The sequence below is a fragment of the Saimiri boliviensis genome, chromosome 1 (genome assembly GCF_048565385.1).
Source record: "Saimiri boliviensis isolate mSaiBol1 chromosome 1, mSaiBol1.pri, whole genome shotgun sequence".
Classification (NCBI taxonomy): Eukaryota; Metazoa; Chordata; class Mammalia; order Primates; family Cebidae; genus Saimiri; species Saimiri boliviensis.
The window spans coordinates 52538131-52608316 of NC_133449.1; the positions used below are offsets into that span (position 1 = coordinate 52538131).

General features: G+C 53.1%; 2 protein-coding genes across 3 annotated transcripts; both read right to left on the reverse strand.

Moving 5' to 3' along the window:
* Positions 1-6148: 6148 nt before the first annotated feature.
* Positions 6149-44500, reverse strand: ATOH8 (atonal bHLH transcription factor 8). 2 transcript variants are annotated; one of them, XM_074397396.1, is made up of 4 exons: positions 43271-44500; positions 32873-33064; positions 25359-25523; positions 6149-10523 (listed from the first exon to the last, which is right to left on the reverse strand). In XM_074397396.1, the coding sequence occupies exons 1-4, from the start codon at positions 44036-44038 to the stop codon at positions 10518-10520; spliced, it is 1131 nt and encodes a 376-aa protein (XP_074253497.1). In that variant the 5' UTR covers positions 44039-44500; the 3' UTR covers positions 6149-10517. The 2 variants fall into 2 exon arrangements, with proteins under 2 accessions (XP_074253497.1, XP_039317032.1); XM_039461098.2 differs by lacking the exon at positions 25359-25523 and having other exon boundaries at positions 43271-44498.
* Positions 10530-24958, reverse strand: LOC141581675 (uncharacterized). The gene is given in 2 exon segments (XM_074387902.1): positions 10530-24787; positions 24881-24958. Coding segments are annotated over 2 exon segments (1005 nt in total). The 3' UTR covers positions 10530-23860.
* Positions 44501-70186: the final 25686 nt, after the last annotated feature.

Below are 70186 nucleotides of genomic sequence, written 5' to 3' on the forward strand. Positions count from 1 at the left end.
CCCTGAGTGAGTACGGAGTACCGAGGACTGAGCCCCAAAGTGTGACAACAGGCAAAGGGGGCCTGGAAGCAGCCGTCAGAGAAGCAGGAGCCAAACCAGGGAGATGGAGCCTCAGAACCAGTGAAGACAGCATCTCAGCAAAGGAAAGGGCTCCCTCTAATACCTGATAGGTGCAGTCCAATGAGGTCAAAAGCTCAACCCCTGTAGTCCCAGCTACTCCAGAAGCTGAGGCAGGAGAAGCGCTTGAACACAGGAGGTAGAGGTTGCAGTGAGCCGAGATCGCACCACTGCCCTCCAGCCTGGGCAACAGAGCAAAACTCTATCTCAAAAAAAAAAAAAAAAAATAGCCAGGCATGGTGGTGCGCACTTTAATCCCAGCTACTTGGAGGCTGAGGCAGGAGAGTCATTTGAACTGGGGAGATGGAGGTTGCAGTGAACCGAGAGTCAGCACCATGGACACCCTGAAGAGACCAGCTCGGGGGAAGGACGAGGATCGCTGCTGGTGGGCACTTGAATAAGCCCCTCAGGGAGGAGAGTGGGAAGGCCCTCGGAGAACAGGGGCAGCAGCTGACAGGCCCGGGGCAGCAGCTGTGGAGGGGCAGCCGTGTTTCTCTGAAGAACAATGAGAGACCCTGTGTCCTTGAGCTCCGAGGCGGGCGCCTCTCTCCCAGGGCCAGGAGGAAAACAGATTCCTGCGTTAATTAAGTCTCATCAGCAGCAAGGCAGCACTCGCCAAGGCCCTGCCTCTGAGGAAGCACTGGGCAGCAGGGACAGGCTCTGGCTCCTCGGCAAGGTGCTCAGGCTGGGGAGGAAACGAGCCCTGCCTGAGGACCTGGCCAGAGGAAGGCCACAGCCCTGGGAGGAGCCCGGAGGATCTAGACAAGGACAGGCCAGCCGAGGCCAGTGCTGAGGGAGAAAGCAGAAGAAACGCAGTGCCTCTGCCTGCCTGTCGTGGATGATGCCCGGTGGGGTAGGGCTGGCTCTAAATGTTGGATTTCGAGTGGAAATTCCTTAGATGTTTAACTCAGTCTGGTGTTGAATGAGCAGCTGTTATCCAGCAAGAGTTATGTATCTAGAAGAGGCTTTAGTCATCATCTCTTCCAATCACTTTTTACAAAGGGAGCAACTTGCCCTGGGTCATGCAGCCGGTGAGTGGCAGGGCCAAGAACCAGCACCACCCGCAGGCCAGAGGGTGCCCTGCAGATGTTGCTGCCGCTGAACCCAGGCACCGAGGAAAGCAGCGGCGGTAGAATGGGCTGGGTTAGAGCTGGGGCAGCCGGGAGAGCGCTGGCCTCTGTGGAGAGGAAAGGGGGTCCTGATGACAGGCCTGGCTCAGCGGGACAGAGCGACGAAGCTCTGCCGGGAGGCTCGGGACCTGGGGCTGGGGCTGCAGACAGGCCCTGGGAGGAACAGGCACTGCCCCCTTGCCGTGTGCCCGAGACATTCGCTTCAGTCCCTCTGAATGGCTTTAGGCTGGAGACGCGTGGTACTTCTCGGGCTTCCCCTCACTGTGCGCTCCGTTTGGCTCCACTTCTTAGTGATTTCCTGCACTGAGTTCAAGAGCATTCATCCTACTTCAGACTTCCCTCCCACACCTGACTCTCAGCTGGGTTCTGCTAGATTACCTGAGGGCTGGGCTGGGCTGGGCTGCGCTGCGCTGGGGTGGGCAGGACCCTGCAACCCCTCACCAGGGCAGAGAATCGAGAGAAGCTTTTCTAGCCAGGCTGGCAGCACTGCATCAGCGCAGGTCCTGAGGGCCGTTCTGCTCTGGGGAGATGACCAGACACACTCACCACCTTCCAGGAGTGCACAGCGGAGCCGGGAAGACAGACGGAGACGCCAGGAACCTGTGGCCACAGCGGTGAGAGGAGCTGACCTGGGAGGCCCCTGCACGGGGAGGTCTGGCCCGAGGTCAAAGGAGCTTTACTTGAGCAACAGGTTTGAGGTCTGGGGAGGGGAGCTTTATCCAGATTTGAAGGGCGAACCCTGTTTATTTGTAATTTGTCTAGAGATGCTGTGTTGTGTTGTTTTGTTTAACAATTCTGGAAGGTCTTTGCCCTTTCAAATAATTTTCTGGCTCGAAAGAAAATCTCTCAGGAGGAGAAGTACAGCTGTTCCAGCAGGAACACGGTGGGCCCTTGGTCCCCAGGTGGGGCAGTGGAGCCAGCGAGGGGAGTTTTCATCTGACCCTGAATGCCAGCACTGGGGGAGGAAAAGGCAGTGTGAGGCCCACATGGGAGACCGCCGAGCCAGGAGCGACCTCAGAGGTTACAGGCACGGAGTGGAGGATCACGCCAAGCTGGAGCCCAGGCCTTCGGGTTCCCAGAGAGATCCATGTTGTCCCTGTGTCACTGGAGGCTCAACTCTGGGTGTCTCCTCACTTGCTGAACTGGGGTTCTGGGCCCCCTAATTCATGAATCCCCAGCACGTCTGCCCGATAGAAAGAGGTCTCTGTGGGAGGTGCTGACAGGGAGGGGCAGGGGCAGTTGTTCAGAACAGCGTGTCCAGCTCCTTGTAGGAACAGGACCCGTGAGGCTGCCAAAAAGGGGCCAGGGCCTCCAGGCAACTGCTCCCCTCAAACTTGGCTCCTGTCCAACCTTGTCCTCAAAACCAGGGAAGGCAGCCCTGACAGATGGCACCGACACTGAGCTTTCAGCCTTCCCAGCAGGACCAAGCATCCTGTGGGTTTAGAGAACAAGGCTGGTCCCTGCTTTGCCCCCAGGGCTGACCACTGACCACCACTCCCTGGGTACCTCCCAGACAGCTTCCCCACTCTGGACTTCAGTCTTGGCCTTAAGATTGGAGACTGAGCTAACCGAAGGCCTCTCGTCAGTGCCTGGGGCAAACGTGTGGGTAAGAACAGGAACACCCTGGCCCATTCCAAATCCCAACATTCTAGTGGCTCCAAAAGACAACAGTACCCAAACTGTGTTCTGGGGACCCTTCTTGATGTTCCATGAGAGATGGGTCCCTGAAATAAAGGATAAGCATTCTCCATCAACACAGATGTGGTCTATCCACACAATGGAGCATTGTTCAGCCACGAAAAGCAATGAAACCCTGACACATGCCAGAACGAGGATGGATGTTGAAAACATTACGCATAGTGAAATAAGCCAACAGAGAAGAACAAATACTGTGTGATTCCACTTATATGAAGTACCTAGAATACGCAAGTTCGTAGAGACAGGAAGTAGAATAGAGGTTATCAGAGTTGGGGAGGGGAGGAGGTAGTTATTGTTTAATGTGTGCAGAGTTTTTGTTGGCAATGATGAAAACATTTGGGATATGGTTAATGGTGGTGGCTGCACACATTATGGATGTATTTAATGCCACTGAACCGTCCACTTAATGGTTAAAAATGCTCAATATTATGCTATGTATATTTTACCATAATAAAATTCTTTTCAAAGGATAAGTGTTCATATAAGTTTGAGAGGCACTGAGTTCAAAAAGTTAAATGAGTGTTTCTACTGCAGGACTTTTCAGTGCCTTTAGGAAAAGGATATATTACCCTGTGGTCCTCAGTGGACAGGATCATTGAATCAGTGATTCTTACACAGCCTAATCTTACTCATCTTAGGGCTGCTCCCCAGATTACAGTATTTGGCTTTCCAGGCTGTCTCTCACACCAGGACCTGTGCAGAAAAAGCACTTAAATCTTCCTCAAACCTCTTGTCCTGATTTTTATTTAGGAAATGAAGGTCAGTGTAGCCATCTCAAAGCATACCAAAAATAAATAAATAAATAAATAAATAAATAAACGTGCTGTTTTTGTTCTATTTTCTTCTCCAAAAATGGAGATTCCTTTCCTGGGATTTGGAAACATTTTTGAGCTCCTTATTAAAAAAAGAAATAAAATCTGTGTGTGTGTGTGTGTGTGTGTGTGTGTGTGTGTGTGTGTGTGTGTTGTGTGTGTGTGTGTGTTGTGCATGTGTGTGTCTGCCAGAGGGGAATTCTCTAGAAACTTCTGGTTGTGGTGCTGGGAATGAAATCATGTTGATGAAAGCATGTTGCCTGTGAGCCAGATGGCTTTGGAGGTGGTCGGGGGCACAGGCTTGGCTCTGCTGGTTTCTTGGAGAGGGGGCAGCCTCTGTCCTGGCCTTGCTCCCCACTGTGTGGCCCATCTGCTACCTTTGGACAAGACTTGGTGACAGGAGAGCCCCAGGAGAGGCTGGCTGGTCCAGGGCGGTGCATCTTTTCTCCCAGAGGTGAGATCCTGGATACTTGCTCAGCTGAGGGCGGGCGAGTGCCCTCACCAGCTGCTGTACTTGCTCATGCTCTATCCATTAGCCACCATATTGGTGGTGATGGGCATGGAGAGGGGCAGGGAGGATGTTAGAAGAAGAAAAAAGACAAGATTTAAGTGCCAGTTGTGGGACAAGCTCGGGTGAGTCACAGCCCAGAAATGTAGCACCAGGGAGTGAAGCCAGAGGGGAAAAAAACTTATAACTGCCAGAAACATGATGAACCTGTCAAAAATACATGAAATTAGCTGCATACGTTAGGAAGTAAAAGGCAAGGTCCTGTTAGTTTTTTCATGAGTATAAGCATTTTTAAATGCCTATAAAAAGAAAAAAATCATTCCTCTCCACATCACTGCCTTGGGTAAGGGATGTTTTGGAGAAATCAAGGAAAGGTGTCTGTGTTTCCTTGAGGGCCCCAAGGTAGAGAGGAGGAAGCAGCCACAGAAGCCACCGCGTGAGAGATGAATTCAGCGGGCCCCAAAGATCAAAGCCAGGGATGTAAGTCCCCCGAGAATCCTCAGAGACACGAGCAATGCCTGGCTGGCTTCCCACTGAACATGGCGCAGGAGTGGAGATGTTTTTATTTATATGTGAAAAGGAAAGATCAGCCCCGAGGGCAGGAGAGTGGCAACCTAGGTCATTGCTGTCGGGTTAAGTAGGGCCTCTCGGTCTGCCCAGGTTCTGGGATTGAAAGAACTAGAGTTCCCTGGGGACCCAGGCGCCAGGCGGGATACAACGCCGGGCAACATCAGGACAAAAAGGAACTGTTTCCATCGCAGCAAACATTAAGGTCAGAACGAATCCTATTTCATGGGCAGCCAGAGAGAAGGAAACAGGGTCAGGACTGAGAGAGAGGGGCTGCTAATGATACCTTGGGATGGGACTGGGCCACCACCCTCAGATGGCCAAGCTGGGGGCATGCCCAGACACAGTGGTGAGAGGGAGATGTTGTAGATCTGGAGGGCACAGAAGACCATCGCGATAAGCAGCTAAGAGCCTGGGCTGGCTGGGCACAGTGGCTCACGCCTGTAATCCCAGCACTTGAAGAGGTGGAGGCAGGCTGATCAACGTGGTGAAACTTCGTCTCTACTAAAAATACACACACACAAAAAAATTAGCTGGGAGGGGTGGTGCATGCCTGTAATCCCAGCTACTCAGGAGGCTGAGGCAGGAGAATCTCTTGAACCCGGGAGACAGAGGTGGTGGTGAGCCAAGATCACACCACTGTACTCCAGCCTGGGCAAGAAGACCCTGGGCTATAGTTAGGAGGCAGTGGGCCTGGGGAGGAACTTTGTATCAGCCATGGCAGTGGCAGGGTCGGAAGGGACGGGCCATGACAGGGAAGCCAGTAAGGAGGCAGCCACATGGTCTGTGAGCAGGAGCAAAGGTAAACTCCTGCCATAACCTCAAACACACCATGCTGGGGTGGCCCGAGGAGGCTGGCCCACTCCAGGGAAGCCACAGGACCAGGGCGGCAGAGAGAGCTCATCTCTCTGATTGATTAGTAGTAACTGCTTGGAACATTGTCTGGAGCAGAGTTCAGACAGCATGGGAACCCCTGGAGAAAAAGGGCCACTGTTGATTAGTGATGTCTGAGGCGGGGCTGTAAGGAGGCTTGGTGGCCTTCGTTCGTTCATCCACACATTCAGCAACTGTTCATTCAGTGCCCGTGTGCCAACATGTCTGCTATGATGCTGTCCTCTTAGCTCAGTTCACAAAGACTTGGCCACATAAAGAGGAAAAAGGTCCAAGGCCAGGCTTCTCTCAGCTCTAAGCCCCTCTCCCTTCAAGCCCCTCTGAAGCCTTATATAAGATCACCTGGTCTGTGCCCTGTTTCTTCCCGGTCTTGAACAAATTAGATGCTTGGGAGTTATTTGTGGAAGGAAGAAAACAAAAATGAGTGAATTACCACATTTTTCATGTTTTATTCATTCATTCAACAAAGAAACCGATATACACACTTTGCAAGGCCCTTTCAAGGATTGGGGGTTGAAATAGATCCAAACTTTGCTCTCCAGGAATTCGTAGTACCATCTGATATTAGACACGTGCCCACAGTTCTGTAAAATGCTGTCACTGTGTCAATCTAAGTTACTCAGGGTGCCTGGCTTCAGGGAGGCAGGCATAGTTTGTCTGGGGTCCAGGTCACCAGAAGGGAGACACTTGTGAGGGCAAAAATCCCAGGGGTGAAGGTGAAGCCAGCCCCTCCCCACAAAGCAGGGACCCTGTGCCCCACTATCTTCCTGGAAGCAGGAAACAGAAAGCAGCTGTGAAGGTGGGGGCGCAGCAAGAGGGCAAGAGAAGAGCAATGGTACAGATCGACTCAAAAGGTGTCCTTGATGTTTGTTTCCTAGGCTGCTGGCAATGACCAGTTCGTGTCTCAGGAAGCAGCATAGGGACGCAAATGTAGCCCCAACTCCACCCCACTAGCCGGCTTCCCATGGCTGACCACAGTGTGGCCCCTATCTTACCCTAATTGGCCGTCCCTGTGCCTCTGTCCAGGCTCACCGGCAAGCTCTTGAGCAGAGAGGGGCTCTGCTTCTAGCTGCAGTCTCCAACACAGTCCCCCGCACATGGCAATGCTACCCAGTGTCTGGCCCCTGGGACCTGCCTACTCATGCCTCCACTGGCTGTGAGAAAGGGGAGTTTGGTGGAGGTCGAGAAATCCGGAATAAAAGAGGGCCATGAAGGGTGTGGCCATGGAGACAGAAAGGAGTGTAGCATGGAGAGACGGACACTTGCTCAGAACCTCATCTCCAGAACTTAACCCTCTCTTCTGGGACAGCCTCAGGCAAGACCCGGGAAGCAGCATGCAGTCTGTAGGCAGTCTTTGGAGAGTCTTGCGAAGCTTGGTCTGTGAGCTGAGATCTCCAACTCCCAGAGCCGTTCTTTCTGGTTTTGTCCTGCAGGGAGCAGGAGCCTGGCACACACACATGAAGATGCGTGTGCACATGCGGGCTTCGTGCAGACTCACCCAGGACGATCTTGTGGGACCCTGGAGAGGGTGGCCTCATCCCTTTATGGCCTGTGCCTGGTGACCCAGAGCACACAACAGGGCAAGGAAAGTGTGCTACAAACAGATTCGCAGGTGACTCTGGCCACAAACCCAAGACTGGACTGCAGAGGGCTTTCACAGGACCCTGTGAGGGCAGCTCCTCACCATTTATATTTTGCTGAGGGTCTTCTTGTATGGCTGCTTGCATAAAACTGTTTAGAAGACTACCAGTGGAATCTGAATCTATCTGAAATGGAATTCCATTTTCTGGAAATGTACACGAGTGTATGTGTGGGTGTGCACGTGCACAGGAGAGGGAGTGTGCGTGTGTATGCAAACACAGGCTGCTGTGCTGGAGAGGAAGCTGGGAAAGGAGAGGAGAGCATAGACTTTTAGTCATCCACTTATATACATTTGTGTACACACATGCATCCATCCATAGCCTGTCTCCCAAATCGGTGGCTCTAAGTCACTTTCTTGTTGTAGACCAGAGCCCACTTAGACCAATGGCTTCAACCTTGCCTGCCCATTAAGATCACCTGAGGAGCTTATAAAAGACCTGGCCACATCCCAGACTAATACATCAGAATTTCTGAAGATGAAATTTGGGCCATCAATACAAATATTTAATAATCTCCTCGGGTGAGTCCCATGTCCTGCCAGGGCTGAATGCTCCTCTGCATAGAAAGCCCTTCTATTCCCCTTCTCAGAAAGCTTCTATTCACCTTATTTAAGACCCACGTCCCATGGCTATTTTCCAGGAAAATCCTTCCTGAGAGCCTCCCCGGGAGTTAGTTAGTTCTTTCCTGAAGCTCCTGACAATACCTTAGTCGTCTGACTGCAATCATAATTATTTGCTTGTCTACCTGTCTGTCCCACCCCCCAACCGCCCTATAGAACCCGGAGCTCTATGATGGCACGCCTATCTTAGTGTCTGACAGACAGCTGGCCATCAGTGATGCTTCAGAATGAAAGGAATGTAATGAAGACCATATGCAGGAGGGAGATGGGAGGTGGGGGATGGGCTGTCCCTGGGTGGTAAGGCCGTGGGTCTACTCCCTTGGCAGCAGAATGGGTGTACACTCCATACCCTTTAGTAACAGAAGTGGTCCTTTATGTCAACAATTTGATGCTGGCCGGTCCACATGCCCTGCTTCCTTTGGACAACATAGCAGTGCTGTTATCTGTGCCGGGGTCACAGGGTGGCTGAATCTTCCTAAAGGACCCTCCTGACCCCATTCCACGCCCGCTCTGTCCAGTCAGCTTCCAGAGCACCTTTGCTCTGTGGAGTGCTCAAGGCCACCTGGGTCCCCTGTTTCTGCGCCAGCCCAGGGATCCAGGACAGCCCACACACTGTGGTCCTGGGTAAAGGGGCAGCCTGGGAAACACTAGTGCAAGGGGGGCTTCCTGCAGCCGACCCCACCCCAGCCCAGGAATCCGAGCAGCAGAGATGAGAAAGTGACACAGGTGAAACCAAGGGACAAACTGTGCCCTGCATGGCAGCCTCTAGTCCCCTCCTTTCCCCCTTTTCTTGGGCAGCCCTGTCCCTTCTGCCTTGACAGTGCTCTCCTATTTCTTATCGCCCCTTCTCCCGGTACCAATGGGCCTTTATTGTTCCTATCTTAGGCCTGCAGAGGTGAAGCCATGTGACAAAGCCCCACAGAGACTTTGGACTGGGACTGGGGGGTGCTGGAAAGGGTTTGAGAGCACAGGATTTGGAGTGAGGCCATCCTGACTCAACAACTGGCTCTGTCACCAACTGGCCCTGTCTCCTTGAGGCCTCGGTTTCCTCATCCGTGAAATGGGATGAATAATAGGGGCCTTCATCTCATAAATCCATGGTACAGATTAAGTGCAGTGCTGACAGAGAGGGCTCCTCATGTGTTCCTGACCAGGCCTCCTGGTCACTAGTCCAGGCTGAGACTACTGTGGGAGCTGCCCTCTACCCAATTCCACACAGACACACACACACACTCTCACACAGACACACACACTCTCACCTGTACAGTGTCTGCTCCTGAAAGGCTCTCAGCCTGGAGGTAGAGACCAACCCCTTCCCTCACACACCCCAGCCGATGACCGGCCAAAGTCCTGGTCACCCACAGAGTCCACACCACACTAGTATTTTTTTGACATTTTGGGGCTTTTACTTCAATTTGAAGCAGATGGTTGAGCACAGACATGAACAGCTTTGGCCTTTTGAGCACAAGGAAGGAGCGGGCCTTGGCTTTGAACATGCCCACTGTCCCCCACATACTGGCCCAGTCCCCTGGTCCCTTCCTCCTCTGCCCCTGCACACCCTGTAACAGCAGACCGCCAGCCTCCAAGTGGGGAGCCACCTTGCCCTGGAGGACGGCTCCAGCTAGCCCAGCCCCCACTCCATCCTCAGGCCACGGGCAAGCTGAACAAAAGAAAAACTCTCTTTCTGTCCATAGCAGGAGCCGCCCATGGTGCTGGCTGCTTGGGATGGGCACCCATGGGGGTAGTCACAGTGAGGAGAGGCTGGCTGGAGAAGCAGAGACCGTTAAGTACCTGCCCTGGGGCAAACCCTGGGGTAGGGGAGCGGCTAATATCGCTGCTCTCCCCACTTACTCCCTTCTGGTGATGCTCAGGGCCCAAGGAGCTTGGACCCGGGGGACATTGGCAACTGGGGCCAGCAGCCTGGGCAGCCAATGAAGGGCAGAGAGCGGGCAGGGATCTCAGGCCCCACTCCCGGCCCTGCTCAGGCACCCCAGCCTTCCTCTCACAGCCCCCAAGGCTTGTCTTGCACTCAGCCAGAGCAAGGCCCTGTGGAGAGAGTGCCCCCGGGGGTCACCACATGCCCATCCCTTCCATGAGTTCCTAGCAGAACGGCTGACTCGTCTTTGGCTTGAGATGGGACTCAGGCAACAGGAGGAGCAAAAGTCACAGAGCAACGGTGTGGCTTTTCACTGTGGGGCCTCGTCACCCCATTTCCTTCGGTGTCTCTGTGGAATCTTTGGCAATGAACTTCCGCAGCTGGACAGTGGGCCTCGGGCTCTGAGTGAGTAGGGGGCTGATCTCTCCCCTCCCCACCAGGCAGAGGGCAAAGTGCGAAGCAGCCTCGGAGTGGCTGGGTGGGGGCGGAGGAGAGAGGGAGGCAGGCACGCTCCAGGTCCACCCTGAGAGGCTGTGGGCTGGGCGTCCGGCGGCGTCTTGGAGAACACCACCAGGCTGGACTGTGCAAGCTCACCTTGTCCTCAGGCCTGATGGGTAGGAGGGCCCACAGCGGTGGCCTCGGTCTCTCCTGTAGCCAGTCACTCCTGAAAGACATGAGCAGCCATGAGAAAGCTGCCCTTACTCCACCTGCTTCCTATTTCCAGACACTTGCAGAATGTCCTCTCACTGAATCCTCCCGGCAGGGGCCTCCACCTTGAAGGGTTCGATAAGTGGAAGAGCCAGGATTCAAACCCAGGCCTGGCTGCCTCCAGAGCCCACACTCCCGCCTCTTTCTCAGTGCTGCATTCTAGAGCCCCTGCGTTGCGGTTGTTCTGGGGAAAGAAGAGGACCACAGTGGGTATCGGGAGCCGGGGCCGCTGGAAGCTCAGGGACACCTGGGACTGACACCACAATCCACAGGGCCACCCCTGTAAGGGGTCTCAGAGTCAGGCCCGTCCCCACCCTGGGGTGGCAGGCTCCTCTGTAGGCTCAGCCCCACTGGAATGGCCGTCTGTGGCTCCCTTGCACTGCCCTGGGAGTCACAAGGCCCACTTTAGTTGTAACACATTCACCTGCCAGCTGGGTGACCCGAGACTAGTCACTTGACTTCGCTGGGCCTCAGTGCCCTCAGATGTAAAACGGCATGGCTGCAGCAGATCAATGATTTTCAAGCTCCTTTTAAGCAGGAGAATGAAGTACATGAAGCGCTAACACAGAAAACACGGTTCAGTCGATTTGGTGCAGCGGAGTCAGGGGACACAGAGGGAGGGGGACCCAGAGACCTGTTGCATTCCTCCCGACAGAGAGCCTGGGACATGTGTGAGAATCAGGGTGCTAAGGAGCGCAGTTGGAGAACTGCTGGGTTAGACCACCTTTAAGTTCCCTGAAACCCTGATCTGTGCAATCCTCATTCCGGCAGCTGAACTTGGTGCTCTGAGCAGCGGGTGTAACTGGCTACCAGGAAGGGATGGGAGAGGGGGAAAGATCATGCGGCCTGGGAGTTTTAGCTCTCTGGGGAGTTAAGAGCTGGTGGGGAGGCTCTGTGAGACCTCCAGATCCACCCAGAATGAAAAATAACAAAATCCCTGACCCTGGTACAGCACACTCCTCTTAAAGCAACCCGAAACACCCTTTGGATTCGTGTTCCAACCCTCAACCAACAGCATTAATAAGTAGTTATTTTTAAAGCAAACATCTGTCAGGCACCTCTGACCTGCCAGGGAGCATTCTCATTCCCCCGTCTGTCTCACGAGTGAGCAATCCCAGGCTCCGAGAAGGAAGTGCTAGAAGTTGCCAGCACCAGGATTTGAATCCAGATCGGCCGTGTTCATCCTGCCACAGAGGCTGCTCTCGCCCGAGACAGAGGCTTGGGGAGCCGGGATGGAGCCAAACCACGACGTTGGAGGGCCTGCTAACCACAGGCCCTGGTGAGCCCTGTGGGCCGGGGCTGCTGGCCAAGACAGACGCAAGGCTGGGGCAAGGCTGAAGTGGGGTCCAAGGAGGGCGAGGGAGCCGGGCCAGAGGGAGGGAGTGCTCTCCAGCTAATAGTGGCTCAGGAGGGAGAAAAGGAAAAGTGAGAGGCGGGAGCATCTTGATGTGGTAAATCCCAGGCTCACATTCTCCAAGCCCACTGTGCATGGCTGGCCCCAGCAGGAATCTGCTTTGTGTTACAGAGTCTGAGGAGGATTAAGAAGCGGAAAGGAAACCCGTGGGGATGGCACTGAGTCTGTGGTCCATGGGCTGATTTACAGCCCGCGTCATCCCAGCCCTGCCATGGGCAGAAAAAGGTTTTCTCTGTTCAGCCTGCCCGTGGCCTGAGGAAGGAGCGGAGGCTGGGCTGGCTGGAGCCGTCCTCCCGGGCGCGCTGTAAAGGCAGTTGGGGCAGCCTGGGGCCAGTCCCAAGCCCTCCGTTGTCTGTCAGTCCCTGCTGAAGCCATGGCTGCCGTTGAAGATTAAAGGAGACAGGGGTTTCTCTCACCAAGGCCTGACCTTCAATTCATGACCCCAGCCTTTTCCTGGTGTCTACACTGGACCACCACCACCTCTGCCCAGGAATCCCAACACATACGTCATCCATCCCAGAAAGCCTTATGTTCACAGGGATGTAATGGGAAGAACACTGGGAGGCTTCAGGGGCCAGGACTTTCTCTGCAATTAAGCAGCTGTGTGACCTTGGGTAGTTCACTCTCCCGCTCTGTGCATTAATTTCCTCACTTGTACAGTGAGGGGAGAGAGGTAGATTAGCATTGCCCAAAGTGTGTTCTGTGGAACCCCAGATGTGAGGTATTCCATGAGTTTGGGAAACACCGCATACCTTGGCCCCAACTTGGAAAGTCACTATGTATATTAGCACAAAGGCTCTGAAAAGTCCTGCAGTGAAGAAATGTGTGTGGCTTTAATGACCCAGTTTCCCAACTGACTCTTTTTCTTTTTCTGAAACAAGGTCTCACTTTATCACTTAGGCTGAGTGCAGTGGTGTGGTCACAGCTCACCGCAGCCTTCACCTTCTGGGCTCAAGCGATCTTCCTGCCTCAGCCTCCCAAAGAGCTGGGACTATAGGCATGCACTACCATGCCCAGCTAATTTTTTATTTTATTTTTTTATAGAGACAAGGTCTCCCTATGTTGCCCAGGCTGGTCTTGAACTCTGGAACGCAATCCCCCTGTCTTGGCCTCCCAAAGTTACAGACATGAGTCACTGTAGCCAGCCTCCCCAACTGATTTGACCATGTAATTGCTACAGCATGGTGAGGAGCAGAAACTCACTTCAACCCTCCAGGAAAGGGAAGGTCATTTAAAGCTACAAAAGGGCATTTCACAGAGACCAGGGGGAAGGTCTCAGGAAAGACAGCAAAGGGCAGTCTGTGGCTGCCCTCTAGATGCCTGCTAATAACAGCCACTTGCAGGTATCTGCCTTCCTCCCTGGGTACTGACTAGCCTGGTCTCCCAGCACGCCAATCCCCAACACCCAGCAGAGGACGCCCATTGGTCCAGCCTAGGTCCGATTCTTTCCCATGGACCAATCGGCTGTCGCTGAGGGATATATCAATGATGCCTCTTCATAAGGGGCTATGTGTGTAGAAGCGTGCATGTGGGGGTGCATAATTGCAAATTTGGAGAACAGCAAGCATCCCCACTACGACCACCACACCACAGAACCCCTTTTCATGGAACGCCTGGCAACATCCTGGGTCCCGTGTGAGGGTCACGGTGCGTGAGCTTGCATTCCCCCTAGCTCTGGCCCTTTGTGGGTTTTTGTGTTTCTGCTGCCAGCCAAGGCTCTAGGTCCAGCTTACTCCCTGGCTCACTGTCCTCAGAGCCCCTGCCACCACAGAAGATGTCCTTTAAACAACAGGTTCTGCTGCTAAAATTAACCCTGAGAATGACTAGATGAGATAGTCTCACAGGTCCCTCTTAGCTGGTCCAACATGCTAAGTCAGAGCGAGGTGATTTGGTCAGACCGCCAAGTGGGACCATTCGTCACAAGCAGAAATCATCTTTTTATCTGTTCGCTTGTTTGTGGTCAGAATGCCAGCTCCATGAGGGCAGGGACGTGGCCTGTTTTGCTAGATGTTGTGGCTCCAATGCCCAGAACAGTGTCTAACATACAGCGGTATCTCAATAAATATGGGGCCAGGCATGGTGGCTCACACCTGTAATTCCAGCACTTTGGGAGGCTGACGTGGGAAGATCTCTTGAGGTCAGGAGTTCCAGACCAGCCTGGCCAACATGGCAAAACTCCATCTCTACTAAAAATACAAAAATTAGCCTGGTATGGTGGTGCACGCTTGTAATCCCAGCTACTTGGGAGGCTGAGGTAGGAGGAGCTCTTGAACTCAGGAGGCAGAGGTTGCAGTGAGTTGAGATACCACTGCACTCCAACCTGGGTGTCAGAGTGAGACTCCATTTCAAAAGGACAACAACAAATAAATACTGGTTGACTCAATCATAGTTGCTTCTTGTCACAGGCATTTTACTCACTGTGGCTTTTATATATTGCAAGATGTTTCTCCTGTTTTAAATGTAACATTGAGCATTTTTGTAAATATGTCTAGCTATCCTTTAGGGGAAGTTGTGATAATTGTTATGAAACCCTGGAAAAATTTAGCATCCTTTATGCTTTTGTTCATTTCCAGTTTTAAAAAAATTTTCTAATTATACTTCCTGGGCTTACTAAGCTTGTCTCTGGGTTTAAATGCATTGTTCTCCTCTCCTGATCACTTCTGTGCACTGCAGGGTAATTCTCACCACCTTGGAGCATTTAAAAAAACAATTTTATCTGCCTTGTTCACTTTACCTACTTAACCATTTTCCACTATTTCAAATTATATGCTTTTTTTTTTTTTTTTTTTTTTTTTGGTATTTAAGCAATTTGGATACAGCCTTCCACATACAGAAGGGGAAAAGCCTCCAACGGGGTTGAAATTCTGCCTTTAAAAAAAAAAAAAAAAAATTGGTCTTTCCTAAAAAGGGCAGTCAGAGTTCAAATGTTATTTTGAAATAAAAAGGATAGTTTGCCTTTCACTTTTAAGTACACCAGTACGTGGGCTGGAAGGGGGGGTTTCATGTTTGCCTCTGAATGCTGCTCTTGATTTTTACTGGGGCTCATCTTGGCCCTAAAGTCAGCTGGGGGTTCCCGAGCAGGATGCTTAAACTCTCCAAGCCTCAGCTTCCTGATTTTTTTTTTTTTTTTTTTTTTTTTTTTTTTTTTTTTTTAGACAGGGTCTTGCTCTGTTGCCCAGGTTGGAATGCAGTGGTGTAAACAAGGCTCACTGCTCAGGTGATTCTCCCCAATCAGCTTCCTGTATACCGGGGACCATAGGCTCGCACCACCACACCTGGTTAGTGTTTTTTATCTTTTATCAACAAAGTCTCACTTTGTTGCCCAGGCTGGTCTCAAACTTCGGGGCTCAAGTGATCCTTTCCGCCTCAGCCTTCTGAAGTGCTGGAATTAGAGATGTGAGCCACCATGCCTGGTCAGTTTCGTCCCCTTTATTTATTTATTTATTTATTTATTTATTTATTTATTTATTATCAGAGTCTTGCTCTGTTGCCCAGGCTGGAGTGCAGTGGCGTGATCTTGGCTCATGAGTAACCTTCACCTCCTAGGTTCAAGGGATTCTCGACTCTCAGCCTCACAAGTAACTGGGATTACAAGCATGTGTAATCACACTTGGTTAATTTTTGCATTTTTAGTACAGATGGGGTTTCACCATGTTGGCCAGGCTGGTCTTAACTCTTGATCTCAAGTGGTCCACCCACCTCAGCCCCCTAAAATGGTCTGCCTCAAAAAAAAGAAAAGGAAAGAATGAAAGAAAGTACAGAAAAGTGAACAGAAAGAAAATCACTTCAGTCACCTTAATCTCTCCACTGAGAGCAAATCACTCATAACAGTTGGGTGACTGCTGTCCTACATGCTCTTCCCATGCGTGTGTGTAGTCAAATACAGTATTTTATGAAAAGTAGAATTACGCTGTACAAGCCGCACCACAAGCTGCTCAAGCATTCTTGCATTTGAAAGATCTGTTTTCACATCTCCAAGGGCTAGGCTTTGCAGAGCTTATTCTGGGCACAGGCACAAGGCTTGGGCTTCTGGCCTCCATGCTCCCCAGGGACCCAGAAGCAGGTATGGGCCAGTCGGCCCCCAGCACCTCCTGCCCGCCTGGCCTGGGTGCCATGGGTGACAGGCAGGAAATTTATGAGCAGTTGTAGTTGGCTGCTATTTGCCGGGGGCGGGAACATGGCATGAATCTAGGATAGTGCTGTGTCCAGGCTGGGAGGGCCCTTCAAGGTCCTGGGTGTCTAAGAGTTCAGTTATGGCCAGACCCTTTAGTGAGCCAGGACAGTTGGCCTACGGGCCAAGAATGGGGAGGAAAAAGTCATTTATTCATCAAAGATGTATTAGTTCCTAATAGGGGCTAGCTCTGTGCCAGGCACTGGAGTTAGAGGCCCTGCCCTGGAGCAGCTTACATTCTAATTCTAGGGGAAAGCTGAGGACCACTGTTCCCGGCCACTACTGTGGATTCCACCCAGTCCTTTCTATATTTCTCAGGGCTGCTCATCAGAGAGGAGGGGATTGGCACAAGCCTCAGCTGTGCTGGGCAGACAGCTGCCCCACAGGCCCCAGCTCCCCAGGTCGGGAGCAAGGTAGAACTAGCGGTCCAACTCCTCCTGCACTGAGGCCAATAGACGTGTTCAAACCTCAGAGTCAGCCAAGGCCATGTGGAACTTTCCTATCAGTAAGAAACAATTGTTGCATCAGACAATGTTGAGGATGACAGCAGGTAGCCAGGGGGAGCCCTTCCTATGCTGAGATGCTAGAGGTGGTGCTGGGTCCCAGGTATTCCAGGCTAGCATTTATTGAGCACCTACCATGCATGCCACAGTGCTGCAGGGCCTTACCTGGAGTTACTTCCACCCATTAGAATGTAGGTTCCATACATGGAGGGCTGGGGCGGTGGGTTGTCAGTTGAGTCCTTGCTGCCTCCCTAGTCAGGGACAATGAGGGCCTGCTCATGTCCAACCTCTTACCCCCATCAGCCCCATGCCCACTGCAAGCTGGGGACCACAGGTGCCTCCTCTGAATTCCCGAAGCTCTTTATCCCAACTCCTCCTACATCCTCTTACGCCACAAATGGTTGTCGGTGTGATTGCCACAGTCCCCTCAGCTACACCTCCACCACAAGCTCCCCATCCTCCCAGGGCCTGGGAACAGAAGCAAGTGTGTCAGTGCCCAGTGCCACCATTTATGGAGGGTGGCCACTTGCCAGGCACTGTGCCACACTCATTTGCATGCGCTGTCTTTTGCAGTTCCTGGGAGGTGCCTGCAGCTGCGCCCATGTTGCAGATGAGAAAATGAAGGCCTGAGTGGTGACCTCACTTGCCCTAGGCCACTCTGCTAGGATGCAGCCAAGCAAGGTAGACCCTGAACCCCTACAGACCTCAGTTTCCTCACTGACAAACAGGAATGGCAGGTCCCCAAGCCATCCACCCAGCTGTCACCTCCGTGGTTCTAAGAACATCTTGGCCTTCGTCTTCTGGAGTCGAAGGGGAGGTGGCTGGCAGTGGGAAGCTCAATACCCCCAGAGCCAGGGCCCAAGCTCAGAGGAGCCCGCTGGGCCTGCAGGGGCAGCCATGCTGTGCCGACGCCTTCTCGGGCTGCAGGCCACTCTCTCTGGCTGCCAAGCTGTTTCCTTCTTCGTGCTCTGCCTGTGTGTCTCTGCCAACTCTTCCTTGGCCTCTTCTTTGTTTGTCTCTCCACGTCCATCAATCTATCTGTCTTTCTGGGCCCCCACTCCAGCTCACCCCCAGCGTGGGGCACTGTGAGGGTCGAGCTGGCCAGGCAAAGCTTCAGGCAGCTGCTGCGGCTTCCCATCTGCTTCTGTCCTGCGAAGCTGTCCGGGCATTGCACTTGGCTTCACTGTTCTTTCAGACGCCAGAAGCTCAAAGGGCCCATGGCCACACTGCACAGCCAGAGGAGGCACCCAGGCTGGAAGAGGTACCCAGGCTGGAGGGGGCACCCAGCCTGGAGGAGGTACCCAGGCTGGAAGGGTCACCCAGGCTGGAGGGGGCAGCCCACCTGGCTGGAGGAGAGCAGACCGATGGGCAGACTGGTGGCCCAGCCATGCAAGGAAAACCTTGCTCTTCACCTGCCCTGTGGGCCTGACTTACGATCCTCACACAGACACCCCAACACGACATGTAAGTTCACATGCCCCGACCATAGTGGAGAGTCCCCATCAGGCCTGCCTCCTCCTCGACTGGGAAGTGCTCCCATCACCCTGCTGCCTCTCACAGAGCCTCCCCTCCCCAGTCCTTATCACAAAGTGACAGCAGGGATTGATGGGCACCAACCAGACAAGCCAAGTCACACCACAGCGCTGGCCAGCAAGCCTTCGCAGAGACCACAGTGCTTCTCCGGGAGAGTCCCAGGAGGGAGCACAGCTGTGGATATTTCAGGACCACTGGGCCACCCGTGGCTTGGAGAGGCCATGAGCCCTTTGGGAAGCCCAAATAATCCAACAATTTCAGCAAAAACATTGTGTGTTCCATGCAGATTCAGTTTTAAGATGAGGAACACTTCCCCTAGCCTCTTCCATTGTCTCTAAGCCTCTCCCCCAGCTAGATGCAAGCACCACCAAGGGATCCAGGCGGGCGTGAGGACATCTTTGATCAGAGGTCTTTACTCACTCACACACACAAACACACACACGTGTGTACATGTGCACACCCACTGGCAAACAATCCAGCACAGTGGTTAAATGTGCCAGCTATGGCACCAGACTGCCTCTGTTTGAATCCTGACTTCCCCATTCTACCAGCTATATGGCCTCGAACAAGATATTTAACCTCTCTGTGCTCTGTTTCTTCACTTACAAAATGGTAATAGTAGTATCTACTGTATGAGCTTGTCAGGAAGATTAAAGAACACAATGACTGCAAAGCCAGGCACTAGGTGTTGGAGCACATAGCTCCACGGGCGTGGGGTAGGAAGAGTCCCCAGCCACCCCATTTACCCACAACCAACTCAAGGCAGGAACTTCGTCTCCTCTTCGGATCCCCCGGGCCTCCCTCTGTATGGGCACAGAAGAGCTGCCCATTCGATATTTGTGGAAAACAACTGAAAACATCTCCTTGCCTCATGCTTCCATTGCTCCATTCATCCAACAAATGTTTACCAAGCATTTAGGCCACGCCAGGCTCCACTGGAGGCTCTGGGGATCTCACAGTGAACAAAACAGACGAGAAGCCCGGCCCTCCCAGCTCCGCCATCCTAGGAGACAGGCTCCTGCACAGAAGCAGACTTCCCTGGAGAAAGGAAGCCACATGTTTTCTGTGCCAAAACAGCGTGGATGGGCCCTTTCCCAATAACTGATGCACTTCCCTGCATTCTCAGCCCGACGTTACTGGATGTACTTTAGCTTCCTCTGGACAACTCAAGGTCAAGCCCATGAACATCAGTGCACATACAATTCCAAGGTCCCTGAGGCTGCCAGCTCTCTGCCCTGACACTAAGGGGGCCCCCAGCCCCTCTGTCCTTCTGAGCCTCTGACCTTGTTCTTTATTGTGTGTCTGTTTCTTCTTACTCGATGAGGCCACTGGCTCATTCTGGGTGCTATCTCTGTACCTGCTCCAGGACCTGATCCCCCAGCCCCTGCTGTCACAGGCTATCTTTGTTCTGAGGTTCAGATCTGAGGGACCTGAGAGTCAAGCTCGAAAGAACTGTATGCAGACTAAGTGTAGTGGGCTCTAAAGACCGTCCCAAGGGGCCCTCCTCTCAATTTTTATGCATGGCCTTTTTGTAGTTTAGCTCTGGGTTCCAAAGGGTGGGGCCTGTTTTATTCTCCCAAATGCCTCCAGTACTAGAACAGCATCTGACACAGAGTAAACACTCAGGAAGATTTATTCTGAAGTAGATGTGCCGGGCAGGGCCTTTCAGGTTTTACTCATCTTTCAAAACTCGTGTACCTAAAAAGACTGAACAAGTGAAGAGTCCCTGGGTGTGCGTGTGGAGAGGGTGGGTGGGCCGTAGTGGCAGGGACTCGAGTGTGGTAGGAACAGGGCTGGCAGGAAAGTGAGGCGGGAGGCACAGCTGCAGGGACGGGGAGGGGTGGCTCTCAACAATGCCGCTCACAGCTCCCCAGATTCCAGGTGGGCTCCACATAGCTCACTCCCAGAGCTGCTCTCCACGTGCTCAGCTGCCTGGCTCTGCCCCACCGTGCCCTGCCACGGAGGGGCCATCTTTAATGGCTCCAGGGCTCAGTGCGGGGAGGGCAGTTTGGAAACCCTTGAAGACCACAAGCCGCCTTCCAGGGAGTACCCTCTTCCCATGTGCATGGGAAATCAGGCCACCATGCGGGGGGCCCTCCACCTGACCCCAACAGACGGTGCCTGCGGACGTGCCAGCACACCTGTGTGTGTGCATGCATGCACGTTCTCTAGGTCACCGGGTAAGGAGGGGACACTTAGGTCCTTCTGCCCACCTTCCTGACAGACCAGCAGTGGTCTCCAGTGACCCTCTCTGACTGCTGTGCCTTCAGTTGAAAAAGTGCTTTGACGGCCCTAATTTCCTCAAACACGCCTCACCTGGTTTTATCCACATTTGATGAGGAAAGTGAAGCTTGTGGAAGGCAAGTGCCTGAGGTTACAGAGCTCCTGAGTGGTTGGGCTGAGACTGAGATCCGTGCCCCCAGCCCCAGGTCCCACACTGCTGGCAACCCCTGAAGCTCACACCCTTCCCTTTGAGAGAACAGAGGACAGAGGACAGCGGTCACCTGGATTCAGCCTGTCCAAGCCCTGCCTAGCCCTGCCCAGCTGCTTGAGCCTGGGTGACTTCGCCTCATCTCACTCCCATGTTTAATAATGTGGACCCCAGCCGGGCGCGGTGGCTCAAGCCTGTAATCCCAGCACTTTGGGAGGCCGAGGCGGGTGGATCACGAGGTCAAGAGATCGAGACCATCCTGGTCAACATGGTGAAACCCCGTCTCTACAAAAAATACAAAAAAATTAGCTGAGCGTGGTGGCGCGTGCCTGTAATCCCAGCTACTCAGGAGGCTGAGTCAGGAGAATTGCCTGAACCCAGGAGGCGGAGGTTGCGGTGAGCCGAGATCGCGCCATTGCACTCCAGCCTGGGTAACAAGAGCGAAACTCCGTCTCAAAAAAAAAAATATAAAAAAAAATAATAATGTGGACCCCAGGAGCTTGTTCTAGGATTCAAGAAAGTCATGGGTGTGAGAGGGCTCTGCAAACTGGAAAGTGCTGTGAAGAGGAACGAGGTCACTGGGGGCCTAGTCAGGTCACTTCAGTTCTGTGAACCTCGGCACTGTCACCTGAGAATGGAGCTAATGACACCCACTTTGTGGGGCTGTGGTGAGGACTGGGCAAACTCGAAGTGGGGCTCTGAGACCATGGTTAAGGTAATGGCACTGGTTAGCTCCCCTGGGAAGAAAACCACCTTGTCACAAATCAGGACCAATCCTGCAGGCATGGGCCACGTGGCTGTTTTCTCTGCTGCCCTTCCAGCTGACAGACCTCGATGTTTTTCTTGGGTTCGAGGGGAGCATCTTCCTTTGGGGGAAGGGAGGGGCTGTCTGGGCAAGACTGACTGCCCTCGTGAGGAGAAACACTCTTCCTGGCATGGCCGCCTGCCCTGACTGTAGATGCAGTTTGAGGATGAAAAGCTTGGTGCTGTGGCAACCACTCTGCAGCCATGAGGCAAAGATCAAAAGAAGCCCGGACTCTTGGATTCCAGGGAGCAGCTGCCTTCTGAACTATGAAAAATGCCAGCCCCCGTTAGTTTAAGCTGCTGCTTGAGGGGTTTCTGTGATTGAAACACAATACTTTCCTTGCAGATTCAAGGGAACAAGGCTATAAGCCTAGCTGGGGCACAGGACAGCCCAGGGGCATTTCCCTAGTTGTGTCGAATGCCCCTAGTTAATCCTTCTCTAGAGTCCTTGCTTTCAGCATAGGGACAGTCAGCCCTAGCAGTATGGATTTTAGCGGAAGGAATGGTGTTCAATATTTGTGGGCCCTAGTATGTGCCAGGAGATGGCTCAGTCTAGCTAGAGACACAGGCACTGATCCAACACTGTGTAACATAGTGTCATGGGATTACTATCACATTGCACCTTATGTCACACAGCGTACCGCCTACAAATACAATGCCACGTAATCACATAAAATCCAGTATCTCACATAATAGAATTTCATATTGTATAACATTTTAAGTCATTACGTTAAAAGCATATCACATGATCCTCTCCTAAATTAGACCATGCGCATCCCTGTGCTACGATGCCCTGAGGAGGAAGCTGGGGTAGGGGTCGGGGAGGGCTTTCAGAAGGAGCTGAGCCTTCCAGAATGAGCAGGAGTTAGCCAGCCAGACAGCGGAGAAGGACATTCCTGGCAGAAGGGACGGCATGAGCACAGAGGCCAAAAATAGCCCCTTTGGGCAAGGAGTTCTGTGCTGCTGGGGTGTAATTGGGACATAAGGAGTGACTGGCCAGGGCCAGGTCACTTGGGGGGGCCCATCAGGTGTCCTGTTGAGTCTGGCCTCATCCCCTGGCCTGTAGGGAGGCTCCTAGGCTTTCGGGGAGCTAAGCAGGGGATGGAGCGAGGCAGTCCCACCCACTTTCAGCAGAGCCGCCTGGAGGGGCTCTGATGGGACTGGCAGCCAGGGCAGCTGAGACAGGCCCCGGTGGCAAGATCTTAAAGGAGAGAATGGCCCCCAACTTTGCCCTCTAGAAACACTTATCCTGGGAGCACAGGGAAGGTTTGTTGTTTCCTGTGGAAACTGTTTTCTGGTCTGCTGGGCAGATAGAAAGGGCATGGCCTGTTTAAGGATGGGGTGCCCTTTCTACCTGCTGGCACCCTCTGTCCGAGGCCTCACACTGTGCCAGGTGCAGGGCTCAAGGCTGAGCAGTGAGCAGGGCAGCCCTGTCCTCTTCCTGTTGTCCTCTGGCAGCTGCAGAGTTCCAAAGCAATCTCTGGTCACTAGGCTGACGCCACGTCATCATCGAGGGCTGGGGACAGTGGTTCCTCTTCTCTCCTCACGTTCTCCTTGCCTCGGCCCCATGAAGACCAACTTCTTGGGCAGGAGACACAAGAGGGAGAGCAGATTTTGCCAAACAATGTGATGTCCTTTATGCCACTGATCCGTGAACAGACCCAGGAGCTAAGGGTCCTGAGGTTAAAACACTTGAGCACCCGGCCGCACAGCCCACAAGGGCAGAGTAGGGACCAGCTCCGGCATCCAGACCAGATACCTGCCCCCAGAGGTCACTCCAGGAGACAGAATCTGTGGGCCTGCGCTGAGCCCTTCAGATGGTGAGATGGATGGCCATAAGACTGCCATCAACATCAATATTTGGTCCTGCCAGAGCTGCCATCTCTCTAACTGGGAAGTGGGAGGAAAGCCGAGAGGAGGGCAAGAGGAGGGAGGTGCAGGAGCCGGAGTAAAGATGAAAGGAAATGCCCCCAAAGCCCCAGATGGGAGACTTCTGCAAAGCCGGCCACCCACAGCACCCTCAACAATGGGCTTTTTCCACTGCTGGGACGAGGGGCTGCCAGGGCTTCTGGGTCTGGGGAGGCAGCCCTTGGAAAATGGGTGCAACGAACTGAGAAAGGAAAGGGGAAACTCCCAGTACCTGCCCCTGACCTGCGTCTCCCCCATCCATCGCCACCATCTGACACATGGCAGCCCCTCCTTCTGCCCGACTCAGCTCCTCCCTCCAGGTCCAGGGCGTGTGGGGAAAGCGGCCCAGCCTTGCCCTTTCCTCCCCAGGGCTGGCCTTCCAACTGCCGGCCCTGCCCCAGGACCCCACAGCCCCTGACGGGCCACCCAGCGACTGCTCTCAGAGCTGCCCAGGTTCCAGGCAGACATCTCCCAGAAGGCTTTGGCGGCAGCAGTCAGTTCTTAAAAAAGGCTTCATGTCATGCTGCAGTCAGCCGCGGGGCCTGGGCACTAGGGTATTTATGAATGTGACTGTCCTACCAGAGCATCTCCGAGAAGCTCTCCGATGAGCTGATGGGGGTCTCTGCATGGCGTCTGGTCTCCCACACCCTCCCTCTGAGCAGACATTGTTCGCATCTGTGTGCCTGGGGTTTATTCCCGGTAACAGCAGAGCGACTCTGCCACGGTGCTGCCTGTTTTGAGTCTCAACACTGGCATGCCCTCCCAGGCACCCTCTTGCTCCCATGTCCCCTCCAGCTGTTTTCTTAGGAAAACAGTCACTTCCAACCTTCCCCAGTGACAACAGCCCTGAGAAAGAAAAGTTCAGCAGTGTCCAGGAGCACCGAAGAGGTGGCCTTCAGGCTCACAGAAGAGGAAGAAAAGTCACAACTGATGTGAGAAGAGGAAGAAACAACATTAAAAGAAAACGGGGACAAAATAAAAACCAGAGATAAAAAGTCAAGAGCAAACAGCGGCGCCTGAGAAACAAGAATTCCAGCCTCCAACTTTTACGGCGTCCAGTCCTGTTATTCATAAGCGAGTTTCCTCTCTCACAAAGAACCTTTTGCACGGTTTTCCCTGCTGCCTCCAAACCAGCTGCTCGCGCTGTTGTATCCTGAGTGATGATGAGGCTCTGAAAGGGTTTTTTGGGAACAGATGGCCAGGGGAGAGCTGGGGAATGTGCCAGCAGAAGGCCGGGCGGGCTGCCAAGGCCTGCGGTGACGGAGTGCTTGGGCTTCCAGCTCGCGTGCTTTCCCTGCCCTCTGCCCTCCGTGGCGCCAGCAGGCCTTCCCAGCGAGTGCTCGGAACATCTGGAGTCTGGGGCTGCCAGGAGGGGGGGCCGCGGCGGCCGGGCGGGGGACCCTCTGTTCCAGCGGAGCTCCCATGGACTCACCAGCAGGCCCGCCTCGCAGAACAGCTAATCAAAACCACAGCGCCCGAATGGGAACCAGGCGCGCTCCCAGCTGCAGCCAGAGGCCGCCAGGCGACTTAACCTGGTGTCAGGCCTTGCCGGCTGCGCAGAGCTGGGGGTGCTCTGAGCTGATGATACCTCCCTGCCCACCCCACCCCTCAGCACCCCCAGGGCCATCACCAGCGGGCTCTTGGCTCCCCACAGCTAAGCGGAGCCTCCATGCACTACAGCGGGGCTGCTTACATAAGAGCTATTGCTCTGGGCGAGGCACAGTACCCGGCACTTGCTGGGGGCCTCCTGGGCATAGGCCACCGTACTGGGCAGTGTGCGAGCTTCAGGCAGCGGCCTGGGCTCAGGAACTGAAGACCTCAGAACTCAGAACTAAAGAGATAAGACAGGTTGGAAACTGAGCTCCGCCACTTCCTGGCCACGTGGCCCCAGGCAAGTTATACCCTTCCCCTGGCCTCAGTCTTCCAACTGTGTGATGAGGAAAGTGGTCCCAACTTTGGGGTTAGTACAACACAGGGTAGAGATAATGTGAGTGAGGTACCCATAAGAGCACACAATGGGCACTCACCACATGGTTGATGTGTTCGGCGGTGGTGTCTGCTGGACTGCTGATTAGCATGACTGTACAACCACATGTTATGCACGTTTCTTGGTATGAATCCATGTGCTTTGAAATCAGGACTTCTGGATGGGCTGCAGGCTGCACCCAGGACCAGGGGTTTGGGCTGAAGTGCTGGAGAGGGAGGAATCTCTCACTCAGAGCGGTTGATCCTTCCCCATCTGCCTTTTGGCCGGTCAGTCATTCATCCACCCCTGGCACTGCCCTCTTCTGAGATGTTCCTTCCTGGGGTTCCAATTAAGTTGTTACCTTGTAGCTATAAATTCATGAGATTTCCTCTCTGGCACTCACTGAGAACACGGCAGCTCTTCCTCATATGGGGTCTTGTTTAATCCTTTCAGCAAGGCAGCATGGCAGATTTGTGTGCTCTCACTTTACAGATGAGAGGATTGGGGATCAGGGAGGTCAAGTAACATGCCCAAGGTCACGGAGTGAGAAGTGACAGTGCCAGGACTCAAACCCAGGTCTCTGGCTCCAAAGCTCTGCACTTTGCCTACTTCACAGTTTTGCTGAGAGGCATCATTTCTGTGTGCATTTCTGTGCCTTCAACGACAGCACTACAGAAAGAACTACAACGTTCTCTGAGGTTAGCCCCCACCCTACAGAGACACCCCTTCTCCCGCTTCCCCAGGGCCACTAAGCCTCTAAGTGGCTTCCAGAGGGGAATCCTGGCTCAGGGGTGCTTGGAGGGTTCTCTGCATTCCCTAGGGTGGTCAGTTAGGGCATCAGAGGGGACTTCCCACAACTCAAAGACTTGAATTTTCATTCATTCCCAGTGTGTTGGGGAGAATTTGGAAAAAGAGAGCGAAGGAGGAAAGGGGCAGAGAGTGTGAAAAGAGGGAGGAAGCAGCACCCCGGTCTCGCCTGCCTTGGGACCACCTGGGGAACATCAGAGGCATGATTCATGTTCTGGGAAATCCAGCTCAGCTCACCTGGGAGGCTCCCCAGCCGATGACCCCTCCAGCCCAGGCCCTGCCAGGCTTGTGGCCTAACAGCGTCAAATGGGAGAAGAGAAACGGCAGCTGAGAGAACACTCCGTGTTAGAACAAACAGCTGGCGACAAACGTCTATGTAATTGGAATGCCAGAAAAAATAAATTGCATCCATTTTTATGACTAGTTGGGAATTTGATGGTGGTTTCCCACCCACCCCCCTTTCCCCAGCATAGATGGCCTCCGTGGGCTTTGAAAGCAGATGGTATTTAACTTAATAACTGGACCAGGGGGGAATTGAAGATGTGAGACTACCAACCTTCCCCCAACCCCACCTCCATGTGAGAGGCAGGACAGGGAGCGGTAGGAGCTAGGGTGCACGTCTCTCAGTGGTTAGGTGACCTCAGCAATCCTCGGGCTCAGAGAGCCCCAGACTCATCATCTGCGCATCAGACCAACACTGGTTCCCCGCCTCCAGGGTTGGTGAGAGGAGCCCAAAAAGTGATACCCAGGAAGCACCAAGCACATGCCTGGCACACAGTCCCCACTCTCTGAACATCAGGTGTTGCCAGTGTTCTTGGGTGAGCTGCACTGGGGCCCCAATAGTCTCTAGGAGTGACTTTCAAATCTTTGTGACATGTCCATGACGGCATAAGAGAAGTAACACAGGGGTCATCACTAAAGCAGAAAGACGGCTGAGGTGGGCTTCTCAAGGGCCTGATAAATCATTTAAGACAGCTCCTCACTTTTCAGTGGAGACGAGGCCTCAGCGGGGCTGACAATGTACATGGCAAGTGGGAACAAAGCTGGGACAGTGCCCCTTGGTGGGCACCCTGGAGCCACAGGTGGGACCGGATCCAGGCAGGGTGTGGCTCTGGAGACTCCACCTCCCACAGTCCACAGAAGGGGCTGGCGCCAGGGGATCCTGTCCCAGGCCTGGGCTCAGCTGTCCAGACAGAATGGGGCCCCTCCTACACACCCTCAGCTTACGCCAAACCCTCTTCCACCGACAAAATCCAATATGCCTGTCATCTTGTCCCTGGCACCAAAGCTACAGGGGTCTGCAACCAAGATGTTCTTCCAAAGAAGAGCCAGGCCATACTAGGGACCTGCCTCCCATCCCCAGAAAGCGGTAAGGAAAAGAGGGATGACACCGGCCTGGCGAAGCTGCACTGGTGCAATTGACACCTCTGGTTTTAGATCACCCAAAGGGCCAAGAGCAAACTTCCCAGCCCTGGAGACCCAGCCTTCCGGGCCCTGGCACACACGGCTGCAGGCACACGGCCTGGGGGTCTCACTTGCTGGCCAGGCCTCTGGCACAGCCCTCAACTCAGCACATTGTGGTTCATCTTATCTCCCGTGCCAAACCGGGGCCTTTGAGCAACTTCAGGGCAGTAACTTACTGCCCATTTATTGCCAGGGCTCAAAATACGCTATCAATTTGAGTAGCTGTTGTTGTGGTTACTAATATACTACTTGGTGGCTTAAAATCATTAGAAGAGGATGCCCTGGTTTGTGCACAGTCAGTGCTTTCCTATTCCGTAGCTCTGGGATGGCCCACCCGGCCCAGGTGCAGAAGAACAGTTCTGCCTCCTCCTCGTCTTCCTCTTTCCCCTCCTCCTTCTCAGAAGCTCCCAGGAATTGCTGCTTTAAAAACAGGAGCTGCGGAAACATGGCTCGGAGCCAGGTGCTTAACGTGCATTATCTCTGGCTGCAGCTGAGTCAGAACTGAACTCCCCAGAGCGCTTCCACGCCTCCTGCCCGTCTCTCTGCTGGGTGGCCTTTGACATGGGCCTCTGTACTACTACTGGGGCTTCCAAATGGGGCTCCAAATCCTCAAAGTCATGATCTCTGGGGTCCAGAAGGTGAGGATTCACTGGTCAAGGAATGCAGGTCCCCAATCTCCTGCCGAGAAGGGCTGAGATGGGTGGAAGGATGAACCTGGGCTCGGAGAGGGAGCCAAGCACCCTTTAAATATCCTTCTTAATGCTGACCTGGACCGACAGGGCAGCTCACTGGGGTGTGAGGGACCTCAGAGGACACTGAGCTCAACCTCCCAAGTGGGCATCTTGAAGGAGGGTCGCCCAGCCTCTTGAACGCATTAGCTCTGAGGTAGCAGTCCCTGCGTGGGACAGTTCAAATGGCCTCCAATCACACCAGCGATGACCACCGCCATCACAGCTGCTAAGGCAGGCATCTGCCCGCGGCCTCACAGCCTTTGATCCAAATGTTGCTCCCAGCCTCCTGCAGCCCTGCCTGACTGGCCCATCAGCAGGTGCTCCTCTGTCCTAAGGCTTGAAACCCCAGTTCACATGCAACTGAGTTTCCAGGAGGGCGACTGTGAGGCTGTGGGCCAGCATGCACCTCCTCAGCAACTCCTTTACCAGGCAGGCTTCCACAGCCACAGACACGTGGGGCAGCAAGCATGGCTCATTTCGGGTAGAAAGGGCTGGGAAGCAAGTAGCCCTGAGGTGGTCATCCCATTTTCCAGAGAGGAACAGCAAGGGACTCCAGCAGCCCCAAGTGGCTGTGAGAGGGACAGTGGCCTAAAGTGAGGTGGAAGGGCCCCACAGAGAAACTGCACACTCGTGATATCATTCAGACACTAACTGGGCCCACGCTCCTGTCCCAGAGCCATCTCCAAGATGATGCCAAGAGGCAAGCCCCAGGGTGGTGGCCCAGGGACTGTGTGCTAATCCAGATCCTGTGTGGTAGGGACTCCAACCCCCCACCCCGTGACCCAGACAAGGCAGAGCAGGGTGTTGGATGAAAGGCTCGAGTTCTCACCCCTCTCCCACCCTCCTGTGCCCCTGCAGGACTCTGAGCAATCTCCCCCGCCCTCCTGGGTCCCCTCCGCAGTCCACAGCTTCCTGATGGCCCCTGATGGCTGGAGACTTATGTTAGGGGCAAAAATTCTTTGGTTTGCTTTTCCTTGTTCTCACCCTAACCACTCCTGGTTCCCAAATCCTCTAGACCAAGGAGTGTTCAGTTGCTGCTTGATGGTTGCGACAATATGGTAAATTATTTTGTACCTGCATTGTGCCTGGCGCATAGAGGGCACTCAATAGCTGTTTATGGAAGGAAGGAAGGAAGGAAGGAAGGAAGGAAGGAAGGAAGGAAGGAAGGAAGGAAAAAAGGGAGGGAGGGAGGGAAGGGAGGGTAGGAAGGAAAAGGGAAGGGAGGAGTGGGGAGGGGAGGAGGATGCGAATACCAAGGAGTGCTTCGAGATTCCCATCTCTTGCTTGGGGACCCCTGCAGTGGTCACATGTCCAATGGGAGGGTGGACACCTGCTGAAGAGGGTGGAGGGTGGGGAAGAGGGGCTCTTCCTCCCAGCACCTACTGTAAGTTCCTGGGCTTCCCCTGGACCCTGCCTGGCTGCCAGGCTGTGGTGTGGCTGGACCGAGCGCTGCGAGCAGTCGGTGCCGTCAGTCACCTCTTCCCAAAAACTCTTAACCACGTACAATCTGCTGTTAGACTTTTGCAAGTCTTCTCATAGAAACAGTCCCACACATGAGGAAAGAATATTTGTTGGTTCAGTTGCCCTGGGGGTTGGTTCCCCAAACAGAATATCTGTAAATGGAGGTGAGGCCTCAGAGGCCCAGGCTGGGAGACCACAAAAGGAAGAAAATACAACTGGTGAGGTTCCACATGCAACTCGAAAGCCAGGACATGTCTAAAGATGTGCTCCTCATTCAGGCCATCTCAAGCCCCCAGACAAAAAGGAAGGACAAGGGACCCCAGGAGGCAGGGAAATGCCCCTCCGGGGCTCCAGGCCCACTCTGTGTCAGCACCCACAACTCCTTCCAGAGCAGGACATCTGCTGAGAAGACCAGCCAAGGCCAGCTATGCTGGGCTTCAGTGTGAGGCCACACATCCCCACCAAGGGAGCAGAGAAAGAGGGCGACAGCATGAGCCAGACTGCTCAGAGAGACAGACAGGCAGGGTGACAGCTAGCGATTATGGCAGCGAAAGCATCGGTGCCCAGAGGTGGGATGCAGGGGCCCACCTGAAAGGGGTGCCTGGGAGCTCAAGGGCTCCAGCCACTCCAGGGGTCCCAAGCTGGGGAAGAATCTGGGAGATGCTCACACTTGCAAAGTCTGCCGGGTCAAATCCTGGTTGTCCAGATAAAACTATGGAAGGGGCTGGTTTGGGAATGGCTGGAATTATGAACACCGGCCCCCATGGGGAGACGCAGGGCCAGCCAGGGCTCCCTGAGTGGTTTCATATGAGAAATGTGTCACCACGAATATCATGTGAGTCTATGAGACCGTGAAGGTCATTAGGGCAAAGACATACAGACCCCACCTCCCAGAGTCCCAGCTGGGGGAGGAGGTCACCAGCTGGGAAAGACTAGAGCAGGAGGCAGGAAGTGCCCTCAGGCCTAGGCCGGGTATGAGGGAGGGAGCGTGGAGAGGAAAGAGACACATTCCTACCCTGGAACTTCCATCTCGACCCCCAAAATCCCCCTCCAGGGCAATTTCATCACATCAAGTTCAGAGCTCAAGCATTTTGAGGACTCGTTACCCTGAGGGCAGCAACCATGCAGACCCCACCCTCGCTCTCCTGCAGTGACTCTCATCTTCATAGTGGCCCATGAGTGACTACTTCCACTGTCCCCACTTATCAACAAGAAAACTGAGGCGGAAGAGGCTAAGCAAAGGGTGCAGGATGGCGCACCTGGCGGGTGGTAAGCCAGGACTTGAACCCAGGGCTCTGCGATGCTCTTAACCACAACCTGTAGCCTCAGGTAGAGAACTCGACTCTCCACAATGGGGAGGCTGGACCAGGCCCAGAGGGTGTCTAGGATGTGTTAGATTTGAGGTGATTTCAGTGGAAGCCAGAAGCTCAGCTGGCTCTGTTGGGCCTCTCCACCCGACTTGTCCCTCTTTCCTCGCCAGCCAGGCTTCCAGCCTCCTCCCAGCCCAGGACCCCGCTCGGATCAGGGAACCTGGGAAGGCAGGAAGGAAGGGCCTCCACGCTGCACTTCTGGGTGAAGAAGAGGGCGCGGGGGAAGGGCAGTGAGGGGCTGAGATGGAGACAGGGCGCCTGCCCACTCTGCCCATCCACACCTCCAGACCGCCTGAATGCCAGGGGAAGTTCACCAAGAGTTTACAAACCTCCTTTGTCACCGAGCGCTGCAGGAGCCATCAATCACGCCCTAATTTACCAGTGTCACTTTCCAGAGGAAAGCCGCCCCGAGCCGCCAGTGGCGCTTCCTCTCTCACCCACTTGATGAGGATTTTGTCTAATTGGTCCGAGTTAAAGCACTCCCAAGAATGCAACGTGCAGTTACCGTGGCAGCGGCGGCGGGGAGCCCTGAGGAGGTGCCACGACCCTCCCGGGCATGAGCCTGGAGTCTGTGGGGGACCTCTGGGAAACCCAGAGAACCCATCAAGGGGCCTACTGAAAAGGGGTCTGGAGAGGAATGTCAGGGATGGGGGGAGGGGCAGGCCAGGAAGGAAGGAGGCAGGGTGAAGAATGGATGGAGGATGACAGGGTCCCGCCCTCAACCTCGCCCTCAAGGCGGGCCAGGCTTCTTGCCTCACAGACGTAGACTGGGTCCCACTCTCTGTTTCTCCCCTCCCCCAAGCCATGTGGGAACAGAGATCCGGAGGGCTGCACTAAGCCTTGCTCAGCAGTGACCCTTGACTGGGAATGCCCGGAGCTTTGGCCATCTGGGGACCTGTATCTACGCGCCCAACACCTTTCCTCCTACACACATTTCCCCAACCGCATCAGGCTTCATACAAGCTGTTCCCTCTGCCTCGGATGCTGTTCCCTCTTTCATCTGTCTGGTAACCTGGTTGTCTTGCTGGTCCCAGCTCAAACACCACTTACACTGAGATGCCCTTTCAAACTCCTGTGGGCAGGAGGGTAACTCTGTCTCCCTTCTACCTGGTCTTCCCCAGGGGTCCTGCCCTCACCTACTTTACAGGAGGGTCTCTCTGACCATCTTGTGAGCTGCATGGGGACTGAGACCATATGTTTGTCATCTTTATACCCCTGCCCAGTGTGCTCGGCACATGGTTGGGGCTCCGTCAATCTCTCCAGGTTGAATGAATGAATGACCATCACCCCCCTTAATACATAGCCTCAGATAACCCACAGGCCAAGTCACCGTCCCAAAACCTGCCAAAGGACTCTCCTGGGCTGTCACCCTGCTCAGGGGAATCTTGTCCCAGTATGACATTTATCGGGGGCCAACCAGGGAATTCAGCACCAGATCACCTAAGGTCAGGAAGGGGCTTTAGAGATCAACGGTCCTCTTCATTTAAGTGAGGAGCAAACCTGGGCCCGGAGACCCTGGGTGATTGTCCGAGGTCACCCAGCAGCCAGTTACCAGGAGTAGGGACACACCTATCATTCCAGGGATTTGAGGAGCCCTGAAGCTGAAGTAACTCCCAGCAAATCTCCAAGAGCTGATCTCTCTGGCCCCTTCAGAATTCTGGGCACATGCAGGGCACCCCCAAGTTCCTGTCTCTGCCTCCCCCATGCTCCCCAGAGGCTACCCCCACAAGGCTGGCGCATACCTTGCGCTTTTTGGCACGTCCCTCGGCCTGCAGGGTGCGGGTGCAGCGCTGCACACACTCGGAGAAGCTGAGGTTGCTGTGGTCGGCACTGTAGTCAAGGTCAGCCAGACGCGCCAGGGACAGGATGTAGTTACAGGCGATCCTCAAGATGGCCAGTTTGGACAGCTTCTGCCCATATGAGTAGCACGGCACCTGAGGGGAGAAGGCATCAGGAAGGGCTGCAGGGTCGCAGTGCCCAGCCTGGGAGGCATGGGAAGTGACCTGGCTATGGTGTATCTGGGCCCTCTACCCTGATCTTATGATATGCTCTACACACACACACACACACACACACACACACACACACACGCCTCAGCTCATCCGCTCTGAGATACACCCACATTCCCATTTTGCTGGGGAAGAAACAGGTTCAGCTCATGCCTGCCTGCCAGTCAGTCTGAATGGAAGCTCAGTGAATTTCCACGACCACCACAGAGCTCTGCCCTCCACCCTCCTGAGCAGGAATCTCTCTGAGAGAACAGGCATTTTGTTTTTTCAGCTCTGATGTTCCATTCATTCATTCAGTAACACTTGTTTTGCTGGGCACTTGGGTAGTGTGACAATGAATGACTTGATTCCTGCTTAAGAGAACTTTCACTTGAGTGAGATTATAATGTCATGCTTGGGACTCTGGGGACACGCAGGAAGGAAAGTGTCAGTGCTCAGCTGGAAAGACACAAACATGGTTGGTTTTCATTTTTTTTTAATCTTTTTCTCTGTTCCCTCAGGACTTGGGGTGCTGCTGGGCAGACAACAGTGGCGTAATACATACTCATGGCACTGAACAAACTTGACACATTTGTCAATGATTCATTACCAACTAGCTCCTCACGAATTGCACACGGATCTGTATGGGGTGAAAGATGGAGCCTCTGATTTTTTAAATATCCTGCTCCAGAAAATCAAACACCATATATTCTCACTCATAGGCGGGTGTTGAACAATGAGAACACATGGACACAGGGAGGGGAGCACTACATACTGGGGTCCATTGGGGGAAATGGGGGAGGGCGGGGGGGTGGGGAGGTGGGAAGAGATAGCATGGGGAGAAATGACAGATACAGGTGAGGGGACGGAAGGCAGCAAAGCACACTGCCATGTGTGTACCTATGCAACAATCTTGCATGTTCTTCACATGTACCCCAAAACCTAAAATGCAATTAAAAAAAAAAGAAAAAAAAATATCCTGCTCCATCAATATTCATGCTTGCATGAGCAAAAAGCTCCAAAGACTGCAGCATACTTAAACAGAGTTCTGTCTTGAAACCTGCAAATAGCTCCACGAAATCAACCTGACAGATACTAACTAACAGACCCTATGTTCCTATAATGCACTATTCACCTAAAGGGCTAAAAACCCAGCAACCGTGGCTCCCAGTTTTCTCCTCGCTATGGCTCTTCATGATCTACACGTGGCATCCATATCACTGATGAACCCTGTCCTACAGCGGGTGGGACGGCACATTTAATGAGCCCTCGAAATACGCCAAGCACTCCTCCAGGCCAGTGATTCTCACCCAGGGATGGTTTTGTCCCTCAGGGTACAGTTGGCAATCTCTGGAGACATTCCTGCTTTTCACCGCAGGGGAGTGGGGGCATTGCAGGGACGGAGGTGGGGACGTGGCTAAACAGCCTACAGCGTACAGTATCCCACAGTGCCCCCACAACAGAGAATTACCTGCCCTCAGTGTCCATGGTGCCAAGGACGGAAATCCCTATTCCAGAGTCTGGAGGAAAAGCATGAACAAGACAGTCACCCCAGCCTGGGGACCCTAACACATCACCCACTTTGATCTTACTTTAAACCTCACTGCGTCCAACAGCTTTCCCTGAACTCCCCACCTCTACCCTATACCAGGAAGGACAGCTTGCCCTTCATAGGGCCCTAATAGCACCCCGTCTGGCCGTAACTGCCCACACTCTGGCACTTTAGTGGTCAGTCTCCCTGTGAACTGTGGGTGGAAGGCCCACGTCTGCAGAGCCTAGCACAGGTCCTGCCCATAACAGGCCCTCAAAAGGGTTTGTTGATTGAGGCAATGAGCGAACAAATAAATGATCTCCCTCTGGATCTTCACTCCAGAATATTTTGAACTGGGCTCAAACACCTTTCCTCTCTCTGATGATGAAGATGTAGCTATTTGGCATAAAGCTAAGCACATGTACCTTTTTGTTAGCTGGGTTCGACTCCTGGCTCTAGCTTTGTCCAGCTGTAAGACTCTGGGCAAGGGACAGAATCTTTCTGAGCCTCGTTTCCTTGCCGTATCGGGAACAGGACTGACCTCACAAGGTGGTAAGGATTAAATGAGATGATGCATGCATTGCATAAAGTAAGGCCTGATAGAGGTCTGTGAACGTATTATGGTTGGTTTTGCAGAAGGTCCTCAAAGTTGGGCTCCAGAGCAGGTGAGGAGCCAGGACATGTGCCTGTACCACCCTCCACCCTCTGGGGGTACCTAGACTCGGAAACCCAGAGAGGGAGAGGAAGGCGACAGAGAAAACCAACTCCCATGCTTTCCACCCCTCACCCTATCTCCCACTCCCAGCCCTGGACGCAGCTCCAAACCCATCCCAGAAATGCTGGCAGAACAATGCACTTTGCTCGTTCCCAGCCAGAGTCCAGGGAATCCTGCTTTATCAGCCTGAACAAATAAACAAGGTCTGGCAGTCCTGGGGCAGGGAAGGGGGTCTCAGGGCCCGGCCAGCACTGCTACCTCCTCTTCACCCCAGGGAGGGTGTGGCAGCCTGGGGGAGGCTCTGGAGACTGGGTACAGCTCTATGACACAGTCCTCAGCACTGCCTTCACACACAGGCCATGCCAGGAGTTTTAAAGGCCCAGCTCTTTGAGCCCTTGGCCTGTAAGAGCTGGGCTTCCAGGAGGGAGCAGGGATTTTGGAAGGGATCTGTACACCGTGATCCAGGGTCACTGTGGGACCACAAAGCAACAGCTGAGGCCAAGGCCAACCTAGGGGCTCCCATGCCAGGTTCTGGGCCAGTTCTGTCCTAGATACGTTTCTTGCCTATTGTTTCTGTCAAGTTCCAGGTCGAACAAGAAGAAACCCATGCATTGAGCTCTTGCATATCTGACACTGCAATAGCTATTTACAGGTAGTGTTAGCCCACTTAAAACCTTCCCCACCATCTGTACACACAAAAACAGAGAGGTGACATATTGGGCCCCAGATCACTCATCTGACTGACACCAGGCACATGGCCAGTAGGCTCTCTCAGCTCCCACCACACCAGAGGTGGCCATATCCGGGACACTGAAGGCCTCTTTCAGGTTGTTCACCTCTCCTCCTCCCCCACCCACATGGGCAGTTCCTCACCACCTGGCCAATTCCAGATCCTCCTGGCGCCCATGCCCCAGGATGCAGCCCCTCAGCTCCCAACAGCCCAGCTCAGAGGCACCCCAGCCTGGGCTTTCACCACAAAGTGAGAATCTACCACCCATTCTGGCTCTGGAATGTCAAGATAGGGTGGAAAGAGCTGCTCTGAATTCCAGGCACTTACAAGCAGTGTGACTTTGCGAAGTGCCTTCACGCCTTAGAGCCCTCATTTCCTCATCTGGAAAGTTGGGGTATGCAGCTCACAGGGCTTCGAGGACTATGTCGAATAACTCCCACCAGAGTCTGAGCAGCACGGATTCCCTGCGACTGCTGGGCCCGGGCCACCTTGTGGTTATTATGATCTATTAAGGCCGGCCAGAGGGTGACCATTTCAAATACGATGTCCGTATTCATCTTTTAAGCAGCCCAATGGGGTAGAAATGATCACTTCCACTTTACGGCAAAGCATGTGACTGTCAGGCATGTAGGAATTTCCTGGATCTCTCAGCTGGTGAGCGATGAGCTGGGTTTTGAACTGGTGGCTTAGCTGGACTCTTTCCAGTTAGCCAGCAGGAACTGCCTGGGGATCTGAGTAAGTGTCAATAGCTTAAGGTGGGGAGGTAGGCAGCCCACCCTCCTGAGCTGGGGATGGAGAGTCCTGGGCTGATGATGCCATGAGATCCCTCTTAGAGCATCCACAGCAAGGCCCAGAGCCCACCCACCACCATGGCCTACAGAGGTCTCCACAGCAGCTGTCTGCTCACCCTGGTCAGGGGACACAGGCCAAAGGAGGAGGCAGAGTTACCTGGCTCCCACTCCCGACAGACTGCCCAACTACCAGGAAAGTAAAAGGATCTGCCTTGCGCTCATTCCAAAAGGATTTTTCAACTTTGAAGGAATAGACTTCGGAATTTTCACAAGGTCCCATATGCCCCCAAAACCTTCCACCCAACCTACCCTAAGCTGGACCCAGTTCCAGCAAGCAAAAAAAAAAAAAAAAAACATGAAGAGCACTGACGTGGGAGCCCGAGGGCCTGGCTCTACCCCTGGCCATCCACGTGATCTTAGACAGGTCCATAAGCTTACAGGACCATAAGCTTACAGGACTAGTGAAACGGGCATTAAAACACCTGCTACCTCATAATGAGATCACAGGTGCAAATGTGGGAAAGCTTCCCAAAGAAACAATGCCGAGAACCTACCAGAGAATGCAGAAAAAGTCTCAAAGCCCTCCACACTCTTGCTTCTATGCCGACTCTGGCCCACCCTTCAGACCCAGCCCAAGACGCCCTCCTGGAAGCCCATAGGGCTCCAGCAGCACTACGCCCACTACACACAGACGAGCATCAGATTCCACTGAAATGATCATCTGATGGTCTTGTGTCAGTGAGCTCTGGATTCCCGATGTGAAGCCACTCTACCCAGAGCTGTTCAGTGTCCTTCCCACAGTCTATCTAAACAGGTCCTTTAAAATCCCGACCTCACTGGGCCGGGCGCGGTGGCTCACGCGTGTAATCCCAGCACTTTGGGAGGCCGAGGCAGGTGGATCACAAGATCAGGAGTTTGAGACCAGCCTGGCCAACATAGTGAAACCCTGTCTCTACTAAAAATACAAAAAATTAGCCCGTTGTGGTGGTAGGCACCTGTAATCCCAGCTACTCAGGAGGAGAAGGCAGGAGAATCACGTAAACCTGGAAGGTGGAGGGTGCAGTGAGCTGAGATTGTGCCACTACACTCCAGCCTGGGCTGCAGTGTGAGACTCTGACTCAAAAAAAAAAAAACCTCCCAACCTCCTGCACAGCCAGCAGGCTGGACCCTGAGAACCTGAGTCTGGGTGGTTAAGTGCTATGGCTCCAGGGCCAGACAGGCTTGAGTACAGATCCTGGTCGCTCTGTGGCCTAGAGCAATCTGCTTCACCTCTCCATAAATGCCTTCATCTGTAACATGGGAAGACAGCACTTCATACCCCCCACAGCAGGCTCAGGTCAGGCCTCACTCAGTGCAGGAGCAGCCGCCCTGGTGACTGTGGACACGATGGAACATGAGGAAGACCTTTGCCATCCTTACCTATCTGTCCGCAGGGAGCCCCTAGTGCAAGCAGGCCTGTCCCTCATTGGCTGAGGGGATGGCGCGCAGGCTTCTCTGCACCCCCCATGTCCCCCTTGCACTCTGTGGAGTTTAAGAGTGAGGAATGTGCTGGGGCACGATTCCCACACCTCCTCCAGGGCCACCCTGAGTTCACTCGATGAGGACCCCCTGGGAGGCTCCAGGGGCAGCAGGGGAGGTGGCCGGGGCCCCAGCTGCTTGGCACGTCTCAGTGGAGATGACCACGGCAGAACTTGGGGCCCCACACTGCCTTCCATTGCAGCCATCCTCCATCAGTGCTGAGGGGCTTTGAGGGAAGAGAGGAAACCCACATGCACTCCAGATGCCCCAAGGGTGGGCACAGCTTGTGAGACAGAAGGTCCTGCCACTCTGGCCCCTTCCCTCACCACCCCACAAGGCCAGCCTTTCCCTTTGACCCCTCCCACCTGGCAGGAAGCAGCCCCACTCCCGGGCCAGGCCAGCTGTGCACACATGGCCTTCACAGGAGGCGGCAGGGAGGGCTCTGGTGCAGCTGCACTGGTGGCATGTACTGCGGCCTGACCATCTGCCCCACACCATCCAGCCCAGACTGGGAGGCCTCTCTCCCACCTGCACCTCCCCACCTGCGGCCATGCAGCCACCCTCCCTGCTCCTTTCCTGGTTGAGAGGACAGTGGATTATGACACAGTGGGAGCCTGTCTGGCTTCCTCATGCTGAGGGTGGATGGCGCCAGGACATTAGACAGGCTGAGGAGCAGAGCCATCAGGAGTCAAGGCCCTGAGAGTCCAACTCAAGCTCCGCAGCAGCAGCAGCGGCACATAGCTCCGCACTGCTGCGAGGCACCGCCACCCTGGAGTCTTGCCAAGGTAGGGTGTAGCACAAAACCCACAAGGCCATGTGCAGTGGCAAAAGACTGGGACAACTTACATAAGCTCTCTGAACCTCAGTGTACCATCCGTGAAACAGGGCAGGGACTGTGATCATGACAATATGTATTTCATTAAATGAACTAAGATATATAACATGCTTAGAACCGTGCCCGGCACAAAGTAAGCATGTGATAAATGCTAGTTTCTCTGATAGTTATTAAAACGATTAAAGAATTCTTATTGCTTCCTCTGTCGAGAGCTTTGCCCAGCCCTAAGGAACTTGGAGCTGCGTAAGAAATGGTCACTGCTCTGGCTGTGCGTGGTGGCTCATGCCTTTAATTCTACCACTTTGGGAGGCCAAGGCAGGTGGATCACCTGAGCTCAGGAGTTAGAGACCAGCCTGGGCAACATGCTGAAATCCCATCCCTACTAAAATACAAAAAAATTAGCCAGGCGTGGTGGTGTGCACCTGTAATCCCAGCTACTCAGGAGGCTGAGGCAGGAGAATTGCTTGAACCCAGAAGGTGGAGGCTGCAGTGAGCCAAGATTGCACCACTGCACTCCAGCCTGGGTGACAGAGAGAGACTCTGTCTTGAAGGAAGGAAGGAAGGAAGGAAGGAAGGAAGGAAGGAAGGAAGGAAGGAAGGAAGGAAGGAAGGAAAGGAGGGAAGGAGGTAGGGAGGGAGGGAAGGAAGGGAGAAAGAGAAAGAGAGAGAGAAGAAAGGAAGGAGGGAAGGAAGGAAGGAGAGAGAGAGAGAAAGGAAAGAAAGGAAAGGAAGAAAGAAAAGAAGAAAGGAAGGAAGGAAGGAAGGAAAGAAATGTTCACTGTTCTTATAGGCCTCCTTCTTTCCTCATTTGCTCTTCTCAACACTGTGGATGAGATCAGCAATATTACCATTTTACAGCTTCGGCAACTGAGGCCCACAGAGGGCCAGTGACTTGTCCACGGCCACACAGAAGGCATGCAGAGGAGACACAACTCGATGCCCGGCCTCCAGGTTCCCAGGTCAGTGCATCTTTCATGGTTCCAGGAAGCCACTCAGAAGAACGAAGCTCCAGGCCAGAGACACGATCCCAGAGCCCAACTCACTGCCACACTGGCCAAGGCCCCATTTCAGGCAGAGCTGAACTCCTGCCTTTTGTCACTTTCCAAGGGCCCATTTCAAATAGGCCCGAGGCTAGCTCCAGAGCTACAGCTCATCTGGATTGGGGGCGGGGGTGGGGAGTACATTTTATGGAGAAGACTGAGGCCCAGAGGAAGAAGAGGCTTCTCCAGAACACAGGACTTCCTCCATTGAATGGGTGCCATGGTGGTGAGGGGAACATGGTGAGTGTGGCCTTGGCCCCTGGCTGTATGACCAGAAATGTCCTAGCCTTATTTCTTCCCTTCCCAGCTAACAGAGAGGTGCCACTATGGCCTGGCAGCCTTTCTAGGGAAGGGACGGAATGGCTGGGGCAAGGAGGAAACCAACAGGAACAGGCACTTCTGTGACCGTGCATTTGTGTGTGCTTTTGAGCACGTGCAAGGAGCGTGTGTGTGTGTACCTACATGAGTGTTTGCATTGCATACATATTCTCTCCCTGAGAGGGCATGGGGTTTGCCTTCTGCCTAGACACGCTGAACTTGTCCTCTTTATAGAGAACTTCCCGAGGGAACGGGGGGAGTAAAAGGAGACCAGGGGCCAGGCGCAGTGGCTCAAGCCTGTAACCCCAGTACTTTGGGAGGCCGAGGCGGGTGGATCACGAGGTCAGGAGATGGAGACCATCCCGGTCAACATGGTGAAACCCCATCTCTACTAATAAAATACAAAAAGTTAGCTGGGCATGGTGGCGCGTGCCTGTAATCCCAGCTGCTCAGGAGGCTGAGGCAGGAGAATTGCCTGAACCCAGGAGGCGGAGGTTGCGGTGAGCCGAGATCGCGCCATTGCACTCCAGCCTGGGTAACAAGAGCGAAACTCCATCTCAAAAAAAAGAAAAGAAAAGAAAAGAAAAAAGGAGGCCAGGATGAACAATCTCATTTCAGAGGGTTGGCCAAGTGTACACCCGGCCTTGATTGTTAACAAACATCCCGCTGGGGGCTGGGGGGAGCACTCGATGCTGATGCAGATGGCACTGAGGGAAGCATTTGGCCAGAGGGCATTCCAGAAACTGCTGTCATCTTTCCTAACCCACTAGGTGATCTGGGACAAGTCTTCCATCTCTGGGGCTCAGGGTTCCATACTATAAAGTGAGTTAATCCAATTTTGACAGGGATGTTGTTTAGATCAAATGAGATGGAATCGATTGTTGAAGTAAAAGCCAGTGGGCACGTGAGATGTAACAGAACACTCAGATGAGTATTCTCTCAGCACACAGAGAGGCAGCAGAGGGCAGAAGGGCCCAGAACCAGCAGTCAAAGGCCCTGGGTGCCAGCCCCGACCTGTTATTCACCAACTGTGAGGCTCTGGGTACATGCCTCCCCAGTCTAGGGGGGGCTTCCCTAGTGGCAAGGTGGGCAAGTGGACAGGCATCTCTGCCCTTCTGTTATCCTTCTGTCCCGGAGAGTGCACTGCAGGATCCCCCAAGCACTGCCACCCCTACTCAGCAATGCAGGCTCAGAGCTGCTGGCTCAGGGTAGGACTGACTGCTCCACTGGGCCCACTGCCCAGGGTTCCAGCTAGTGTGGCTGAGGGCAGAGGCTCAGCCTGATCTCTGACAGCCACCCGACCCCCGCCCCCACCCCACCTCACTCACCACTTTCCCCAAGCCCAAGCAAGACACTTTTGCTCAAAGGTCATAGGGCCTCTTTCCCCCAGGGATTCAATTTCCTTTCCATGGGTAGACACAGGCACTACTGCTCCACCCCACCCCAACCAACAGGAGGAAGAGGAGAGTGATCCAAAAACAAGATCATGGTTTCTGAAATGTTTTGTTGCTGGCTAAAACCCAGAGAAGTTGAGCAAAATTCCTGGAGTCACACAGCAAGTCAGCTGTAGAGCATGCAAAAAATAAAACAAAACAAAATAAAACAAAACAAAAAGACACACACTTTGAATTAGCCACATCTACCCTAGCCCCTCTCTGAGCCCTGTGTCGGGTGGGAGAGAACTCACCACCTCCTTCCTAGAGCCCCTTCTCACCAAGAAAATAAGAAGCCTAGAAGCCCTAGCCAGTGCCAATCTTGCCTAAAGTGGAATTGTAACCTGTCCCGCCCCACCATGGGTAATTCTTGGGTTAAGCATTCTTCTTCTACCTGCTCAGGGTCACTGTCTGGTGAGGGCAGCCCTCACCAGCCCCAAACTAAAAAGTCCCCAACTCACCCCAGAACTAGGCTCTGAAGATGCTCCAGAGAAAATCCCCCAACTAGGCGCTCCCCCCAGCACGGTTGCCTGCTTCACCACAGGATGAAAGGAAGGGATCTCAGGGAAAGACTCCCACCAGCTCATTCCTGAGGCCACCCCTGGGGATAAGGCACAGGCTTGTAGTGAGGGTTCTTGAGGATGCCAGGGCAAGGGGTGCATAGCCCGTTAGCAACCTGAATGTTTGGGGCATCACTGCTGGGAGCTGGGGGCTGAAGAGGGGCTGACAAGCTCCCCCGGACTGCCCCGCCGCAGCGTTCCTGGCCTCACCACCACCAACAGGGAGCCAAGACCCCGACCATGCCAAATGCCTAGAGAAGGGTCGCCCCCTTTCTCCCGCGACCAAGACAGTTTCCCACATTTCCCCTCTCCACTCCGCACCGAGCCCAGGGGACTCCGGCAGGCAACTACTAGCTGCCATAAAAGTGAACTATGAAGGCTGAAGTCAGACGCGCAGACAGCGTTACCCCCGAGGCGGGGGTTGAGGGCGGGCCTGGGGGGTGCTGTGCTCGGGCCAGAGATCTCCAACCTTTTATCTCCACTTTGAAAACTATGATCCATACCAACGTTGTGGCAAAATCACTGCCCCAGGGCTGCCCACATCTGTCTGGGCCCCCCAGGGTCGGACCGGGCTAGGCAGCTTGCCCCTTAAACACACCTCTATCCTAGCCCGGCCATTCGCCCACCCATTCCGGCAATGGTTCCCGTGCGCAGTGAGGGCATGCGGCGGGGAGCGGGTACCTGCTTCCTGAGCGCCTCGAAGGCTGCGCTGATGGTGTGTACCCGCGTCCGCTCCCTGGCGTTCGCCAGGAGCCTCCGGGTCTGCTGCAGGGCTTTGATCTCCGAGGAGGCGGCAGTCGCTTCGCCCGGTCGTTTCCTAGGCGACGCGGAGGAATCCGGGTGGTTATTGTAAATTACGTGTGAAATTGACGAGTAGGAACTTTCCCCGGGGCGCGCGGGGGGCGCGGGGCGCACTGTGGACTCCGGGGGCGCTGGCGGCGCTGCGGGCGCGGACGGCGTGGGGCGCGCGGGCGGTGCGCACAGCAAGATGCGGGGACGCAGACCCGGCTCTCGGAAAGGCTGTGGCTCTGGGCCCCCAGGTGCCAGGCTCTGGGGCACAGGAGGCGGTGGCGGCGGCGTCGTGGGGAGTCCTGGCCCCACTGCGCCCAGGGCGAAGCCGCGTTTCCGCGCGTCAGAGACCTCAGGCGCCCGGGAGCCCCCGCGCTCCCCGGCTGTGTCCGCGCCCCCTCTTGGAGGAACGGCCGGCGCCACTGGGGCTGGCACCGGCACCGGGACCGGGACCGGCTGCAGCCGATGGGTCCTGTCCCGCAGCCCGTTGGTGGCGACGGCGCGGGGCTCGGGCGCTTCCAAGTCCAATCGGAAAGTTTTATAGCCGTTTGCGCGCCGCGCCGGCTCCTTGCCTTTCCGCTTGAGCTTCTTGAGGCCGTTCAGCTCCTTCACACACACGGTCTTCCACGGCCCGTCCTCGAGGACCGGGATGTGCTTCATGGCGCGGGCGGCGCGCGAGGCAGGGGCGTGGGGCTGCCCGGGCCGCCGCCGCGCTCAGCGCCGAGGAGTCTCTGGCTCTCCCCCTTCGCCCGCCTCCCCCTCCCTCTCTCCCTTTCTCCCCCTCGCCCGGGGCAGCTGCGCCGCCGGCTCCGCGAAGCCGCCGGGCTGTCCGTTCCCGGAGCGCTCAGAGTGTCATCTGAAGTCGCTGCCGCCTTGCCAGCATTTCTGGAGAACGCCCGCTGCGCTCCATCTGTGTTTGTTTAGCCTCAGTTTACACAGAAGCCCAGTTCGCGAGATCAGTCAGCGCCGCCGCCCGGAGAGGAGGCAGCTCCCGCCGCCACCGCCTCCCCAGCCCCGGCCGCCCGAGCCGCGAGCGCCTTTAAAGAAACAGGAAGCATTTTTCAAAACAGCTGGGCCGCCGGCCGCCTCCTTTGTCCGCTTGCTCCCTGCCTCCCCCCACCCCCATCCCCTCGGCCCAGAACCTGCCTCCTCCGGCTCTCCCTCCCCGCCCCTACTCAAGTCTGGGGCGCTTCTGGGTTCCCAGAGGGCCATCCGCTCCTGCACAGCCGCCCCAAGCACGTGATTTAGGGGCCCCTTGGCCTTTCCCCAAATCACAGCGGGGCCTTCTCTCCCCGGCCTCGTCGGCCTCTCGGTAACACAGCTCCGACCTGGCCCACCCGGTACCTTCCCGCCGGTGCCTCCGCCCCAACTCGCCAAGCAAAAGAAAACGGGGGGGAGCGGGGACTTCGGCTGGGGGCTGACGGGGAAGGGGGAACTCCAGAGTTGCCCGACCCTCACCCGCGCGGCGCAGCAGCCCAGTCCACTCTCACTTGCTGGAGCGGGAAAGCAAATGGAGCAGAGGGCTTAAGACAGGGAAACTGAATCTCCGAAAGCTCCAAAGTCACACCGCAAGTCACAGAGGGAGAGGAGGGTGGAAGCTTCGGATTTAGGCAGACCTAACGTCTGTGAGCCTCTGCAGTCACCTCACACCAGGCGCCCTGCTAAGCCTGGATTTACTCAATCTATGAAATTAGAAATTCGGAAAACATCAACGTCTAAGTCACAACATTGCTCTGAGGAAGGTAAAGCACCAGGCACATAGGAAGGGGTAGTCAAATGGGAGCTGTGGTTGTGACTATTATTATTATTTATCGGGGCAAAATAGCTCCTTGAGGCAGATTTCCTGGGCTCAAACCCCAGTTCTGCCACTCACTGTGTGACATTGGGAAAGTCACTTAACCTCTCTGTGCCTCCCTTTCCCCGCCTGTAAAACGAGGGTCATAATCATACTTTCCCGCCGGCCAGGCGGCTGTGAAGAGCATGTATGCACAGGGTAATCAGAGCAGTGCCTGGCACCAGGCGGGAGCTTGGCAGATGCCCATGTTTATTGACAAGGGGCAGAGATCTACCCCCCAGACCCTCAGTCCTCTGTGTCACTCCACTGGAGATTCTGGAAAGAAGAGATCCAACTGGTAGGCCCTTCACTCGTCCTCACTAGAGGACCACCTCCTAGCTGCTCCCTTCTGAGGCTCAGAACAGGACTTCACTCCTTGCTGGTCCCTTTTCTGTGGCTGTTGCTTCTTAAGAAAGTTGGGCACTAAAAGCCAGCAAGGTGGTTTGGGAGAAGATGGACCCTTGACGCTGGCCTTGAACTCTGATGAAAACACAAAGGCTCACACTGGAGTGCCTCTCTCCTCCAAGAGAGAATGTCTAGGGGTGGAGGAGGCAGGTGGCAGGGTGGCCTGAAGCATGTGAGGTGCTGGGAGGTGGGATGGGGGTCTGAGCAAAGCTTCAGGGACAGGAACATGGAGCTGGGCTGGGAGCCCTGGTTGGGCCTTGGCTTTTCGACTCTGGAGCCCCATGGCTATAAGCAAGACATTTCCTCCTACCAGGCTCTTCTTTTCTGTTTTTGAGGATATTTCTGTCCAGCCAACTTCTCAGGGTAGCTGAGAAAGGACAAAGCGATCATGAATGTCAAAGGACTTTGACATAAAGATTCAAACATACATACACACACACACACACACACACACACACACACACTAAGGCACATGGTTTTCTGAATAGAGTAAATGCAAAATCTCATTTTCCCACCAAGGTAGGTGCCAGCATCATAAAGCATGTGTTCCAAGACCCCCTTCCCAGGACACCCGCGTTTTTCTGCACCTTATCTCTGTCCTGGAGACCAAGGGTGTGCCCCCAGAGAGGAGCCCTCATTCTCCTGTCATTTCCCTGCTCAACCTCAAACCCTAAAGTCCTGGCCTTTGCTCCCAGGTCTCCCCTTTGCAAAGCACACTCTTCCTCACCCTTTGATGACCGGCTCCAGCCCTGCTCCTCCTGTGAACCTTCCCTGCTTACCACAGCCTCCAGTTGTTCTTGCTGACCTCTGTGCATGCTTGCTCGTAAGTCCTGCTGCAACTTAACCTCCGCTGCAGCCCTTTTGGAACTCCCGGGCTTGTGCATTCCTCAAAGGCGCACTCTTGTCTTCCTCCCTGTCTCTAAAGCCTGGTGCTCAGGAAGCCTCTGATAAGGACTAACAGCCCTTGTGCCCTTTACAGTCTTGTCTGCAGACTCAATCCTCCTGTGCATCCAGCTAGTCAGTGGCAGAGACGGAGGAAAAGCGATGCCCCTTCTACAGAGCTGCTCAGGCACTCTCTGAGCTTCAGTATCTTCCTCTGTAAAATGGGGTGAATGACATCGTGCCTCACAGGGCTGTGAGGACTCACAGGCTGCATGTGCAGCATTTGGCATGATGCTTAGAGTCTAGGGAATGGTAACCTGGGGCATCCTGGGTTAGCCAACTGCCCAGGCTCCCTTGCATCCCAGACTTGGGTGTAGTTGAAGACTGGGGTGCCCATGGCCAGTTAGGGGATGTGAGAATTCTCTAGCAGGATTGAATTTTGTCCATAAAGAGGCCAAGCTGTGTCTGGGAAAAATCATATCTTGGTTGAATACCAAGGGATCCACTCATACTGATCCTGAGCCCTGTGCCAATTTCCCCCAAATAGAGGAGAAGGTCACTGAGATCCCATGGGGCAGAAGGAGGGGAAGGGATTGGATAGGAATGACCAGCCACGCAGGGTGGAGGTAGAGCCGGGCTGCAAGCCAGGCTACAGGCCAGACAGGCTCCTTCCCCTCACCATGCTGCCTCTCCGCTGGCCAAATGCCAGGGCCACAGATTTGGAAAAAGGCAAGTCCAGAGGGACCTTCACGTTGCCATGTACCAGCTGTGTGACCGTAGGCAGCTCCCTGACCTCTCTGAGCCTCTGTTTACTATCTGGGCATCATTTCATGAGTCTTGAGATGAAATGGTGTGTGCGGGAACAGGCGGCAAATTATAAAGAGGCCAATTAACTTAGAGTCTCCGCCATTGCCCTTGTCAGTCTGCCAGGTTGCAGACCTTCCGGGTCCAAGCTGGCTGTCCACACGTCACCAGCCGAAGGGTCAAACCTGTCTCCCTTCCCAGGGCTCTCACTTCTGCCTTCCTCAGCCTTGCTGAAAATTGGGGCAGAGACCAGCTGGGCAGCGCCCCCTGGTGGTATCTTACTCAGGACTGCGCACAACACTGCGGTCTCTCTGTGAGGAATTTCTTGCCCATTGTGGTGGCCCTGTAATGACAGAAATGTGGATTTCACGAATTCACAGACTTTCCAGGATAAAAAGGCTCCCAAGGCTCCAGGTGGCTCTACCCACGCCTTTGGATGGGTCAATGCAGACAACACTCTATGTCCTTCATTAAAAACATCTCCCACTGAATTAACCGTTTGAGGTGACCCTGGGAGGGAGTGATGTTGTCACTGGAAGATTCCGTACCCCTTGGGTGGCTGGCCAAGGGAAAAGGAATAAAGATAAAAAGGGAAGGAAAGGCAAGAGCTTAGGGGTCAGGCCACTGGGAGCAGTTGCTAGAAAGCCAGGCAATCACAATTCTTTAATACAGCGCATACAAACTCTATCTCACTAATCCTTATCATCATCCAGAGAAGTAAACCCACTCTACAGATAAGAAGACTGAGGCTCCTAGTTGGGGAAGAGGAAACCTTGCCAACAGAAAGAACAGTAGTGGGATTTGAACCCAAGCCAACTGACTCCAAAACCCAAGCTCTGAACCGCTGTGTCTGCTGCCACCTGAGAGCTCAGTGTCTAGCATCTGGGAGGTGATAACTGGCCCACCTGTGAGGCTGGTCCGTGTCAGCCAGTTCTCTTTGCTGTGCTGCCAGCCTGGTGGGCTTCCTGCTGTCCACCTCTCAGCTGGAGCCACTGGCCCCCCTTGATCCAGCACAATACCCTTCTAGCTCCTTCTAGTCAGGGTCAGATGGCAAGGGCATCCAGAGCCCAGATCTTGGTATCCAGGCACTGGGGCCCTCCCTCATTGCCAGTGGAAGCCGCCCAGCAATTCCTTGGTGCACACGCCACGAGAGTGAGGACAGGACAGCTCTGCAGAGTGGCGGCCAGTGATTAGCATCTTCTTGGCTGGATGGGATGGAACCTCGGATGCTTGCTGCATGAAGCCTCTGCATTCCTGAATCTGCAGTCCCTATTTATGGCTGTTCAGATTGTTCCAAAGTAGGTGTGGCACCCATTAGAGAAAGAGAGGAAGAGTAGAAATTAGACTGCCAGGAGGAAACTCTCCTGGTGGAAACAGACGCAGTATGAATGGTGCCCCCTGGAGTGGTACTCACAGCAGCACCAGAAAGGGCCACACAGGGGAGTAAGAAGAACCCAGAGCTCCTCTTTACCTCCTGTTCACAGTGCTAGCACTGCCACCATTAACCAGTGGGACATGGGATCCAGAGGACAGTGAAGAGACATCCAGGCAGGAAACTCTTCCAGACTCTTCTGCAATCTTCCTTCTACCTTTCTCTATTCAAGTGGCCATCCCAATTATAGAAAACTGAGTCTTTGGGACTGGGCAGATGCTAGATAAGGGCACTTCCTCCCCAAGACCTGCTGTGTGCACCATTTCAGCACATGCTCTGTGCACCTTCTTAGCACATGTGCAGAGGGCTGTGCCTGAGGGGCGGGGCTTGGTCCTGACTCTTGGTCAGAGTGGAAGGGGAGAGTGGGGAGGGGAAAGGCCAGGAGGGTGATCAACAAACAACAGGAGAAGCCTGGCATGACAGCTCTCCACACCATTGGCCAGCCATTCTGCTAAAACGGGACATGTCATGTCATTTCTCTGCTTAAAACCTCCCCTTGACTTCTTTTTCTTGGATGTGTTGGAGGCTGCTATGGATTCCTCCCTCCCTGCCTGCATGGAGAGGTGGCATCTGTCCCTCCATTGCCATAAACCTGGGCTAGCTGTGGCTGCTCTGGCTAATGGAGCCGTGCAGCAGTGGTGCTGTGCTTTACTGAGACTGGCTGTTTCAGCTTCCTGCCAGTTGGAAGCCCTTAGTTGCTAAGTGAGAAGTCCAGGTGGGTTCTGCTGGAGAGAGAGGCCACATAGAAAGCAACACAGTGCCAGACGTATGAGTGAAGAAGGCACTCAGTGGAGCCTTACGGTGCCTCCAGCCCCAGTCTCTAGCTGGCTGCAGCCCCATGGGAGAACCCACTCAAGAACCACCCGGCTGAGCCCAGTCAACTCAAAGAACCATGAGAAAGAATATTAAATGGTTGTGTTACACCACTACAGTTTGGGGAGGTTTCTTATAAATAAATTAAGAACTGGAACATTCGAGTAGGAGCAAAAGGCATCTGGTTTCCCATTTCCTCTCAGACTTCATCTCCTACCCTAGCCCATGCACTCTGCTCTCGACACACAGGGCTCCCTGCCACTCCTTGAATCTACCCAGCAGGCTCTCACCTCAGGGCATTTGCACTGGCTGTTTACTGTGCCTGGAATTCCCTTAGCTCAGGTAGCCTCAAGGTTCACTCCCTCATCCCTTTCTGGTGTTCCTATGTCACCTTCTCAGTGAGGCTGTCCCTGACCACCCTCTGTGAAGTTTGTACCCTTCCCTTTCAGTATTTTCTACCTTGGCCTTGCTTTATTTTTCAATGGCACGTGCCATTATCTGCCACACTACAGATATCACTGGGTGCTTGGTTTCTGTCTCTCACACACTAGAATGTCAGTTCCACAAGGGCAGGGATTTTTGCCTGCCTTATTTATGCTACATCCCAGCCGCCAGAACAATCCCTGGACCACAGTAGACACCCAATAAGTACTTCCCGAGTGAATGAAGGCCCACGCTTCTGTTTGGACCAAGACCTGCTCAGCTATTCGGTCAGCTGCTTTGACCAGAAAAAATCAATGGATCCAGAGATAGAGTTGGTCATGTCAAAGGCACAGCTGCCCTGACCACCAAAAACTAATGGTTGTCTTGAATCCACTCTCTTTTCTCAGGCACTGGCTTCTCCCACCTGATCAATTGATTTGGGGAGCAATGGATTCAAGTCAACAGTCATTCTTACATTGGACAAATCTTGAGCTGAGCCAGGCACTGTGTTGGGGCTGATTGAAAGATAAGTTTGGTATTTCCTGAATCTGAATGTAACAAAAAAAGAAAAGAAAGATAAGTTTGGTGGCCAGGCACAGTGGCTCACTCCTGTAATCCCAGGCTGAGGTGGGTGGATCACTTGAGGCCAGGCCAGTTCGAGACCGGCCTGGCCAACATGGTGAAACCCCATCTCTACCAAAAATACAAAAAAAAATTAGCCAGATGTGGTGGCACATGCCTATAATCCCAGCTCCTTGGAAGTCTGAGGCAGGAGAATCATTTGAACCTGGGAGGCAGAGGTTGCAGTGAGCCGAGATTGCATCCTTGCACTCCAGTCTGGGCAACAGAATGAGACTCCGTCTCAAAAAAAAAAAAAAAAAAAAAAAAAGAAAAGAAAAAGAAGTTTGGTGAGGTTTCTGCCATCAAGAGCTCACATCCTGCAAAGAGACTGTCCCCATCTCTTCCATTATCCGTATAAAATCCTTCACTATCCTCTGTAAATCACCTGCTAAGGCTGGGGTTAGGTGTCAGGGAATAGAGGAAAACCCCTACCCCTGTGGAGCTGACATTCTAGTAAGAGGAGACACAGTGCCCACCTTAAGGAGCTCCAAGTGCAGAAAGAAAGATAATCCAAGTCTGAACCAGTACAAAGTGGTAGACACTAGGGAAAATGCTGTGGGAATTTGGAGTGTAACCAAACAGCTCTGGGGGACTTCCTGAAAGAAGAGGCATTTGAACCAGGCTGGAAAGATGGTGGGATTTGGCCAGGCAGACCATCTCCCTGAGAAATGCCTATGGCTTTCTTCTTCTCCTCCTCCAAACCTTTGCCATTATGTCACTTGGTCACTGAGGCCTCCCCTCACCACCGGTTTCCAGCTGGAGCCACCAGTCATTTCACCTTATGACACGCTCTATGCTTTACTTATGCCTCATGTTTGTTCCATGTTTCCACTTGAAGGAGACAGGAAGGGACAGGTAGGAGCAATACTTAGGTGTGGGCAGAGCCCAGTGAGGTTCCCACTGGCAGGTCACATGGTGCTGTCCTTGACCATCGAGGGTCTGCTAGCAAAGATTTCAGCCTCAAGGAGCCCTGCCTAAGGAAGAAGCATGGTCGACCCCAAGAGGGTAAGCACTCTGCCCTGGAGCAGATACGTCTCCGGGCTCTTGGCTTCCTCTGCCTGGCATCTGACTTGGCCCTGCCCTCTCTTGTTCTTCTTCCCTCCCCCTGACATCCTCCAGCCCCCTAGATTCCTCAGGTGAAAGCTCTGATAGATGCAGGAAGAAGGCTAGGGTCCCCTGCTGGTGCTCCGCTCCTCTCCTGTGCCCTATGAGATTCTGTTTCTGCAAAACAGTATTAGTCATCATATTAACTTGTTTGTTAATGTGAATTTTGATTGCCTTTGTAGTTTTCCTTGTATTCATTTATTAATTTGTTTTGGGTTTATAGTTATATAAGAATTAAAAGCATAAAGCACAAGAGCATAATTCAGATCTTAGGGTTCTGGGACAATGTGTTTCCTTTTGGGACAAAGGCATATGTTACTCAAGTTCAAGAAGCTCTGAGCCAGATACTCTCTGAGTTTTCTGCAGCTCTGACTTGTTGGTCTGGAAGTAGAGAGATGCATTCTCTTCCCAGAACCAGCTCGGTACCCTTTGGCATCTGCCTCGCCTCTCCCCTACCTACCCACCCGCCCCCACCCCGCAAGCCTCAGCTTCATCCATAAATGGAGAAAAGTGTTGGGGAGGTAGAACCCGCAGATCTCAAGTTCTTCCCATCCCTAGTGTCTTAGGATTTGTCTTAAGCCTCCTCCAAACCCCAGAGCACAGCAGTGGGGAAAAGTGAAACATTCACCCGTGAGAAAGCGAGCTCCCCTGCATGCCTAACATCCGTGGCAGGCAAGAAAAGCTGTCTCCCAGGGCCTCAATGAGCCCAGCGAATACCAACAAGGGATCGGCTGTGAGGGCAGGCGGTGAGCGAGCCGCTCGCTAGGACTCTGCTCATCAAAACCTGGTTGTCAACAGCCTAACGAGGCTTGGCTTGAGCCAGTGACCTCCTGGTAGCTGTTAGCAATCCCCGCAGATGCGCTTTGCGGCTAGATGTGAAGTCAGAGTGTGCTGACTTCTTCATCTTCTTCTTTAAAGAAAACAACTTTCAGTTCCCCAAGGAGCACATTCCTTCACTGTGAAGTCTTCCCTCTGCGTTTCCCCATTCCCTCAGAAAAGAAGAGAAGCAAAAAGAGCCTTGGCTGCTGTTTCTGTGTAGGCTCCTCAAACAACAACAACAAAAAACTATTTTTGCAGCTCTCTGAAAAAGTCCCCACTAATGGCAGTAGCCAGAGAACACGAGGGGGCAGACCAGAGCTGACGCAAGGCACATTTATTAGCAGTGAGGAAAATTAATAAGGCACCAGCTCGAGGGCAGCCCCACAGACCTGGACGCCCCAGGGACAGCTGTAGACCTGGTGGTCCCCAGGCTGAGTCCTCAAGATGCCTAATCAGTTGCAATTCTAGATCAGCACAGCTGGAGGGAGGCTTGGAGATCATCTAGTTCAGAGGACAAATGCTTTTTATCACGCATGCCAAATCTAATTGATTGGTAGAGACTGCCTGAGGCCCTGTGTTGAAAAGGATCCTGAGGCTCCATCTGGGTCCCTTTGGGAATGAGTGCTGTAACTGATTAGCAATGTCTGCCATGGATGAAAGAAGAGGAGTGGCAGGATTCACACCAGGTGTTCGCCACTCCTGGTCTAGTTCAATCCTGTCTTTTTTTTTTTTTTTTTTTTTTTTTTTAATGGGAGAGACTGAGTCCTGATGCCCGTTGTTGGTAGGGTTTTTCCCAGTCTTCTCAGGAATCTGACTACTGTTGGTCAGTGGCAGGTAGCCTGAATGACTCTTAAGACTGAAGATGTCAGATCCAAAGACTGTCTCCAAAAAGCCAAAACAACTGGTTTTACTTAATGTCGGAAGCTGCCTGTTTCCTGGAAATAATTCGTAAAATTGGTTGTCTCGTGGAATCGACTAGTCAGTTCAACCCATGTAGGTGATGTATCAGACCCAGGTAAGCCCCAAGCCAGTGTCTACGTATTAGTGGTCAGCTTGGCCAAAAAGAGTTCACGGGGGAGGCTAACAAACTGTCTGGGCTCAGGACAATAGAACTCCCAAGTGGTCAACAAAGTTGTTCTAATCAGATGGATCATTGTCCGTCTGATTACTACCAGACAAGCTTAAGCCAAGCTGTTTTAACCATCCTGGCCAGGAGTCCACCTCCCTCACCCTCATCTCCTCCTGCCCTTCCAGCCTGGCTTCTTTCCTTTCCCCTCTTGAACCCATGACAGACCCTGCTTCCTCTGGCAGTGAATCCTTCTGCAGTGGACTGAACACCTCGAGAAAGCCTTCCTGACTGGCTCCCAACACTCTAGGTAGTTCCACTGCTTCTCCTTCCCTCTGTGACAGCTCCAAGACCATCCAGGCCACTCCTCATTTTAAAACTGAGGAAACTGAGGCTCGAGAATGGAAATGGCTCACTTGACATCACACAGGAGAGAGACTGTTGACTTTAAACCAATACCCCCCAACTCACTGGGCTCAGGTCCCCTGATTCCAACTCCAGGGTTGTGGTGGCTGCCCGGGGAAAATCCATTCTGTCTGGTTCACTGGATTTCATGCATGACTCCGAGCAACACAGATAACTTATGAGGACCCCCAGAAATGGGCAGATTTTTGCTCTGGGGTGGCAAAGATCTTGGCATGTGATGGGGTATGCTGGGGAGTGTGAGGGGGGACGTGGGTCATTGGTAAAGGGGGTTAGGCTGCAGGAGAGGACTGACTGGGTACGAACCCTGGTGGGACTGCCAGGGGGCCCAGACACAACCTCCTGGGAACAAGGAAGCAAGGCAGTTTATCTCTCCGGTACCTGAGCACTCGTCACACTGCCCCCTGGGTGTCTATCCCGGCATCTTAGGTCCTCAGCATCTCTCACCTTGAATTCAACAATTCTCTTTTGGGTGGGGCAGGGGAAAGAAGCCCTTCCTCAAGGAACTCAGCTAAGTGAAAAGTGGCCCCCAGCGGTGGTGGATGGAGCCCAGGCTTTGGACAGGGATAGCCCTGAGTTGACCCCTGGCTCACCACTTACAAGCTAGGGGCTTGGCTCAGTTCCTCGATCTCAGTGGGGCTCAGTTTCCTTGTCTGCAAAGCCAGGATAGAAAGATTACCGCCCCCCATAGGGTTGTTGTGAGGATTAAAGGAGATTATCCGTGTAGAGGGCTGAGCACAGGGCTTGGCATACGGGAGCTAATAACTGCGCCTTGAACGCCTCTCCTCTCCTCTCAGTGCAGCACTGTACATGCTTCAGGGATCTGACCCTGCTACACCTCCTTCAGGAGGCCTTCCCTGAATATACTCAGCCCAGGGGAACACATTCAGCCCTGGGGAACTTCCAGGCTCACCTGCCTGTATTTTATTCTGAACGCCTTGTTTTTCCGAAGAACCCACAGATCACTGAGGCTGATGTGGTTTCAGCCTTCCTCACTCCTGCAAACCCCCAGCTCGGAGCTGAAGACACGGCACGTGCTGAATAACATGGCTGCACATGCTCCTGGCACCCTCCCCCCGACACGGCCCACCTTATTCCCCCAGTTCCCCTGATTTTCCAACCCCCTGTCTCATTTGTTCCTAATGCTTCTGTCTCCACATCTCCAGAGCTCTGTTTGCATGAGGGAAAAATGTCTACACACACACACACACACACACGCACGCACACACAGCCCAGAAAGCATCCAGTTGCTCCCGGGCTGGCTGCCAGCGACTGAGTGACCTGCAGCTTCCTCCCCAAATCACATTCCACTGGCACGGATCTTGCCCCGCCTGACGCCAGCCTCCGAACTCACCCCCAGAGCAAACATTTCCAGTTGGCAGCTCGGCCTTGTTTTTCTGAGGCCCTGATTCGGGCTCCCTTGTAGAAAATAGAAAACAAAATGCATGGGACCAAAAATGAGCTAAAATAAATTTTTAAAGGATGGGGGTCTGGGGGAAGGCATTTGCTCCAAGTCACATGGAAAAATATAAGCTCCAGGGCGTGCAAAGAGCGTTTAAGAAGCAAACACACATGCTCACCACCCTCCGTCCTGCTGGCTTTGAGGCTGTGATCAATTCATTCAGGCCGCTGCCTCCCGCTAAAAGACTTACTCTGTTCTCATTCACAGCTGCGATGGGAGGACCCGGGAGAAGGGTGGCGGGAGCCCACAGATCTGAAAGGGGAGGGTGGTCGGGGTTACAGGACTGTTGTTTGTTCCAAAGGGGAAATTAGAAGAAGAAAAATAAACATGGCCAGCCAAATTTTAACCCCAGTGCGCGAGGCGTCCAGGGATGGACAGAGTATGTGTGTGCGTGTGCGGGCGTGTGCACATGCCTGTGGGCGCCGCCGCGTTTGCCTTCTCAAAATAAGAGCTGCTCAGTGGAAAGATGTCATAACCCAGGCTCAGGCGGCGGGGGGACGGGCCAGCCAGGGAGGGCCGAGGCTGGCGCCCAGGCCTGCCCACGGGGTCAGGCAAAGGCCGGGTGTCAGAACAGGGGAGCTTTGAGTCAAGGGCCAGGCGTGTGACTCCGAAGGTCAGCCCCCAGCTGGGGCTCAGTCTATGGGGAAGAGAAGGTCTGAGAAGCATTGCTAAGAAAGGATGAGCTCATGGGATGTGGGGCTCATCTCAGCAAGGGAGGGTCAAGATGTGGGGAGGGAGGCCCCTAGCTGACCCCAGAGTGAGGACAGATAGCCACCCATCTGGCTGGGTCTCAGAGCTGAGGAGCGGGGCTGCAAAGAACCTCCTGTCCAGGACCAAAAGTGCTGGGAGGTGGCATGGGGAAGGAGAGAGGGATCCCAGGACTGAGAGCATGTGGGACCTGGGCTGACATGTAGGGTCCTCGGCCCAGCAGAGTCCCAGAAGTGTTGTCAAGCATCAGGCCAGGAGTGAGTGGACAGTCACACAAGAAGCTGGGCAGGTCCGGCAGTGGGGGAAGCTGTGAGACAGGGTGAGAGCAGGCAGCTCAGAGCTGGCACCAGGACCCGTGTCGCTGGCTTGCTTCTCCATGGAGCCAGCTTCTCCATACAGGGAAGAGCCTGGTAGCTTTAAGGGATCTGGTGGTACCAAAGAGATCCCAGAGTGAGGGCCTGATGGCGTCGCAGTGGCTGTAGGTGCTCAGCTGGATGGTCAAGGGCTCTGGAGCTGGAAGGTACGCAGCCCAAGAGAGAGATCCAGTGTCGCTCAGAGGGCAATGGCAGGACCACTCTGTCCTCATCACCTGGGAGATGTAATAATATGTACCTTTCTGCCATCATCCTACCTGCTAGATCAGAACCCATGTGATTATGCTACTGAGGAGCTGAACTTCAGATGGCCAGCCATGGGATTCTCCTGCACATTCAAGTAGAAGAATCCCTGCCCGAGCTGATGTTGCCAAATCCTTTGACCTTCCTTGCTCCTCTTCTACTATCTAGATCCTGGGAACCACAGAACTTTTCACTTTTCCTTTATCACAACCGTCAAGGAGACTAGCCCATACACCTTTCCCAAGGGTTTTGTTTTTTTTTTTTTTCCTTTTAATTGCATTTATTTTAAGGCTGAATTTATTCCCGTGCCATAAGTTTTTGTTTCTTCAGTTTCTTCTGGGATATCTTCTTCTTCTGGGCAACCTCCTCTTCTGGTTTAGGAATAATCTGTTCCTTTTCAGTAAGGATCATCTCAATGTGGCAGGGAGAACTCATGTATGGGTTAATTCGACCATGAGCTCTGTAGGTCCGGCGGCACATCTTGGGTGCTTTGTTCACTTGGATATGCTCAATGACCAGAGAATCTACATTTAAACCCTTAAGTTCAGCATTACTCTCTGCATTTTTAAGCATGTGCAGCAAAAGTTCAGCACTCTTTTTGGGCCACCGACCTTGTGTCCAGCCCCACTGCTTGACCTGGGCACACCTGCCAACTCCACCATTGTAACGTCGGAATGGTACGAACTGTTTCTGTAAAGTGACATCTTTCAGATACTTCGTGGCTTTTCGTATATGCATACCCTTGATGGCCTGAGCAGTTTCACGTGTGTTCTTAAAGTGAACACGAAGATTGGAACCTCTTGATTTGCATGACTTTGTGGGGTTCTCCGGATCAAGTGAACAGCGAGCCATTTTCACAGATTACCTCAGGCTGCTTAGGGAAAGAGAGCCCCAAGGGTATTTTGACTGATTCAGAGCCTTTGTAAACTCAAAGAAATGAGTCTCTGGCTGGGCGCAGTGGCTCATGCCTGTAATCCTAGCACTTTGGGAGACCAAGATGGGTGGATCATAAGATCAGAAGTTCAAGAGCAGTCTGGCCTACATGGCGAAACCCCGTCTCTACTAAAGATACAAAAATTAGCCGGGTGTGGTGGCACGTGCCTGTAGTCCCAGCTACCCGGGAGGCTGAGGCAGGAGAATCACTTGAACCTGGGAGGTGGAGGTTGCAGTAAGCCGAAATTGCACCACTGCACTCCAGCCTGGAGACAGAGCAAGACTTTGTCTCAAAAAAAAAAAAAAAAAAAAAAGTCTCTAATTGTGGAAATTCAGGCCTAGAGAAAGCCAGAAACAGAATCGTGGGGAGAATATGGGGTGCCTGCCAACTGACTCTCAAATTCACTGTATCTGGGAGGCCCCAAAGGTGGTTTTTCAAAAACATGTTTCCTTAATTTGTCAGTTCTCAGACTAGTGACTTGCTTCTTCTTTACTGTCATTTTGAATTCTTGGATTTTTAGAATGTTTGATGCGTTTCCATTCCTTGCAGGATTTTTGTATGTTTGTTTACTTTTATTTTGTTTTTGGATGCACAAATAATCCCATTGTATCCAGTGGGAGCTCCTTCAAGTTGGCACCTGAGTCCTTCTGACATGCTCCTGTGTTTCATCGCTTTCTTGCTTTCTGGTTCAGGATGTTCCGGGCTCATCTTGTATATTTGTTGCTCCATACCTAGAAACAGGCAATTCTCCAAGAAGCCTTGGTTCCCTTCAGTGAGAAAAGATACTTAGAGACCACAGTTTGGGCACTATATGTGCTCAACCAGAGACGGCTTATTTTCTTTTTGTTTCTCAATCTTCTCAAATAACTTGAGTCTGGGTCCAAGCGCATCTGAAGGACACCATGCTCTGCCCCATTAAGTGTGTTTCTCCTGGATCTCAGGCTGTCTCTTCCTTGGAGGTAAGTTCTGCCCACCTGGAGCAGCCTTATTCCTTTTCCTTCCTTCCCCAGAGATTAACCTCCATCTCCAGGGCTGGCCCATCAGCCCCACAACCCGCCCCACCATCTCTCTTGGGCGTATACTGGCATGTGAGGTGCACCAAGACAGTTGCTTACCTCTCTATGCCATAAGTTCTTCATCTCCAAGGTGAGGTTTTAAGGATGCTATTATATTTTTCTTCTTTTAGAGTTAGGGTCTCATTCTGCCACCCAGGCTGTAGTGCCGTGGCACAATCACAGCTCACTGCAACCTCCAACTCGTGAGCTCAAGTGATTCTCACACCACAGCCTCCCAGGTAGCTGGGACTTCAGGTGCACACCACCATGCCTGGCTGATTTTAATTTTTTTAGAGGTAGCGGTCTTGCTATGTTGCCCAAGCTGGTCTCAAACTCCTGGTCTTAAGTGATCCTCCTACCTCTGCATCCCAAAGTGCTAGGATTATAGGTGTAAGCCACTGCACCCAGCCAGAAGTATTTTAAATAATTCAAAGTTCTTAGCACAGTGCTTAGCAAATAGCACTAGAATGCCACATAGATTTGTATTATTCATAGTGTCTGCCAGGGGAACCTATAAGGTCCTTATATGTACAAATAGAATGTCTGGCAGTCTTCTCCAGTATTCCCCAGTAAGAGAGTCTGTAGATCCTCCCACCTTGCTGTAAAACAGAGACACAAAGGAATTTGTGCTGCATTAGACATTTTGAAGGAGGGAGCCCCAGGTTGGGAGAGGAGCATTCAAAAGAAGTAAGAAGTCTATGGAGGGATGTCTTAAGCTGCAAGAAATACACAAATGTGTGTGGAGGATGGTGGGCACCGCAAAGCATGTATGGGGCAAGAGGGACTTTGTGTGAGTATAAACCAGGATCACAGGATGGCAGGGCCTGTGAAATTTTAGCCTGTGGGATCTGAGGCAGCTGTAGGACCAGTTCCCCTCTCTGTGGCAATCAATAAAGCTGGTCAAGGATACTCCTGTTTCTGCTCTTTCCACACAGACAGTAGCACTGCACAACTCTTCCATCTTTAAAATCAGGCACAGCTATGAGATTTGCTTTAGCCAATGAATTGCATGCAGAAGGGGCCACGTGCCACTCTAGATAGAAGCCTTAAGGGCCAATGTACAATCGGCCAAACGTCCTTTCCCTGTCTCTGCAACTGTGGAAGCACACATCAGCCTCTATCAGCCTATGTTTCCATGTTTTTATGGTGCACAGAGCCTTCCCTGCCGACCTGTGATGGACAGGTCATGTGTGGTCATGAAGAAACTCTTGTTGGGCTTAGCCCCTGAGATTCGGGGTTATTTCCACAGCAGAACTTAGCCTGCCCGGTCTGACTGCTCTCCATCTCGTTCTCAGTGGCTCATTCCCTCTCTCAGGGAGCCTGCTCCCTTCTGTGAATCTGCTCCGTACTCCTCTCATTCTTTCCCCCCACTCTAGGAAAGCTCTTCTTTCCTTGCAGGCATCACCAGCTCCTCATGTCCGCTTCCCCATCACTCCCGCTTGCCTGATGTTTTTCTAGGGCCTATCTTTGCTTTGTGGCTTTACCTGTAACTGCCTCGTTCTTCAGGATCTTTTAGTTCAGAGAGACAAAGAAAGACGCTGACTGCCCCAGCTCCTCTCTTCACGCCAAGCTACATATCAGTTGTTGCCCAGCTTCTAGACTGGCTCTCTGGGCTCCATCCCAATCCCTGGCCCAAATGGCCATGGAGGATGAGGACAAGCGAGGCGGTGCTATTACAAGATACAAGACAGAGCACCTGCCCCAGGAGGTGGAGAGGGCACAGCCACACGGCAGGGGCTATGAGTGGGCAGGTAGCAGGCCTAGGGAGTGGGTGAGAGAGAGCAATGGATGTTTGCGTTTAGGCACTAAATCAAGTTAACCTTCCATCTACAAGATACTAAACATCTGGCTGAAACAAGAGCACTTTGACGGAACATCTGGATATGCACTCTGCACAGTGGAGCAGCTGGATCCTTGGCAGCATCTGCGGGAGTGACTGATGTGGGGTCTCCTCCGTGTGTTTAACATCACATTTGTGCTTTCCTTTGCCTGTAACAGAAAACCAGACTCATACTGGTTTAAATGTTAAAAGGGAAATTTTTAGCTTGCTGGGCTGAAAAGTCCAGAGATGAGGCTGGCTTCAAGTAGGCGTTAATCTAACAGCTGGGCAATGTCAGCAAGGACCCAGTTTCTCTGTTTCCTGATATCAGTTTATCTTCAAACTGGCTCCCCTGGGAGGTCCCCAGAAGGTTGCCAGAAGTCTGCACAGTTACACTTATCTTGCTAACATCAGAAAAGTGGGTTCGTATTTGTCCCCATGTTGTCAGCAATAAAGCCTGACACCACCTACTCTGATTGGACAGGACTGGGCCACATGCCACACTGATCCAATCACTGTGACCAAACGGTAATGGAATGTGCTGACTGGCGTAGTCACAGGCTCCACCTTGGAACCAGAACCATGCGGTTCCGAAGCCAATTTCTTCAGAACTCCATGAAAGCCTGGTGCGGTGGCTCATGCCTGTAATTCCAGCACTTTGGGAGGCAGGAGGATTGCTCCAGCCCAGGGGTTCAAAACCAGCCTGGGCAACATAGCAAAAGATGCTGCCTCTACAAAAAATAAAGTAAAATAAATTAGCTGGGCATGGTGGCACACGCCTGTAGTCCCAGCTACTAAGGAGACTGAGGTGGGAGGATCGCTTGAGCCCAGAAGGTCAAGGCTGCACTAAGCCATAGTTGCACCACTGCCCTCCAGGCTGGGCAACAGAGCAAGACCCTGTCTCAAGAGGAGAGAGAGGGGAAAAAAACAACTGCATGGATTCCTAGTACAAGCCGGAGAATGTTGGGAAGAGGGAAAAGGGGCATGGAGGTATATCTGCTGCTAGACACAGGGTTGGGGCGGGGTGAGGCAAGAGAGGAGCCTAGGGCACAGAATTCAAGAAGACATTCCCTCTCAGGGTCATGTGTGGACCCTGAACTGTCATAGCCCTGAGAGGGAGCATTTCCTTAAATGTTGTGCTCTTTTAGACATGCCATTTGCCTCACCCTAGTGACAGTGTGATCCCGGGCTGCATAACAAATTACCCTAAAACTTGGTGGCTCCAAGCAGCAAACATTAATCATCTTACAGTTCTGTGGGAAGGAAATGTGCAAGTGGTTTAGCAGGGGGTTCTGGCGTGGGGTGTCTCACGAGGTTGCAGTCAAGATGTCAGCCAGTGCTGCAGTCATCAGAAGGCTTGCCTGGGGCTGGCAATCCACTTCCAAATGGCTCCCCCACGTGGCTGTCGGCTGGAACTAGGGTGTCAGTTCCTCCTCATGAGGTCTTTTCATAGGACTGCTGGAGCTTCCTTATGACATGGTGGCTGGCCTCCCTCACAGCAAGTGGTCCGAGAAAGGTCGGGGGAAACCTACCCTGCCTTTTAGGATATTAGTCTCGAAATTCATACAGCGTTCTTCTGCTACTTTTTATTCCTCAGAAATGAATCACTAGTCCAGCCCACACTCAAGAGGAGGAGAATTAGCTGCCACCTTTTGTAGGAAGGAATGTCAAAGAATTTGTGGACATATTTTTTTTAATTTTTAAAAATCGTGTTTATTTTTTGTTTATAGAGACAGAGTCTTGTTCTGTTGCCCAAGCTGGAGTGCAGTGGTATGATCATAACTCACTGTAGCCTCAAACTCTGGGGCTCAAGTGATCCCCTCACCTCAGCCTCCCAAGTAGCGGGACCACAGGTGTACACCACCATGCCCAGCTATTTTTAAAATTTTTCTGTTGGGATGATGTCTTGCGTGTTACCCAGGCTGGTCTCAAATTCCTGATCTCAAGTGATCCTCCTGCCTCAGTCTCCTAAAGTGCTGGGATTACAGGTATGAGTCATCACAGCCTGTCTGTAGACAAATTTAAAGGCACTCCATGAGACAATGACAAGATAACGGGGTCACTAAAGATGCCCTGAATTATGGCTTCCTTACTTCCCATTTTCTAAGATTGAGATAATGCATATGCTTTATCTCATGTGCCAACTTTGTTTGATTGGTAATGACTGAGAGAGTTAAGACTGATTGTTAATATGTGCCCTTGGCCAAACCAACACTCATTGCCTATGATTTTGATAACAGAATTTGTCTTTGTTCAGGATCCAGCTGCAGTGAGCTCAGAGAAGGTGGCTTCCCAATGATGAATCAGGATTGTCCTAAACGATCCCTCCCATGGGAAGGGGCAATTTCATTTGCCATTGCCAGCAATTGTGACACAGTTTGGCCAAGATAAGGGGAATTCTGGTGGAGAGGTTCTGGAAAAGGTTTTCCTTGTAGATTAAATGACAGTGGGTGGGGGGAGAAGGGGAGAATACTTTCTTTAAAAACAATTTTAGAAGGACATGATGCTTGAAGGTCAGGCTGTCACATGACAACCCGAAGGAAAAACCATGAACATTTCTGGGAGATGGAGCCAGAGTCCAGACATCATGGAGCTGTTGGATTAACAGGTCCTGGAACTGCCCTTCTCTGGACTTCTTGTTTTGAGTGATAACACATGCCGTTATCGAATGTTCTAATTGGGTTTTCTGCGTTGGGTGGCCCAGTGCAAACTAATTGATATGTGAGATCGTCCCACATCTCAAGATGGTTTTCTGTTCCTTCATATACCTTGAAGAAAACCAGACAAGCTCCTTCCTGGCATCCTGGGAGAATATGACTCGTTATGACTTACATGGCCTTCTTCATGATCACAAGGCTGTCTGGAGCCTCTTCTTGGCTAAGTGGGAAAGTAGAACTCTGCACTTCGTCTTCTTTCCTTCTGTTAGATGCAGATCATTTTCCAGAGACCTTCACCAAGGAATCCAAAACCCACTTCAGGGCTGGGACCCAGTGGCACGTTTATTGATCTCTGGGGAAAGGGAAGGTCTCCCGGCCCCCAAGGAACTTGTCGACGATAGACCCCTCAGGCCCAGTTACCCAGGAGTGGGGGTCGGGGGTGCTGGGGATCAGGTCTGGCAAGGGCGCAAACTGCTCCCGAGAGCCGAGCCCCTTCCCTTCCTGGTCCCTCTTCTCCCTCCGAGAGCTTCTCTTCCTCTTTACTCTCCTCAGCGCCAGTATCATCTCCTTTTGCACTGAGATTCTTACTCTGGACACAAAGATGCTCAAAACCAAGGCTGCATTTCCCAGCCTCCCCTGCAGTTGGAGGAAGCTATGAGGAGTGTATTCTGGCCATTGAGGGGCAGGGGAAGGCCTGTGTCAGCTTCTGGGCTAAGCCATAAAGTGGGGTACAGTGCCCCTCCTCTACCCTGCTGCTTGAAATAGACTGTTGTGTTTGGGGGCGGGCATCTTTGGTCATGAGGATGAGAATGACAGCCTGAAAATAATGAAAGAGAAGGCTCCTGGGCTCCCACAGCAGCCCTGGACCTCCTGTTTAGATTGTTATGTAAGTGAAACTTCCATCGTGTTTGTTTGAGCCACTGTTGTTTGGGGGTCTGTGTTACCTGTAGCCCGGCCCTTCCTCTCCCCCGCTCCTTTTCTTTCTTCTCCGCTCTCTTCTTTATATTGTTCTCTTTTCTCCTTCTCCCTCCCACTCTTTTCCCTTCCAGTCCCCAAGCCCCTCACCTTCCTTTTCTCTCTTCTCTCCAACCCACTAGCCTCTTCCAAAGTGGCAGGTGATGGGCACAGACACCGAGGGTGCAGAGAGCCTTCCTGCTCCTTGGTCCCTGTGAATGTGTCCTGTGCCCTGACATGCTGGGGATTTGCTTCCACCCAGGGGCGCCTCCCACTGTGTCCCGCTCTGTGCTCTGAGGATAACCTGCACCCAGGGAGGAGGAAGAGGGCCAGCGGGGCGCCAACCCCAGGCAGCCTGCCCTGCGGCCCAATGCCCAGTGTCCAGCTCCTGTCTCATGATTCTGCAGTGACCGCTGTGGTGCCTGGAACTGGACCCTTGCCTGGGCTATAGACCATCTGGCTGTGCCCTCTGGCTTCCCCAGAAGGGGATGCTTTTAGATGTCAGGAAGCTGACACCAGCCTGCTAGGAGCTGGCCATGTCTACCTCTTTATTCTTCAGCCTCAGGTCCAGACTTTGCCCGGGTGGGTGATGGTGGCAGGAGAAAAGAAGCCAAAGCGGATTCACTCGCCACAGAGACTTCATGAAAATCAATGTGCAGACCCTGTGCCTTCCCCTCCCAGCCCTGCCCTCTGGGCCCCCATGCCAGCCTTCTGTCCCTGCTTAGCCCACACAGGCGACAGATGGTGCCTTGAAGGCGAGTCCTGGGATGGGGCCCAGGGTGCTGGTGTCAGCTGTGGCCGGACGCTCCCCTTTCATCCTCCAGCATGTGGCTGGGGTAACCCCAGCTCTTCACCTGGCTCAGTAGGGCTCAGCAGGGCAGAAGGGCTGAGCTGCAGGAGGCCACATGCAGGGATTTAGGCCGTTTGGGTGTGGAGGCTCAGCTGAGAGAGGAGAGATGGCCAAGGCCCCAGGGTGAGAAGGAGAATTCAGAGAGGCCAATACTGTTCCCACTGGCAGCCATACTGTGAGTGCAGGGCCTCTGCTGGGCTCAGGTCACAGGGAACGCATCAAGGATGCCTGCTTGCCCCCAGGCTGCTCTCAGAGAAAGCGGTCTCTCCCTGGGCCACCCTTTTGCTCTGACTCCAACTCAAAGCCAGCTTTTGACAAGAAGCCAGGCTGGGATCAGCTTCACCTGGGCACGTCCAGATCACTACTGCCTGTGCAGCTCGCGGTGGTGTGATGTCAGGTCAGAATTCTCCAGACGCTTTCCATCTGGAGTCAACACTATCCTTGCAGCTGCCCCGAAGGCCGCGCCCTGTGGCCAGCCACGGATGGGATCGAGTGTCCGTCCTTCTGGAGGCCGAGCATAGGGCAGGCTTCGGAAGAACAAATTCAAAGGCGGCTTTTTTCCAAAGGACAAACTGAAAGCCCATAGCGGCTGAGGAAGCAGAGAAGCATTGGTGGGGTGGAAGGGCAGGAACTCTGAACCCACAGGGAGCAGGGAGAGGCCCGCCAAGCCCAGGGCTACACCAGGAGTGCCAGGGAACGGTGCTGAGGGGGAGGCCAGAGACTGTGGAGCAGAGACGGTGGAGAGAGATGAACGCAGACGGGAGTCTCTCTCTCTCTCTCTCTCTCTCTCTCAGGCACACACATGCACACACGTGTACTTTCACACCCCATGCCATCCTCTGTGTCCCATGCACTTCCAAGTCTGTGAGTTTTGCTCTGCCAGGAACACCCTCAGTCCACCTGGAGAATTCCTTTCACTCTTCAGAGGGCCACTCAAATGTCACCTCCTCTGTAAAACGTCCTCCCCAGGGGCCCCACCTTCTTCCCCTCTCCCCAGGCAGATTCATCAGTGCCCCCCTGGGGTTCCAGCGACCCTGCCGCCCCACCGAGCTCACACTACTGTGCTAGCAGATGGCCTCACAGCCTGTGCATTCAGCTGCCTGACCAGGAGGGCCTCAGGGCAGGCCGAGGAGGAGGCCTGGCAGAGTCAGGCTGAGCAGGCCTGACTTTGTCCGCTGTAGACATGTGGTTACTTCTTGGCTTAGTGCTGAGCACACAGCTAGGGCTCAAACAAATATTAGTTATAACTACTTGGCCAGGACCAAATAATAACTGTTTGATTGCTATTGATTACATGTACTTACATAGGCCTTTATCATAGGCTCGTATGCAACCCCCAGCCACAGAGATGTCTTTCCCGCCCTCTTTTCTGTGTCTTGGAGTTATTCAGGGGTTGGTCTTCAGTGTGGGGGGAAAGTTGCAAAAAAAAAAAAAAAGAAGAAGAAGAAAAAGCAATCGAGTTTTGTTGGAACAAATTAATGAAACCAAAGCTGCCCAGATCCTTCCCCCACCCAAGAAGCCAAATGAGGAAGAGGGAGGCCTGGGAGCCTGGAGGAAATTCCCTTCTGCACCCACCCAGACACATGGTGTCAGGCAAGGTGCAAGCTGCTTGGCCCATCAGAACCTGGTAATAATATTCACAGCGTTGTTGTAAGAAACAAATGAGATGACAAGTGACAAACTGCTTGGCAGAAAAGTACAGCCCACCCACAGAATCGCCTCATGTGGCCCCACCCCTCACTTCTCTCATTTCCAGTTCTAGAAAACTGGTGTCAGTTACAAAGGCCTTGAGGAACTCCACGAAACTGTCAATTGTTGGCAATTGAATGAATGTTCTGGAGACAACAGAAAAGTAGAGAAACAGGTCCATATTCAGTACTCACTAAATGCTTGTTGATGACATTAAGTTTTTAAGAAAGAGTTCTAATTTTTGTCAAATGTTGAAAATCCAAATCTATCAAGAGCAGCGGCTGTTGACCCAGAATGCTTCAATTAAACTGGAACTCCAGCCCCTGAACATTCTGAGTGACCAGAAAGAATTCTTTCTGGGAAAACCCAGGGCCAGCTGACAACAAGCATGACTTCACCCTGTGCTCCCAACATTGCAGGTCAGGGACATGAAGCCAAGGACAAATGTCACATATCTTCAGGGAGAATAATTTTATCCCGAAGTTTTTTGGGAGGATGAAAATTACCAACAAGAATTTCCCTCATTCTAAGATCTGCATTTTCCCTATATTTGAACATTTCTAACATATGTGCCCATGTTTTTTGCGTCTCAAAAAAGGAAAAAAAGTATGTCTCCCTAAATCCACGGTGCCTCTCGCTGTGACAGCACCCTAGGACTAAGCAAATAAATCAGCCACATAAACCACTTTAAATGAAAATGTAAGTCATTAAAAAGATTGTTTTTAATGATGAAACTTGCCAGGAGGCACTAACAAGTAGAAGGTGAAAGGCAGGTGAACTTTTAAGAAAACGAATGAGTGGTCAAAAAAAAAATGTTTCCTATGATGGGCCACTGCATGTCATGCCCGGCCAGGGTCCCTTCCCTCTCCCTTGCCCTTGGCCATGCTATGGGGAAGAAGTCCAAGGATGGCTGCCTGACTCTGCCACCTGGAACTCACCTGCCCAGAGAGAGATTGCCTGGGAAAAAATTAACAGCCTGGCACGGTGGCTCATGCCTGTAATCCCAGCACTTTGGGAGGCCAAGACGGGTGGATCGAGGTCAGGAGTTTGAGACCAGCCTGGTCAACATGGTGAAACTCCATCTCTACTAAAAATACAAAAATTAGCTAGGTGTGGTGGCAAGTGCCTGTAATCCCAGCTACTCAAGAGGCTGAGGAAGGAGAGTCACTTGAACCCAGGAGGAACAGGTTGCAGTGAGCCAAGATTGCACCATTGCACTCCAGCCTGGGTGACAAAAGTGAAATTCCATCTCAAATAAATAAATAAAGATTGGCGAGGAAGGGGTGTCCCACATGACACAGGAGCCTCATGGCCCTTTGGTAATACACCAGTGTCCACAATGCCTATGGGGTAAGCACAAACGAAGACCACCAGGCACGCTGCAGGGGGCAAACGGAGTGCTGCAGCCATGCCTCACCTTCCCCTTCCAACTCCACTCCCCTCTGAGCCAATCTTGGGTGAGGACAGAGCTTCAGGGACCATGCAGGTCATCAGCCAAGAATGAGCCTGGTTTGTCAAGGAGTTACCTCACCCAGCCAGACCCACTTCAAACTTTTGCAGGAAAGACATGGCTAGGAAGAGAGCTGGAATCCCATTGGAATAATCCTAGCTGGGATAAGCCCAAGAGTCTCAGTCGATGTCTTTAGAGAAGGAAGTATCTGGGCTGGTGCAAGCTCTTCGGTCACGCTTGGGGACAAAGGGTCGTGGCAGCTGTGGGCCCAGCCCAGAGTGGGTAAGCAAGGCTGGCTCTCATCCCCTCTGGCTTTGCCAGGTCCTGAAGCCCACTGACCCTGACCCTGGACCTCATAACGACCTCCTAATCTCACCCCCTCCTTTACCATCTCTCACAGTCTTCCTGAACCCAGGTTGGGCCTGCCTCAGCTATCCCAGCCCACACCCTGCCTGGGACTCCGAGAGGCAAACCTCACAATTTCGAGAACATCTGACATTGCTTCAGCATCTAACATTTTTAAACCTGGGACCATTTACGCAACAACCCTCTAGACCGCAACAACCCTCCTGTGCTTCAGCTCACATGAAGGATGGCATCTGCAGACAGCTGCACACCTCGGGCCACCTCTAAGCCAAATCCCCGGGTTCTAATTCCGCCCCTTTCTCCCACTTCCTGCGGCCTCTGAATCTCAGATGTCCGTCTATTGTTGCACTTCGAACCCTGCACCTCGGTTACTTATTTAGGTTCCAGTCTCCTTTGGGAGCAAGTCCTGGATTTTCTAGCGGCTGTTTTGTTTTGTTTTTTTTTTTTTTTTAATCTCCGTGGCCCCAGCGCCCAGCCCAGCATCTAACACACCGCCCGCAGGAAGACCGTGTCCCGGAACCCTTCTCCCCGGCCAAGACCTGACCTGTTTGAGGAAGACGGAAAAAGTGCTCAGTGAGCAGGATTATGAAATGACAGGGATGACGTGAGGGGCTTTCGAAACTCTGGGAAGGAAGGTGCCCACGTGAATGACAGCCCCTTGCTATTCTCGGCCACCAGAGGTTCAGGTTTTAACTCAGGACAGCTGCCCGGAGCTCGCAGTCAGCCGGGGACAGAGCCTCCCGCCAGCGCGGGTCTCTGCTGCCCCCTCGTGGTCCCGGGGACTCAGCCGAGTGGGGTCTCCAAGGGCTGCAGCTTCTGTTCTCTGGGAAACTTCTCAGCCTCAAGCCTGAAGACAAGAGATTTCCACCTCTTGCAACAGGAAGAGCTCTTTGCAACAGGAAGAGCTAAGAGCAGGGCCTTCGGGGGTTTTCCATTCACAGCGTTGCAGTGTGACTGACGGTGTGACTTTCAGTGACCTCCTTCACCGTTCTAAGCCTCAGTTTGCTCATCGGCAAAATAGAGATTTAATATGAATCCTCCCTCTTAATGAGTTTTGTACACATTAAGGGAGAGAAGAAATGAAAATTGCTTAACATATAGTAAAGACCCAGCAAATACAAGGACACAAAGGGGCAGCTATCGCTATTATTATAACGAGAAGAATCTCGGTGACCCTCTCTTCCACCTTTCTCTTCCCAGGACCTGGGGGCTGCTCCTAAGTCACTGCTGAATGAGTGACTGTATTACAGGTGCTTTTGACTTTCTTCTTTCCTGTATATTCTAAAATTTCTAAAATAAACATGTTTATTTTTATAATCACAATACATTTTAAAACTTTAAATGAGGAAACGTGTAAAGAAAAAGGGAAATGGGAGGGGTACAGAAAGTTTATCCTCATACTTGCCTGGCAGGGGAGATGCCATGATCACAAATGTGGTTTTCCCAGGGTGAAGTTCACCATTGCACTCCAGAGGCTCAGACCCCTGTGTTTTCCCCAAATGAAAAAGAAAGAAAGAAAGAAAGAAAGAAAGAAAGAAAGAAAGAAAGAAAGAAAGAAAGAAAGAAAGTTTGTCCTCCATTGGATCGACTTCATTCTCCTCCTCCAGGTGGTGATGGCAAC

Coding starts and splice junctions, on each gene's coding strand:
- ATOH8 (XM_074397396.1), bottom strand. CDS start 44,038: ATGAAGCACATCCCGGTCCTCGAGGACGGGCCGTGGAAGACCGTGTGT. Junction 33,065..43,270: donor TCGAGGCGCTCAGGAAGCAG/GTACCCGCTCCC, acceptor TTCTCCCCTCAG/GTGCCGTGCTACTCATATGG. Junction 25,524..32,872: donor GACGTGCCAAAAAGCGCAAG/GTATGCGCCAGC, acceptor CTCCCTCTCCAG/CACTTCAGCCCAAACCCCTG.